The sequence below is a fragment of the Dermacentor andersoni genome, chromosome 6 (genome assembly GCF_023375885.2).
Source record: "Dermacentor andersoni chromosome 6, qqDerAnde1_hic_scaffold, whole genome shotgun sequence".
NCBI classification, from domain to species: Eukaryota; Metazoa; Arthropoda; class Arachnida; order Ixodida; family Ixodidae; genus Dermacentor; species Dermacentor andersoni.
In genome coordinates, this window is record NC_092819.1 from 163,667,653 (window position 1) to 163,739,741 (window position 72,089).

The window sequence follows — 72,089 nt, forward strand, 5'->3', positions numbered from 1 at the left end:
TTGAATTGAAAATGTCAAAGGTTCGTCCACAGTTCCAAGAACTGCCGTGACCGACTAACCTGTGCCAAGTAGTGACAATGAACATCCATCCGGGTCATGCAAGAACACTCCACACTGCGTGAATTGTGAAGGGGAGTACCCTGCGTACTCGCGGCCCTGCCTATCTTGGAAAAAAGAAAAGGACATAGTGGCAATCAAAATCAAAGAAAATATTTCGTTTAAGGAGGCATGCAGGCGCGTATCCTTCTTACCAAAGAATAGCTTTGCCGAAGTGGCGCGTCAGGGGGCAGCCCCACAACGGCCTCCGGCCGCTGTCCGGCCCACACCTAGTGAGCCGGTAGTGACGTCACCTGCCCCCTCGGCGGTTGCGGCTAGCGCTGCTCCGTCATCCGAGAAGGGGCCATCGACCTCCGGGCTGCTGGCCTCAAGGGCCTCATCCTTTGAGAAGAGGCTTTCTCAACAAACAAATCGCTCACAAGAGCGGGTGTCCAGCGCTTCGCCGAAGGCGATGGACACGACACCAAGTCAAACGGCGCCACTAGCGCCTAAGGAGCGGCGAGAATCTCTCGACCGCTCCAAAAAAGTGAAACATCGCATTACGGAACCGGCAAAGGGCCCTGTAACCTAAATTTTCTTTCTAGGCAAACAGCACTAACCTCGTTCCCGTTATGGATACCCAAATATTACAATGGAACGTGAGAGGGCTTCTTCACAATCTTGAGGATGTTAAAGAACTCCTTCGCAAATTCACTCCAAATGTGCTGTGTGTCCAAGAAACACGCCTAAAATTAACACAGACCAACTTTCTAAGGCAATATGCCACTTTCCGCAAAGACCGCAATGATGCACTCACCTCCTCGGGGGGTGTAGCCGTAACAGTCGATAGGGGCGTTGCATGTCAGCAAATCAAACTCCGAACTCCCCTCGAGGCAGTTGCAGTCCGAGCTGTGCTATTTGGGAAGTTAATCCCAGTTTGTTCGATATACGTCTCCCGCTCCTGTCAACGTTGTAAAGCAGAGTTTCAAAGCTTTATCGATGAACTTCCTCCGCCATACATAGTCGTTGGCGATCTAAACGCACACAGCTCCATGTGGGGCGACTCGCGTTCCGATACGCATGGGCGCCTGATAGAAACTTTTCTGTTTTCTGCAGGTGCATGTTTATTGAACAAAAAAGAACCAATATACTACATTGTTACACATAAAACATATTCGTCCATAGACTTGAGCATAGTTTCGAGCTCACTATTTCAGTACCTGGAGTGGTCTGTTCTCAAGAACCCTTATGGGAGCGACCACTTCCCAATTACATTAAAGCTAGCAAAACCAGATGCATGCTCGGCACATTTCCCTCGATGGAACCTCGAATCAGCAAACTGGGAACTGTTTCGAGAACTCGCATATTTAGGTGGGGACGACATTTCTGATGTTAGTGTGGACGATGTTGTGGCATACCTAACTTGTTTTATTATTGACACTGCAACAAAATGTCTTAAACAAACTAACGGACTGGAAAAGAACCGTCGCATCCCATGGTAGAATGACGAATGTCGAAAATCACACAGCTTGGGGAGTGCTTCGCAATTCTCCAACAGCTGAAAACCTTATTAATTTCAAACAGGTCAAATTACAAGGCAGGAGAACATGTCGACGTGCAAAGAGAGAGAGAGAGAGAGAGCTGGGAGCGGTACATATCTGGGATAGATACTCACAAAGACGAGGCAAAAGCGTGGAATAGGGTGAATAAACTAAAAGGCTGGGAGACGAACCCCCTGCTCTTAGTAAGTACCCAAGAAGATGGCCTGGAAGACCAGGCAGACTGTCTGGGTGAACAATTTGAGTATATCTCCAGTGCATCTCATTACACACAATTATTCCTGAGGTTCAAAGAACGCGCAGAGCAACAGCCCCTTGATCGGAAATATGCCCAAAATGAAGATTACAACCGCCCGTTCAGTTTAGCTGAGTTTAAAACTTCTCTTGCTTGTTGCAACAGCTCAGCACCAGGTGGTGACCGTATCATATATGAAATGATCCAGTACCTCCACCCTGAAACACAGCAAACACTCCTCTCTCTTTTTATGTCATGTGGGCTGTTGGGTATATTCCATCTTCTTGGAAAGAAGCTATAATAATACCCATACTCAAACAAGGCAAGGACCCGTACTTACCTAGTAGTTACAGAGCTATCGCTTTGACAAGCTGTTTCTGCAAGCTCTTTGAAAAGATGATAAAACGGCGCCTAATCTATCTCCTTGAGACTAACGGACCACTAGGTCCTTACCCGTGTGGTTTCAGAGAAGGCAGGTCGACCGCTGACCACCTTGTCCGCAATGAGGAAAATATAAGGGATGCCTCCATACACAAACAATTTTCTCTCCGTATTTCTTGATTTGAAGAAAGCATATGACACCACATGGCGCTTCGGTATTATCCGAGACCTCGCTATGGGTACCAGCGGCAGTATGTTGAGTATCATCGAAAGTTACCTTTCTAACCGCACAAATTTCCTGTAAGGGCGGGATATGCCTTGTCAAGGTCTATCACCCAGAAAACTGGTGTTCCACAAGGTGGTGTGCTAAGCTGCACAATCTTCTTGTGAAAATGAATTCTTTGCACATGGCTATCCCACGAAGAATGTTATACTCTGTATACGTAGATCTGCAGCTTGGATTTAAATCATGCAACTTTGCTATCTGCGAACGACATGTCCAGCATGGCTTAAATAAAGTGGCAAAATGGGCTGAAGAAAACGGTTTCAGATTGAGTCCACAGAAAAGTACATGCGTTCTTTTCACGAATAAGAGACGAATAGTACCATGCCTTGCTATTGAGCTCTCTAGTAGCAGATTACCTGTAGGTGCCGAGCGCAAGTTTCTCGGCATATTGGACTCGAAACTCACATTCATTCTGCATAATAAATAATTGAAGGCTAAGTGCCTCAAGACAATGAACTTATTGAAACTTCCATCAAGTACAACATGGGGCAGTGACAGGAAATGTCTTTTGAACTCGTATAGGTGTCTTGTCGGCTCACGTCTTGACTACGGTACCATGGTATATCAGTCTGCTACACCAAGTGCTTTAAATATATTGGATCCTGTCCATCATTTAGGAATCCCCCTCGCGGCTGGAGCCTTCAGGAAAAGCCCAGTACAAAGCCTTTATGCAGAAGCAAATGTATGGTCACTCCATCTCCAGAGATCATATAGCAGTTTTACATATTTCCTTAAAGTAAATTCCAACCGCGAACATCCCTTTTATTCATCCATAAACGATATGACCACTGCCACACTTTTCAAAAACGACGTGCAGCGAGAAGGCCGTTCTCTTTGCGTGCGAAGAACGTTAGTGAGGAAATGGGTGTTCCAGTCCTTGAACTTTGTACTCTGATTCAAGCGAAACTGTTACCGCCATGGCAGTGGCAGCTCATAGACTGTGATATGTCGTTTGTAGATGTCACTAAACATGCACCAGAGGCACATATTAGAATGCATTTTCTAGAACTCCAGTATAAGTTCTCTTGCACTGAGTTTTACAAAGACGCTTCCAAATCACATGCAGGGGTTTTTACGCAGCGATCGACCCATCTTTCTCGGAATACGGCGCACTGAACCCGGAAACTAGTACATTTACGGCCGAAGCCCATGCACTATTGTTAGCAGTGAAGCATATAATGAAATCAAAACTTTGAAAAAGTCATATTTACAGACTCCCTAAGCGTCGTAAAAGCCCTGAACTCACTCCGTAAACACAAAAACCTTGTACTTATTGAGCGCTACTCCGTCCTGTGTAGAACTTACGTATCTAACCAGCGTATCATTATATGCTGGGTACCTGGCCATAGAGGCATCGAGGGTAATGTATTGGCTGACCAAATGGCCACATCATTCACATCGCAAGCTATTGTTCCTATGGCTGCTGTCCCTGTCACAGATCTGAAGCGTTTCTTACGAAAGAAGCTGCGAAGTCACTGGCAACGCTTGTGGGACGTGGAAACAAAGAATAAGCTCCACTTGATTAAGCCACAGTTAGGTCACGCGCCCCCAAAAACGAAAATACGACGAACTGATGTCCTAATCTGTCGACTCAGGATAGGACACACCTATGCCACACACAATTTTTTACTGGCTGAAAATGAGCCTGCAACCTGTGGTAGACGTGATGAGAGGCTGACCGTCCTCCACGTCTCCATGGAGTGTCGGGAAGCCGAAGCTTTGATAAAGAAACATTTTTCTCTTGTATATCGCCTGTGCTCCCCTCTCCATCCTGCAATGTTTCTTGGTGAATAACCGTTCCTTAACACCAAAGCAATTCTAGGTTTTTTGAACAATGTCGACTTGCAAGTTTTTAGCCCTATAAATTCATAGCACATCCTTTTCCAGAGGATGCCGCTCTGATTGTAGTTTTGTATAGCACATGCCTCCAGGCCCTTGCATCTCAAGGGCTCTGTTAGGGCAGTAGTGCTTCATGCAAATGTTTATCTATGACATATTTCACTACATCATGATTATTTCACAATGTGTCTTTCGTGTCCACTGTACAGCTCATTAACCATTGGCATAACTTTATCTCATATAGGTTCTATGCACTTTACAGCGACTCTTCTTTTAGGCCCCTTTACAGCCACGTAACATCTTCCCTTCGTCATTCATAGCTCCACGGCGAACACATTACTACTGGCCTAGCGCTCTTTGGCCACATTTGGCCCTTGCGCCACAAAACACCACATTCATCATCATCAACAGTGACACAAAAAGGTTGTCATATTGGCATATTCTGGTTATCGGCGTTTTACCAACCCTAGTCACCGTCTCCGTGTGTGTGTGAGCATTAGTTGCGCGCAACACGCCGCAGGCCTTAAATCGCGGTATTAGGCTACTAGTCGCGCCCTCCGTTTTATTCTATCGTAAAGGATGTCGCACATTTTGTAAGAAAGATACATTTGGCACTCAGCATAATTTTTAACTTGTCGACAGTCGTCAAACGATACGAAGTTTCTGCAGCAACTCGCTTTTGCGATGGCGAAGTGCGCATGCAGCAATAGTTTTTTTTTTTCTTCTGGATGAACCATGGAAACAACTTGACAAGTATCTTGTTAAATATTGCGGGTTAAGAAATGTCTCCATGCTGTGAAACTCGAATGAAAACTGATCAGCGATAACCACGAAATCTTCCTTTAAATTCAAATAAAAACAAGTTTCGCATGTTGCGCCTGACTAGTAAGTATACAACTGCATGCTTACAACAGCATAACCAAACAGAAGATATGAACTTTGTCGTCGGAAATTGCTATAGCAAGGGTTGTATCGTAACTTTTCAACCTCTTACATTACTAGAGAGTAAAAGTAAGGACGACTTTCTTTTTTTACAGCCATCTGTACTTGAAGCAAATTCGTCAGTATAAGTTCTGGAGCACTGCAGGAGCTTGAAATATTGAGTGTTGAACTTTTTGTACTCTGTCACTGTAGTCTATAGCATATTAATATTTGGGGGTTTCTCTCCTCGGATTCCCAAGGGACCGTTATTTAAAGAAGAAATGGCTAGCAGCCATTAAAAGAGATGAAGGAAAACTATTCTGTCTATAAGCACACGTAGGTGTGCTCTAGGCATTTCATCGATCAAGACTTTTTTCTAACTATGCGTCTGGCATGAGGCAGCTGAAAGTCAATTTTTCTCCGTCGACGCATGCCAGACCACAAAGAAAGCCACCAGAGGAGCGCCGCGCTCAGATCTCTTCGCCGTGGATATAGACACGTGGACCAACACACCCGTGGTGCAGCATGACAACACAGTGGGGTCCGCTGATGCAGGTGTCCTCCTCGAACTCAGATGCCTTTGTAGTTTCAAGTTTATTCATCAATGATGTCAGTTTTACAAAGAATTGTACACAAAATTAGCACTACACAGAGCGCCCCAATGTTAGAAACTGTCAGGGGGACTCCCACACATGAACAAAATGAAAAAAAAAACGAGATACAGATCAAGCATTGGTTACGGTGACTTTACAGACAATTTGATGAAAATAAGGAACAGAGCAAAAAACAAGAAAATATAAAGCTGTTTAGTAAGACAAAAATTGCAGAGAACGCTTCTGTAGTGAACAAGCAATGCAAGTTTACAATACAATAAAAATAGGAGTAATATAACATGTATCATTATAGCTCAGTCAATCATTATTAGTCGCAAACGTCAGTTGTTAGGGTGGAGAGTTGCTGCATAAAATATTTCTTAACTTGGTTCTGGAATATATGCTCTGTGGGGGATGATTTAATAGTATATGGAATAGAATCTCAGAGTTTTGACTCCCGCAAATGTGGTAGTAAATTTACCATAGTTTGGTGCGCACTTTAGGTAAAATATGATTATAGAGTCCAGATAAATAGTAGGGTTAGTATTTGCAAAAGTTTCAATAAAGCCATCTAAATGTGCAATATTACGATATAACTTACAGATCACGAGTTTTAACTTGAACTGAAAGAATTGATGAAGAGGATGAATGTTTAAGCTGCAATAAAGTGGCGTCGCATCGGATAGGAAATGGCTGAAAGTCATAAAACAAAGCACGCGATTCTGCAGGCGTTGATGTTGGCTGACGTGAGCGAGGTATGTGTTACTACAGGCTGATACGCAGTAAGATAAATGGCTGTGAATGTGTGCATGATAAAGGGAATGGATAATGTGCGGCTGAATATATGAGCGGGTTTTGATTATGGCGCGTATTAAAAAAAATGTTACGCGCAAGGGACTGCGCATGAAGACTGAATTTCAGGTGCCTGTCTAAAACTATGCCAAGAAACTTTGTACTATCAGATATTATATGGTATTAAGTTGTGATATTGATTTCGAAATTAGTGTCGGGAAGGAATGAAAAGCCATAAAAACCGTTTTTAGCGGACTGATGCAGAACATGTTCTTTCGACACCAGGAACTTATGTTACGCGGATCAGCGTTAACATTTCGCTGTAGCTCGTCGACATTATTAGCGCAAGTAAATATGGGCGTGTCGTCTGCATATAGCATACAGTCGCAAGTGGTCAGAACATTAGGTGGGTCGTTAAGAAATAGTAGAAACAGCAGCGGGCCAAGGATTGAGCGCTGAAGAACGCCTTGATATATGTTCTTAGCAAATGAGAGTTTGCCGTCAATATGAAGAACTTGAGTACGATTGGTTAGGTAACTAGAAATAAGCTGAAGTGGCGGGTCAGTTATGCCGTAATATTCAAGTTTACGTATTACAATTTTGTGATTAATGGCGTCAAAAGCTTTTGTTAAATTTATAAATAGACTTCCAACCAGCAAGCCTTGGTCGAGTGCCTTCTTGACTTTTTCGGTGAAGGTTAGAAGCGCAAGTTCGGTGCAGCAACCCTGCCGAAAGTCATACTCTTTAGGTGATAGTAGATTAAATTCTTCTAGGTAGGATGATAAACGTGTATGAACTAGTCGTTCAGTTATTTTACTGAGAAATGAAAGAATACAAATCGGCCTATAGTTATTCAGAAGTTCACGAATGCCTTTTTTGTAAACAGGTGTTATTTTAACAACCTTCAAGAACTGGGAAATATTCCTGCTTCAAACATTTTGTTAACAATATCTGCTATGATAGGAGGCAGTTCATTAGGAACTAACTTGATACGGGATGGGTGAACAGAGTCTAGGCCAGGTCCAGTAGCCCTAAGCGCAGATATAACATGATGTAATGTCCCGCCAGGGACCCTTGAGGTTCAAATAAATAATAAATAAAATAACTTCCTTTGCATACGTAGGTCAGAAAGAAGATGACGAGGCAATGTCGGTAATGGGGGATCTGTTTGAGAATCGCAAGTACTACTAAAATACTCACTGAAGGCATTCGCGATATCAGCTGGGTGGCAGTATGCTTGTGCCTCAGTTTTTATTTTTGTTAAATGCTCACATTTATTATTTAAGAATTCGTTGATGATCTGCCAGTTGCACCTCGTATTATTGCCATTATTCAAAATCTTGTTCAGAAAGCAATCTCGTTTGGCACATTTAAGTGCGGCTGCAAGTGTGTTAGAATATTTCTTGAAACGAGATATAAATTCGCAGTTAAATGGCTCACGAATTACCCTTTTGTGGAGCCAATCTTTCTTCAACATACATCGAAGTAGCGCTCTCGTGACCCAAGGTTTTCGAGAGGAACTATAAAAACGAGTTATGATAGATGTAGTAGTGCATTCATGAATGCTGGCAGCGTGTAACTTCAGCCAAGAACAACTGATAAGCCGCTTCAGCGCAAGATTCAGAGTACGGCGGTCCAGTCATTTCACTGTATCATAGAGATAAATTTTTGGGGGTCAAAATATACTTTCTCTTTCTTTTGCGTCGATTTAGAATTTTCGGTACCTAAAGTAAAAAATATAGGGTAGTGGTCGGTTATGCTGTGTTCGATGACTCCTGCTGTATAATCTGTAGTAAAGTTGGTTAATATGTGATCAATTACTGTATTAGATACTGCCATGCTACATCTAGTTGGAGAAGTATTTAAAGAAGCAAAGCCGTAGCTAACAAAAGATCCGAGATAATCGGAACATGATGGAATATTAGGGTCGATAATGTTTATGTTGATGTCTGTGCAGATAATGACATTTTTGTTTTCGATCGTAAAAGCGTAGAACAACTTTTCAAACTGTAGACTTAACTCGGAGTAAGACGATGATGGTGAACGATAAATGCACGCCGACACTGTGTTCCGGCCATCAATTGAAGAAACACTGATCAAATTCTAACCATACAGACTCGCAGAGCAAATGAGAAAAGGCAAGATCATTACGGCGTTTGTGTAGCAATGACGATTTAATAAATATTGCAGATCCGTGCCACGTGACATAGCACGACAGAAGCACTCTGCATTGTACTCTGGCAGCGCATATAAATTTCTGTCGTCTAGAGGCAACCATGTCTCAGATAGACAAATAAAAGAGAAGTTGTGATTAATTACAGAAAGAAATGCTATGAAGCTGTCATAGGTTTTTCGTAGACAACGAATACTAAAATGTATCGGCGATAACTAGGGAGTTTCATCACTGAAATATTTTTTAAGATCCTGACAAGAAAACATTCGTGTGTCACGAATTTCAGCGCTCCAGAAATCGACAGAGACACAATTCAAATATGTTAAAAAGCATTTATCTCAAAGAAAAAATTGGCTGAAGGCTTAGTTTGGTTAAGCCTGGAAGATTGCGAAAGCAATACCCTTGGCTGCACCTTGGTTCGGCTGATGGTGTGGACATGGTTGCCCTTTGTTAAACTTATGGCTATACATCATCCGACATAGCGCAAGACAGCGCGCCGACCACGGCGAGGAGCCGACCTGTAGACCCATTTATCCTCCTAGCGTGACGTCACACCAGCGAGCGCCCTCTCTCGGTAGCGCCGCAGCAGCGGCACGCAAGGCTTCGCCTCCACCATCGATGCCACGAGCTGGGGCCCCATCTCTCGGTCTGGCGTGACGTCACACGGTCACGTGACGCGCAGCTGTGTATGGAGGCGCCACGACCACCGATGGGCCGAAAGTGCGAGCAGTATTGCTTTCGCAATAAAATAACGAAAGAAAAAAACAGCAAACTGCCGTGACACACTATAAACACTATACACACACGATGCACTCCAAAAACTAGCTATACACATAAATAAGAAAAAGAGCCCTCAACTACATATTGTTCCTCCGCTCGACTAACCAACGCGATGTCACGAGCAAGCGAACGTTCTGACCCTCGCCAGTCGTGTCGGACCCCGGCCCAGCGTGGCAAAGGACGTTGGCCTGCGTGGTTTCGACACAGCGTGGGCGTCGACCTCTGACGAGAGCGATGAGGTTGTAGTCTTCCGCAGAGACCCGCGTGGCACCGGACGTGGTCTGGGCTAGTGGGCTGTTGTGCCGCTGACGTGGCCAGGCGATTGCCTTCGTGGCACGGGAGGGCAACCGGTTACGGCAGCGTGGGGTTGGACCGGGGCCGCGGAACAAAGCTACGACGACGCAGTCGAGGCTCAGGAGCTGGGGTTGTCACTGGCCAGCTCACGAACGTCCCCTCTGGTCCGTGGTCCCCGAAGCTGCTGCCTCCCGTCTGAAGAACACAGCTGGCGAAGCCACTGTCTTCCTTCGCGACCACGTCGGCATTGCCGACGGGGTCAGCTCATAGAGTAACATACGGACACTCCCATAGGCGCCTGCGGCTGACTTTAAAGCCCCTCAATTTTTCAAAAGTAGCGTCATTCTTAGATCTTTCCGCCGCCCCGCTCACCCTGGCGCGTCCTCCTCCACCGCCTCCTGTCGCCCCAGCCTCCTCCGCTTCCCCATTGGTCAACCTGTGTCACGTGGAAGCAGGCGCCGCGCTTTTGTATATTTTTTCTTTCCAGCGTGGAGCAGGCGCCACGCTTTTGTTTATTTTTTTCTTTCTAGCGCGCGCGACCTCCATTGTTGGGCCTGCGCGACGAAAGTACGGCAGGCGGACTGACGGAGTGCGTTAGCGTAATAGAATGTGTAGGGCCGAGAACTTAATTGCGACGCCATGCTGCTGCACCTTCGGTTGCCGCAACAGACACAGCGAGGGCCGTCCGGCGGGCGCAACGCAAAAAGAAGTGTGGATTCGCAGGATCGGGCGGGCTGACTTCGAGGAAGTGGCAAAGAACACACGGCTTAGTGAAGTAAGGGCCACGGCTACTCACAACCTCTTATTTCGAGCCTAGTTCGCGTCTTCCGTTTTGAAAAAGTGTTTGTTCATGCTATGCGTGGTTTTTAGCGCGTTATGTGACTTTTTTTTTTCGAATGTGCTCTCGTTATTTCATGTAGTTTCGTCTTGCGGTGAAATGCACGCATCTGCAGCTGGCCTGTGACATAAAAGCGACTTTATTCAGGGTGTGTTTTGAGCTCCAGCAGAAGTTAGCACATTCTCGACGCTTTTGCAAGGCTCAATATGACTTACGATGCAGTCTTTTAGCTTCGAATGTACGCCCGCATGTATTGATTTGGTTTGTGGTGATTAACGTTTTTAACATTCCGAAGCGACTAAAGCTAGGATGCAGGTCGTAGTGGATGGCTCCGGATAACTTTATCTAGCTCGCCTGGGGATGTTTAACATGAACTTTGATCGTAGAGTCGTACGTGGGCCGGTAAATTCCTCGTTGGCGTTTCATAATACTCGCGCGGTCGCGCTAGCGCTGCTTTAGAAGTTGGCGCCTCGGCGCGATTGTATTTCTTCAATAAATTTTGTTTACTAGTTGTAACACCTTCTCATTATTTCGTATTACTGACGGCGCCTCCAGGGCGCCAAAGCCGCAACGGGAACACCAAAGCTAGAACCAGGGCTGGATGGGGCTCGCCGAAGCCTGTGCATGCCAAGGGGGTATAAGATCGTGGACAGCCAATTTTGTATGCGAACACTCTCTGCGACGCCTGCATTATTGTAATGTCACGTGCTCTTCAGAGGCCTCCGTTAGCCATTACATGTGCCCTCCTGGAGCAGTACTTGTGAAAGAAAAAAACAATATATCGTCACGATTACCAAAGCACTGCGCAATGAAAAAAACGGCCCTGTTGCCCGGCATTGCTGACCGCACACAGCCATTCCAGTTGTGTGCGGTCAGCAATCTCTCACGCGCCGGCCGAACAAAAGTATCCTGCAGGTACGTAAATGAACCTACGAAACAACGTACACATACTTTCACGCTGTGAACACCTGAAACTTCGGTAATTACGCGCGTGTTTGAGTACGCCGCGTGCTTGCGTCCTGTTTCAGCAACACGAACTCTCAACGTCGCGCGCTTTACGCCTTAAATACGCCTTGAATAATGGTCCTTTTCTCTATTTTTTCCGCAATTCCAACACGAAATTCTAAAGGCCAGTTACCGACTGACAAAGAAAGATCTCGATTGAAAAAGCTGCTCCGCAGGGCTCGAACGAACTTTTCTGCGGATTTCCTCCCGTAGCGTGTTAGCCGTCGTCTGCTACGGCAGGCCCACCACCGGCGGCGCCACCGTCCGCGCCGAGCGGAGGAGGAGGGAAGTGAATGGCGCTACTTTGGGAGATTGAGGGGTTTTAGCCGACTTTGGCTCTCAGCGCACCAAGCGGAATCGGCGAAACGCACCAGCCTCCAAGATGGCCGCCGCACTCTCAAATTTCGGAGGCCTTGATTTCAGTTTCGCTTTCTGACGTTGCATTCATCGGGTAGTTTCATGCAGTCGTTTGCGTGGCTGTTCATATTTTGCGACGACCAGCGCACGAAACTGTGCGTGTCTTTACGCACACAATTTCAACTATAACAACACAACAATTGAAGCAAGTGGTAATGAGGGAGTACAGCTTTATTGTGCGAAATATGCTTCAAAGGTATGCTGAAATTTAGTTCAGTGCAATGAAGGTTCATACGCACATGAAAATACAGCACACTATTTTACTCGTGAAGAACAATAAGCAAGACAGCATACACAAGACTATACACGAATATATATATCTTGCAGAAAGCAAGCAATAAGAAAACGAATTATTGGCATGGTGGCAATGAACTGTTGCACAAGCAGAATAACACAACCGAGTAATGTTATACATGTCTGGATAACGAAAAAGTATGCATATACAATAAATCTGCCAGAAAGTGGAGAATGCATTTGAAGTGAAAATGGGCTATCAAAATAAAATTGTCCTTGTCCTGTACTTATAGAAAAAAGTTACAAAATAAGATGAGTTGCTCGACAAGACAAAGTGACACACATCGAACCATTTTCATGCAAATAATGAGCAGCTAAATGCAACTACAGTTTATCCGAAATGATTGTAACTGTACAGTTCACCAAAGCTTTCAGCCACAGCAGTCAGCAAGCATGCACATGAGACACAGTACGATCGCGTACAGACACAAAGTACTACAAGTAGAAAAACCCGCGATGTGTAAGCCTACACAGTTCTCACCTGCTTAACCATAACAAAGTAAAAAAAGTGGCACAGAGATTAGCTTTATCACATTACGTGGAAATAACGTAAAATCTCTAGCAATTTCTAGTTCGTCCAAACAGTAAGATATTGCAATTACTTTATACAAAAACACTCGTTTACAATTCTGTCACTGACTGACTGACTGAAAAACTTTATTGTTTGAAGTATTTACAGGGAGCTTGCGGAGCAGTCCTTAAGGGCCCGTTCCTTATACAGACTAGGTGGGCACCTCATTACAGGAACCCATTGGCTGTAGCCGCGGCTCGGGCACGGCCGACCAGGGTCTTCTGGCTCGCCAGGTCGGAGCAGCCGAGCAGGGCCGCCTCCCAGTCCTCCCGGGTAGGGTTGGGTATAGGGGGAAGGTGAGGGGTTGATTGGCATGCCCACACCATGTGGAAAATGTCCGAAGATTTTTCCTCACAGTGCGGGCACTTCCCTGAGCACGCAGGGTCGAAATGTTTTTGGATTGCCGGGCACAACAGTGTTTTAGTATAGAGGCGAAGGAGTAAACGCTCCTCTGCCTTCGTGAGGCCCTTACAGGGCTTAGGAAAGATTGCATGACCGTATTGGTAGTGTTGGGTGATTTCCTTGAAGGTAAATACCGGATTGGGGTCGGAGTCCGCAGCGACGGGAGGCGAAGGCAATGCCCGAAGAGTGAGCGCGCGGGCAGCGGCGTCGGCCGCTTCGTTGCCCTCGAGACCCTCGTGCGCGGGAGTCCATACTATCGTGCGGGGCACGGGGACCCCGAGATAATTGCTGCCTTGAAGTAAGCGGTACGCCAAATAGGGAATAAGTCCCCTTTCAATGTTCCTGCAGGCCCCTCGTGAGTCGCTATAAATGACCCGCGAGTCCTGATCTGCGGCGGCGAGCGCGATGGCCACCTCTTCCGCATGTGTTATGTCTTGTGCTTTGAACGTAAGCCCGTTCACCGCGGTGTTTTGGTGGACGACTGCGGCCGTAAACCAACCCCCATGGTGTGGGCCGGAGGCGTCCACGTAGAATACTCCGTGCTTGTTCCCATAGTGACGTGCCAACGCCTCCGCGCGCGCGAGGCGCCGGCCACTACGGTCGTCTCGTGTCATGTTGGCCGGAAGAGGACGCACGTGCAGGGCGTATCTCCAGATTTCCGGGATGCGCACGCGCCCTTCCGTCAGTGTTGGATGGTGGATGTGTAGTCGGGCAAGAAGGCGGCGACCCGACGGCGTCTTTGAGAGTCTTGTGTAGTGGTTTGTCAAGTGTGCTTCTCGGAGTTCCGCGAAGGTGTTGACCATTCCCAGGCCGAGGAGGCGCTGGTTGGATGTGTTGATCGGGAGATCGAGAGCACGCTTGTAAATTTTACGGAGAATCACCTCGAGGGCGTTCTCGTCAAACCTGCGAAGGTCGAGGTAAGGAGTCGAGTACAACACTCGACTGGTTACGAATGCATGCGCCAGCCGCAAAGCGTCTTTGCACCGTAACCCCCCGCGTTTATTGGAAACCCGGCGAACCATGCGGCCCACCTGGTCCCCCACCTTGCGCAGTTTGGCCAGTGTTGTGTCGACTCGGCGGTGTTTATGAATAAAGAGACCCAGTACTCTGATCTCTGGGTACTCTGGGTCCATTTGGTAGGGACAGTTCGATTTTGGTAGTGCACTTCGGCGAGGGGCGAATGTGCACAAATTGCGATTTGGCCGGGGAGCATTGAAGGCCGCAGCGGCGGGCGTAGGCATCCACGATCTCCACCGCATGCTGCAGGTTGGCTTCAATGTCTCCTACCGATCCATGTTTAGCCCAGATGGTGATGTCGTCGGCATACAGCGCGTGCTGTATGCCTTCTACATTCTCCAACTGAGCCGGGAGTTTCAGCATTACCAAATTGAATAGTAGGGGTGAGAGGACCGCGCCCAGCGGGGTACCTCTGGTGCCTAATTGGTAGGGGCCGTGTTCTTCATCTTGTATACGGATGTACGATTGCCGGTCGGAGACAAATTGTTTAACGTACTGAAACGTGTTGTGTCCACAGTTGGTTTGGGAGAGGTGTGTCAGAATTATGTCGTGTGTGACATTGTCGAAAGCCCCCTTCAAATGGAGGGCGAGTACTGCCTTGTCATTGAGGGGGTATTCGACGGGATTTAGAATTTCGCGGTCTAGTTGAAGCAGAACATCTTGCGCGGACCGGTGCGGGCGGAATCCGAACATGGTGTCTGCGAAAACGTTTTGGTTTTCCAGAAACTCGGACAGCCTATCTCGCACCATAGTCTCCATCAGCTTTCCCGCACAAGACGTGAGGGAGATTGGGCGGAGGTTGTCCGTGGTTATGGCTTTGCCGGCTTTCGGAATGAAAGTGACCAGGGCGGTCTTCCATTCGATTGGGAGGATTGCCTCACCGAGCCAGATTGAGTTTATGTATGCGAGGAGCGCCTCGTAGGCCGGGTCGGGAAGGTTGGCAAGTAGTTTCACTGTTATTTTGTCTCTTCCCGGCGCCGTTCCTCGCTTCATTTTAGTGAGGGCCGCCTTCAGGTCGTGGAGCTGGAACGGTTGGTCCAGCTCCGCGTTCTCGGAACCTGCATACGAGTACGCTGGCCCTCGGGGGTCCTGTTGTATACAAAGGTATTGATCGCGTAGTTTGCATGCTAATTTTGAGATGTCTCCGTCGAAGCTATGGATAGCCCGTTGGAGATGTTTTTGTGTCTCGGCTCTGGTTTGAGTCGGATCGATCAAGGCGCGAAAGAGACGCCAGGTGCTCCGGCTAGACATTTGTCTAGCGGCCGTGTTGCATCGGTCCACCCAATTCGAGTCGGCGAGCTGGGCCGCGTACTCTGCTGCTCGTTGGGTGAGCTCGGCGATGCGAATTTTGAGCCTCCGATTGTGTTTTTGGCGGCGCCACCTACGGACGAGGCTGTGCCGCTCCTCCCATAGATGCAGGAGGTGGTTGTCGACCTCCGGCGTGGCCTCCGATAGTTGAACTTGAGTTTCCGCCGAACGAAGGTGTGCAACCAATTCTTGTGACCACGCGTGGTAACCTTGTTCGTGGATAGGGGCCGAATTAGTGTAGTTTTGCCGGAACTTGGTCCAGTCGGGTAGGCGGGCTTGGGCGTGGGATCTTGCCAATGGTTTGCTTCTGACGGTTGTGTTGAGTATGCAGTGGTCACTGCCGAGGGTTTCCTCGGTGTTGGCCCATTCTGCGTGTCTAATGTTTTTGGTGAAGGTAAGGTCCGGACACGTGTCCCGAGTCACGGAGTTACCCACCCGCGTTGGATGTGCAGGGTCGGTGTGAAGAGTCAGGCCCAGCGTGGACGCAAGTTCCGCTAGCTTGCGCCCGCGCTTTTCTTCACGCATGTACCCCCAGAGTGTGCTGTGAGCGTTGAAATCGCCCACGATCACCAGGGGGTCCCTGCCCGCAGCCCTCAGGGCGCGACTGAAGAGAGCTGCGAAAGTTACATTTTTGAGCTTGGGAGTACAATAGATGTTGAGTATATGTAATGGTCCGTTTTGTTTCTTAAGCGGAAGAAGGGTGACCATCACATAGGAATAATCAGTATTGAGTTCCAAATCAACCTGGTTGGCTGTATAATTTTTGTGCACGAAGATACAGGAAGAGGGGTCCTGCTGGAACGTGGCATAATTTGTAAGGGTGGCGCCGCTCCCTGGCTCCTGGAGGGCAACCACCGCGGGGAGTGAAGCGAATGTTGACAGGAAAAGCCGGAGGTCCGCCCACTTGGCGCGGGAGCGGAATCCCCGGCAGTTCCATTGGGTAATTTGGATGGGGGTGGCCGAATTGGTACGGAGAGAACGCTTAATTTGAGGGCTGTCCGCCATGGCCATTGAAGGGAAAGACCGATTGCAGGGACGCTGCTCCGGAGCCAGCACTCGCGGGGAGGGGAGCATCCTCCAGTCCGTAGAGCGAGCAGCTGTCATTGTCTTCTACTTCAATTTCAATGGTGCGTCGCGACGTTTTCGGACAGCGGCCAGACACGTCTTTTATAAGACCGCCGGTTCGTCGGACGCCACGCGAGGATTGAGCGATGTGCTGTGCGACGATTGTCGGTATGCTTTCAGTTATTTTGGCGATGGCGGAGGTGATTGCCGCGGAAATTTGACTTTCTAGGGTGTTGAAACGGGCATCTATGCGGGCCTCTAGACGGGCCTCAAGTGCAGCTTCCACGCTCAGTGCTGCATTCGGTGCCGCGGGCTCACTCTCCATAGCCTCAGTTGCGGGGGTAGAGGGGGGAGTGGTAGGCTGTTTTGACTGCGATTCCAGGAGCGTAATTTTTTTGAGCAGCATCTCAATTTGGCCCTCGAGAGCTGCAATCTTGGCTTGCTCGGCACTGCGTGCCACAGGGGGGGAGGAGGTAGGGGAAGAGGAGGCAGCCCTGCCCGTACCACTCACCTGCGTTCCGTGTTTCACGGCGTTGGCCCAGGCCCTGGCCTCGCCTCGTGGTGGCGACGTCGACAGTTTTCCGGTGTCGCCGTGTGGTGGCGGCTGCGTCGGCGGTCGCTTGCCGGCTCCTCCGGTAGAGCTTCTCGGTGCCGGCTTCTCGGTGTTGCTGTCGTCCCGGCTCGGTGACTCACCGGGGAGGCCAAGATGGCGGCTCTTGTTCTTGGCCGCCATTTTCCTCTTTGTCCCGCCCTTCGGGGCGGCCATCTTGTGTGTGCGGAATTTTGCCGCACACTCACGTGAGTTTGTGGCGTGTCCACCGCCACAAACAGAGCACCGTGGTACACACTCGTGAGGGGCCCGCACCCCCTCCACAAGCGGGGCTTGTTGCCTGCAGAGTCCGCACGTGTTCTGCTGCGTGTTGGGACAAGCATCCGCTCGGTGGCCGACAGCCCCACACAGGTTGCAGGCCGGGATTGTCCGGTAGCAGGTTTGCACTGGGATGAGCATGTTCTCATAGTGCACAAAACGCGGTTTCTCCCTCCCGGCGAAGGTTACCCGAGCTTTGTTAGAGGAGCCGAATTTCCTCACCTCGACAATGGTGCCTGCTCTCCATTGCACCTGCTCTCGAAGCGATTCAGTGGTGTCAGAGTTGCTGACGACGATGACGCCGCGGCAGATATCGCCTCCGTCTTGCCTAAGGTATCCGTGGAGCGGAATCGGCCCACGGTCGGTGTTGATTGAGAAGTCCCCGAGGAGCCGATCTGCCACTGCCGGGTTCGGGGTGTGGATCAATATCAGGTTTTGTTCACGGGACGGCAGAACCCTAACAGACCTTGCCACCTCAGGCCCGAGGTAGGCCGTAATGGCGGCACCGTAGCGGTTCTCCGAAAAGGCTTGGTGCAGCGACACATGTTCGCGTGGCTTGAGCACGACCACGAAGTCATCAGGGCCCGGTTTTGGAAATGGCCGAGGCTTCCATTTGGTAAGGGCCTTGCATTTGCTTCCCGCAGCGCGCGAAGCGGGAAGCTGCGTCTTGCCGGCCGGTGTGCCGGAGGCTGGGGCGGCGATGGACGCCGCCGTCTTGGCTTGAACGAGCGAGCGACGCGCGACCGCTTCATTGAGAGATTGGTGCCGAAATATCGGAATAGGAGCGGAGTTTTGTTCTTCTGATGTTGAAACCGTCGTCCAGGCCACGGCGTCGGGATCGTAACCCCTCAGGAAAGACGCGGGAGCCGCCATTTTACCTCGGGAGGCCGGTTCCACGCCGCCGGGAGTCGGCGTCGCCGTATGGCCTAACGGCGTCGCCCACGTAGGCGGGTGTAATTCGGTCGTAAAATCTTCAAAAGTGGTCCCACCTGGTGAACATTAGTATCCACGTGGTCCAGACGGTTTGCTGCGTCGATTGACGTCGGTCTTGCTGGGGTGCAGAGGATTGAGCCGTGACTCCAGCCGAAAATCGACGGAGCCGACACACCACACGTCTTACGCCGTCGCGCGCTAGCAGCGTCTCTCTCTGTCACAAGGAACTCAAATTTAGCTTCTGCAGTGTTACATGTGCCTCGTGGCGCAGCACATCTCTGATCACTGTTGGCACCCGTTGCTTTTGCCGTTTGGCCAGTGAAGCTTTAAGTTGTCGTCCATTTGCACGTTAACACTCCCAAAGACTCAATGAAAGAAATCTGCCTCACGACTAATGCACCGAGTGCAAGTAGACACTTTGTTATGTACGAACCTGCCCCAAATCAAGGATCCCACCTCTAACTTGTCAAGCTGCAACCCAGTAAGTGACTGAAATCGAACTTTATAGGCTTCAATTAATGAAAGGAACATGCCAACATAAGCGTATGTGGCATAACATCCTTAGGTATTTTTCTCGACAGCCTGCTGAACAGAATTGGAACGTTATGCAGGATAGCTTGTCATACGAAACGGAACAGGCACTATACCAGTGTGCTACACTTTCAACAGTGGAAAGGAAGATGGCACCTCCTCGAACATTCAAAATGCTTGCCAACGAAGCTTGTCAAGTTGTCGCCCATTTGCATGTTAACATTCCCCAAAGACTAAAAAAAATCTCCCTCACGACTAACGCGCTGAGGGCAAGCACAGACACACTTTCTGTTATGTACGAACCTGCCCCAAATCAAGGATTACGCCTTGAACTTGTCAAGCTGCAAACCAGAAAGTGAGGACTGAAATCGAACTTTATCCAGGTTACGATTAACGAAACGAACATGCCAACATAAGCATATGCGGCAGAACATCCTTAAGAATTTTTCTCGACCGCCAGCCGAACAGAATTGAAACGTTGTGCATGATAGCTTGTCATACAAAACGGAGCAGACACTATGCCAGCGTGCTACACTTTCAATAGTGGAAAGGAATGGGGATTCCAGCTCCTGGAACATTTCAAAGGCTCTGTCAGATGGAACAGTTAAATTCCCATACAATTTACCAGAGACATGATAAGACTTCAATAACATAAAGTACTTGTTTGGTTGTGTTGTGTCATCTTGCTCATTCTTGGAAATTCCTGAACAGTTGCAGCCCTTTTCCCACTTTTCAAGAAACTTTTTCTTGTGAGGAATCCAGCGACATAGTACAAAGCTGAATCATCAACTATGTGAGATACCTTCAGGGAAGCAAGTGTGTGCATATCCTGAAGTGGAGGAAAGTCCTCCGTCAGAGAAGGCTGTACATGATCGGCAAGCGAAGGGCTCCGCAACGAAAATGGGGAGAGCTCTTGAAGAAGGACAGACTTGTCCTCTTCGACATTTCCTTTGTCTGAAAGTTTCATGATTTTCTGGACCATAATTTGTTTTAGACCACACATAAAGTGGGGGACAGTGGGATTCGTGCTGCACCTGTGTCTCTGCCTAATACAACCAAACACATTTTTCAAAGGGTCCTGTTGCAGCTGCCTCGTAAGGAGGAAGCTGAAGCCGTACTTCTTTGAAAGCTCATCCCATAGCAAAAGAATTGCTTTTATAGTCATTTGCCAACTAGTAATTGTCTGTGGTTGCCGTCTGCCTTTAAACTTCCAAGTAGCAACCCAATGAATGGCGGCCTCAAGAAAGTCTACTACCTCAGATTGTCCTTTCCTGATAGCGTAATGCATTTTTTGAGGATTTCTTTTTAAGCTGGAGCTGTTCAAGGCATCGAAAAGTTTATCCATTCTGTCGCAAAAATTCGCTATGCAAAGCGCACTGTCCGGAAGTTCTTTGATATATACAAGTGCCGTAATGGCGATGGAAACTGATGCACTCAATACCTGTGTTGCCCGTTTGACTTTCATATTGTTGAATGGTTTCTGATAGATATGTCTCTCTGTTAACTTTGGCACCAATCTAAGCCGCAGCTCATGTGTCGAATGGTACGATTCAGTTATGTGCGCCCAGTTAACAACCTCATTTGGAATGCGCAGCTTGTGCATTTGCAGGTTGTTTCGTGTTGTTTTCACAAGATGTGGTACATCAAAGATGAAGAATATACGATCTCCATCAACAGTCAAAAACGGTTGCACCACAGACACGCCAAGCTGTCGAGCTAAGCTCACATTAGACTCCCTGGTCACATATGAGGGCTTTGACAGTTATTCCAATCTCCTTTAGTTGCTTAATAAGGGACATTATCAGGCAACAAAGTTCTGACGATGGTGTTGATGCATGGCCAAATGTGTAGGCAACTGGCTGAACCCATCTTTTAGCTATTCCAGAGAGCCGAACAACCATGGCTCGGTCTGCAATGATTAAAGTGCGCTCAACACCATTGTCAGTGAATCCTTGCACAAGATCTTGGGTTGAATCATAGGCCAAATTCTTTTTTTCAGCACCATCTCGTCAAATATCAGGGAACAGACACGATCCCGCTCACACCACGACCTAGTTGCCAATGAAATGGATGGCATTATTCCCAGAATTATTCCAGTTGCCATTTTCACGTTACAGAGTCACCTCCAGATAGAGCGTTCTGTGGGCAAAGTTAGAAATGCAGACAAATACCGGTATGCTCGTGACACAGAAAAATGCAAGTGAAGTGAAAATTTCTTTATCCACTGGGCAAACCTTCTTCCTTTACCTTTTCCGTTAAGCTTACCATGGCTTTTTAGAAGCTCAAACATTTCATCTGTGACATGAGCGCGCATGACACCGAGTGCTTCATCAACTGTGAGGGGGGTCTTCACCTGTCGTTTCTGCAGCCTGGCAATTGTCTTCTTATAATTGGAAACCTGCCCCTGAAGCCGCCTGATGATGTCCTTTGGTCGACGGGTGTGCTTTGTAGCGAGCGTAGCAGAGATGCTTGCAGAAGCTAGATTGAGAGAAACAAAAAGGAAATAAATGTTGAGCAATAAATGAAAGTACAGTGCACTACTGAACATGAGTTATTAGGTTTGTTCGATTCGCCTGCACTGCAGTGAACCAGTTGAGAACAGCGCATGAGAAGTTCCGAAATTTCTACAGTGCAGACGTCATGTTCTGTCACACCAATGTTCATCAAGTGCATAAGCTTGAGAGGTCCTGAATCGCAAGCATGATCGGCTGCAGAGGTGCAAATATACCCTGCGCCTGTGCAGACACAGCAAACATGCATAAGTGGGGCTTCAACAGCGCGTGCGTGCGTGCACCCTGTCGTTTGCTGCTTCACACCTGTACGTCTGCACCAAGTTGGCACCGACAGCAGAGAAGGCGCAGCAAAATCGTGAATCGTCTCTGCACCTTTTCAAACGAACGACCTGATTGAGGGGGCGCCATTGCTGCTCCGCTGAAACAAACGGCAGGGTGCATCCTCTCGTGAACTGATTCAGGCGAATCAGACAAATTTCTTTTACCCTTTATAGCACAAGTTTGCCCTCTTGTATAACATGTGCTCAGATATTGTGTGCTCCACACAACCGGCTTCATACATTCTTGCATATATTAGATCACAGTAAGATTGGCTGAATGTACAATAGAGCGGTTGAAAATCACGAAAACAAAAAGTACACATGCAAAACCTCGAAAGAACCTGTAGCGGGGGCAGTGTCATGGATTAACGCTAAAAAAGCCCACCTTTTATGCGAAAGATGACCTGTCCTATTTTTAACATCATTATGATTATATCAGCTGAAATATCGACCCAGCAGATATCAAAATTTCATGCAAGCTTAAGAAATGTTTTGCCCCTCTATTATTTTTTCTTTAAGATGTTGTCTTTTGTTCTTGGAGCATGGTCGCACTTTTGCGACGTCGAGCATAGAATTTATTTTTTTCCTACTGTGATCACAATAATGAGCCTAATAAGAAGTTGCCTAACAATGCAAATTTCACCACCAAATTTGTTTTGCGACAGCTAAGCTCTGTTCCTGTCTAACAAAACACATAACCAACTCCATACTGTATCACATATGACGCAGCAATTTATGCTTGTCACATACAGCGACCAGAATCTCTCATTCCAAACATCACAGTGGACTGACAAAGCCAGCTCCCTGCTACTTTTCCCCGAATACTTCATTAATTAGGCATGTGTCCAGTTCACCAACCTTCTGCACATTGTACACTAAGCTGCTGGCATGCATTAATTGAGAAAAAGAAACATTTCAAATATTTTCTGTCACCTCCTACAAAGGACATTAAAACACACTATGATAAGAGATTAAAGTCTAGCATCACGAGGCACTTCCAAAAGAGAAAGCCCTTCATTATTACACCACACCTGCAAACTTCCTCGATGCAGCTGCTGCTTTGTCTATAGTGTATTGTGTTCTCGCACACTGACTGTCAAGTTACTTCGCACAAAACATTGACTGAAGGCCAAGAAAGGCAAAACTTCGCAGCAGGAATTCTGTGATGCAGTTAACATGCAAAACTGGTATTCGTCAGGTCAGTAAACAATGTGCATGAAGTAATGATGTCCATGACTATTCCTTATTTATGTTGCAAAGTAAATGTAGTCAGCTTCAAGATGGTTCCCAGGGACCTGTACTTCGCCTTTTGTAGCGGGCACATGGAGCTGTTTCTGCAATACCACCACAAGAAAAAGAAGGAAAAGGACAATTAGACATGGAAACAACTGGCAGCAAGAAATAATCTCTCACCGTCAAGTGCAGTGCATCGAGTCTGCCACAGCTTCTAAAGGGCTCCGGCTCTCGTGTTTGTCCCTCAGATGTGGTTCTGCAAAGGAAAAAAAAAAGATTAGGCAAATAAGCAGCTGGGAGTAAAAAAAAACACCTCTCACCATCAGATGGAGAATAATGCAGAAATTCCAGGCACTCCATAGGACTATGGTTGTCGTTGCCGTCGCCTACAGTCGAAGAATGCTGCAGAGATTCCACACACTCCACAGGACTTTCATTGTCGTTGTCATTGCATACAGATAGAGAATGCTGCAGAGATTCCACGCACGGCACATGACTTTGGCTTTCATTGTTGTCGCATACAGTTAGAAATTGCTGCAGATGTTGCAGGCACTCCACAGGATCTTGGTTTTCATTGTCGTCTCCTACAGCTGTTCCTGCAATTGCCACAGAAGTACCCGAGTTAAACATGCTGCAGTGGGTATGAAATGAATACTTGTTACCATGTGGCAGGATTTCTGCAGGCTCTGCAACACAATCCAGGGGCTCTGCAGTCTGTAGAGGCTGTGAAGCACTTGTGCATGAGCTTGATGCTTCGACATCTGTAAATCACATAAATCCCGAAGTTGCCATTGTCAAGAACTTTTCTGTCTACATGGTCGCCATGCATGCAATTGCTGCATCAAGCACCAAGACTGATGGGGCTCCTTACCCTCAAGTCCGACACAAGGCCACATTCTGCGAGTGCCTGAAGGGGTGGACCTGCTTCTTGAAGTGACAGTGGTTCTGCCTGCAAAAACTTTTGCGTGAGGTATGGTTGCCCTACCATTACACATCATTACTGGGTGTCACAAAACAGCCGGTATCGCCACACCAAGAGAATAAGGGTGAAAGTTTTGTGAAGTGTCAGGAGAAAATAACGGAATAGAAAGGGTGAGGAAAACACAAGGCTCAATGAACATCACAAGCCTGGCAGGCAACTTTTTTAAGTTAATAGAAAGTCTACAAGCACCTTGGGTTCTTTTATTGGGTACTTTGACGACGCTGAAGTATACCAAATAGGTTATCGCATGCACTGTGACGAAACCACATGACCAAACTCCAGTGGTCATATAGGCAGTGCCTCAAAAGAAGCATGCAGGAACAGACTGGGTTATTATGACGGCCTCATCCCACCAAAGTCTACTCATGCCCATGGAGTCTGCACAAGGACAGGGTAGTCAATGCAAGCAAATTGTTTTTGGTAGTTCAAAAACAGATCGGTCGGAAAGCTAAAGCTGACACACAAAACTGGTATACAGTACACACATGCATTTGCAAACTGCTGAATTAACACTACAAAACATTGCATGCAATGTTGCAGACTGGTCTGCATAGGAAAAAAAATGTTATCTTGACTTGCCATGATCCATCACTCTCTTCATGGGCAGGAAAGCTGCACTGCAGTCACCAAACCGGATTGTCCAGGACCAATCGTCGATCATGCTATTAAACATTTCACTGGCGACACATCCCAGATAGGCCCGATGACAGGACTGGACAAGACAAAATACAAATGCAGTGTAGAACAAAGCACAGAGCATTCAGTGGCAATGTGCATATGTTCACAGGGATTCAATGTGTTAAACATGAAAAGACAGCACATCGACAAGGAGGTTGGTGGCTTGGAACATCGCACCACTTGGGCCAACATTACCTTGTCAAACAGCAAAACGCACACTAAAACGGAGACACATCATTTAGCAGGTGTACTGAAAGTTTAGTAACTGCATCAACACTTAGTAGAATGTGGCTTGTGCAATAGTCAAAAACAAGCTCAGGACCAATCACTAAGGTTTGTGAACCTATTAGAGAGGCACAGATGACTCTACTTCCTGTAAAAATATGTGAACACATATAGAATACATAACCTTAAAAACTTAAGTTACTCTGGGCCAACATGTTAGCGGGGGGAGGGGGAGAGTTAAAATATGCTCACAGGGTTTAAATATGTTAAACATGAAAAGAGCACATCCAAAAGGAAGTTGGCGGCTCTAACATTGCGCCAACAGGACAACCTTTGGTTAAACAATAAAACACACGAGAGGGACACACACACCATTTAGTGAGTATACTGGGAGTTTAGCAATTGCATTAACACAAAGAATGTAGCTCATGCCACAGTCAAAAACAAGCTTAGGTCTAATGAGTAAGGTATGTGAACCTATTAGAGAGGCACATATGTACCCCTCCGGAGTGAGTGGTCAGCGTCTCTTTTAGACATATATCCGGACCTTCTGTTCAACGAATGACTTGTGCTCCAAATCGACGGGTTGGGACTAGCCGCGCTTAGGCTTAGCTCGAGTACGGTCGCAGGTACGCCTAGTACATCATAGACTCGATCATAGGCGGAAAGGTTTCATTTTTCCAGAGGGGCTTGGGCCTGAGCGGCTTGCCCAACCTAACACACACACACACACACACACACACACACACACACACACACACACACACACACACACACACACACACACACACACACATATATATATATATATATATATATATATATATATATATATATATCTGAGTAATACTTGGTGGGGGGCTAGTTGGTGCATGTTACCAGAAGAGGGTTGTAGCGCCGAAAAGAAGTCAACGCATAGAAAGCGAGACGGCACAGCCGCATCCCGGCGCTTGTCATGTCTCGCTTGCTATGTGTTGTCTTTTTTCGGCGCTACAACCCTCTTCTGGTAATATATGTATATATATATATGGGGATACTTGAAGAAAATTCGTGTGACCTCGCAGAGTTGTTCACTGAAGGGACGGCCTTATATGAGAATTTACAAGACGTCACAGTAGGCGACAGTTCACTTTGACAGCCCGAGTCCTCTCCCACCGCCAAGAATCTGGCGTCGCTCAGTGGTGTAATCTTCCTTGGTGCAAATGTTGTCTACTTCGCTATCACTAATGCTGCTTCACCTTTCCGGCTGAACTGCAGCTTCTGTCTGTCTTGTTTTTTTCTCGTTCTGTGGGAACGAGTACAAGATTTCCTGCTTATGACTGCTGTTGACTTCATTCATTCTGATTTCGAATGAATCCGGCTTGGCCTCATTTCGGTTATTGAGTTATTTATACAGGGTGCTCCAACTAATACCCCTGTCACACTGGGAGCTTTAATGTCATTCGAACCGAATGGCATTAGCATCGAATGACATTATTCGGTTGCTACACAGCGATATTTAATGCCATTAGCACCGAATGACTTCTGCAATCGAATGAGTTCGAGAAACTCATTCGGCTTCGCACTCAGAGCGAATGTGTACTCTCAACCCCAGAAACAAAGCAGAGCAGGACACAGCGTTTGCAAATTGAAAACCGTACTCGTATAGAAATAGTAACGTTTGCGTGTTTTAATGAACTTGTTACTTTAAAGCGACAAAATCTGTGCGGCAGGCTGTCGCAAAATGTTGTTACTCTCCAGCTCAGCAGCGTCTGGCCACCGCCCATGCCGCCGCCACTCTGCTCGTCGGCCATAGAACGTCTAATCGCTTCCTCTGATTATTGCGCCGTGCTCGTAATGCAAAGTACGCAGCAACTAATCGCGTCACCTCCTGCAACTTAGCGTCGTCGTCCAGCGTCGCCATGTCAGCCATTTTGTTTGTTTTCAATTTATCGGCTACTCAGGTGGCTAAGCCTTGTTTTGGCTTATAGTGGCCACATAGTCTGAAATAGAACAACTTTTTTATACGCATTACTAAAATATTCTTTTTATCAGTGAAGTGACGTCCCAAAAATATATTTAAATATATCGATTGCGTATGCAAGCACTTTATATCTTCCTAGTTCTACTTTAGTTGACACGTTTTTTTTTTTTTTCAGTATGATCGCTATTGATATCGCCACCGAAAGACATTAATTGTTCGAATGTAGCACCTACACGGGCGCATGACATTCGTCGCACCGAATGCCATTCGATTCGAATGATATTAAATCTCCCAGTGTGACAGGGGTAGAACATACACCAAGACTTAAAGAAAGAGCAGTTGCGATACTGGCCTAGTGCATATTGTTTTCAGTACAGTGGAGTAGCCGCCAGTAATTGTTTTGTTCCTGAAATTTAATTCGACAATTGTAATTAGTTATCCAATTCTGGAAGTACTGCCCTAATTATCAAAGCGTCAATGAGGCACTTGTAGGCACCCCCAGGCACACCCAAATTGCATCTCACTGCTGTGTTTTCAGCGACGTACTAATTGCGTGCAATTTTTTCCGACTGTCAAACAAACCTCACGAAATATGAAAAATACCAAAAATGAACTACGCTTCTACCCGCATCGTAAAGAGCCCCCTCAAATAAGCTGAGTGAAAGCAATCTTATTGCCTGTCGCAAAACGGAAGAGGCAGCGTATCACCTTGACACTGGTACGGAAGGAGCAACAACAGGAGGTTTCGCGTCTTTGCAGCTATTCCTTCCTCTCTACGTCACACTAATTATCCGTCACTATCCGTCACTTATCACATTGATAACAAAACCCCCTTGATAACGCAGCCGAAGCGCTGCTATCACCACGTACCAAACGCCAAAAGCAATGTAATAGGCTTAGCGTGTTTGAAAATCCCGGCTTTGCTCGCACCGCATCGACAGAGTGCGCACGGAGTTATATTTCGCGCAAGAAACTTGCTTCGGACAAAAGCCAAATTAAAGTGATGGTTTTATTTTTCATGGGAGTGTATACGTGCTGCAAAAAGAGGGTCGTGGGAAAAATTAAAAGCGACATAAACAGAATGGGAAGCGACCTAAGTGTAGAGAAAAGACAAAACCGATGCGTTCAAGATAGTAAACATAGCACTTCTGAATAAGCCGAATTGGCAATCGGGATGGCTGCACAAAAAAAAAATACAAAAATACATGAGATTTCAGTGTGTCCTTACTATCTGTAAATTCGTAAGCGCCGTTGAACACCAGCTGCTGCGTAGGAGGCGTGTTCAAATAGGTCTCCTTCTGCAGCCGCGCAGTACTCAGTCCGCTTTATCACATCTTCAGTGGCTTTCTTGATGACCGACGCTCGAATTCTACGGCAGGTATCCGTTATCCTTGTCTAGCACTAATCTGACGTCCGTCTCGATCATGTAAGCTTGATCTTTCACATAACGCCAAAGAAAGAAACCGAGTGGAGAGAGGTCAGGTGACCTAGCCGGCCAATTTACAGGCCCGTGCCTTCCAATCTGTTGCGCATGAAAAGTCGCATCCAGCCAGTTTCGTGCTCGGCTGCTGCTGTGCGCTGGTGCTCCATCATTTAAATATTTAAAATTTAAATACCACAGAAGTGGAAGACGTAACAGCGGGACTTCGCCGAGAAACTCATCCACCACTCCTTCAAAGATTTTGTCCGCGTATGGCTTTCCAGTCAGTGAGTGATCGAAGAAGATGGGACTGATTATGGCCGCGTAAATTCCGCACCCCACATTGAACGACCACTGGTAATTGTGCCGATTGCGCTTTACGCAGTGTGCATTGCAGTCACTCCAATAGTGTGCATATGCAAATTTACGTGGGCGTTTCTGCGAAAATTGGCTTCATCTGTGCACACGACGTTGCTCAAAATGACCGGTGACTCACTGGCTTTTGTGAGGACCCAGTTCGAGAAATCTAGACGATTCTACAGGTCCCTATCTTCCAAGCATTGGTGCTGGTTGAGGTGGTACGGGTGAAAGGCGGTCGTTTAGAATCCTCCAAACTGCTGACTTGGAAATTGGTGCCTGGGCGGGCACATCCCGCACGCTAGTGCGAGGGTTTAAGGCCATAAATGCTAAAGCATCCGTGCGTAGGCTATAGGGACTCAAATATAGAGTCCTACGCCGCTCATTCTTGATGCTGCCGGTCTGTCTTAGGTTTTCATCATCTCTGATGAAAGTCGACGCGTTTGGCCTATCACCACAATTCCATGACTGATATACACTTGCGGCCTTCCTCTTGTTGTCATTTACAACTCCCAAGGCAACGATTAATTTTTACCCTCTGCTTATTAGAAAAAGACATGGAGACTGGGACGGAACAATACGCACCATACTTAGACCTAGGCGCGGCAGATAAGGCACTAGCTCGATCACGATATTTTACAGCGAAGCTGTATATGGCTAGCTGATTCGTCCGTCCGTCCGCCTCTCGCCTGTACGCAGAAAACTCCTTATGCGAATGCACGAAAAAAAAGCGAAAGAGAGGCGCGCGATTGGCTGCGCCAGTAGTGATGTCGTTGCTCTCCATCACAGCCAAGGGCGCACAGCAATTTCTCTCCGGATCCGTAATTGGTAGGCCACGCATCATACGTACTCCTGAGGAGCAGGCAGCTTTCGATCAGCAGCGCCTCCAGCAGAACCAGGAACGAGCTCGTCTACGCTGCCCCGATGGTGAAGGCCGGGCACAAGAACAGGCTCGTGCAGTCGAGCGCAAGCAGCGACTGCGTACCGAGGATCCGGGCGCATTACAAAGCCGCCGTTTAATGAACCGTCGGGATTAACCCAGTGATAGGCACCGAGGCTGCACGTTTAAGCTTCGTTAATTAACCATCTGTACGGAGATCTTGGGCGGTGATTTTTTTCTTTATTTCCTTCATTTCGTTCTGGCTAACTCAGAAGAAGCCTGTTCGAGGGCGCTGCTTTATGATGTGGGTGGGAGCACAGTCACATGGTATTCACCATATTTCGCAAGGTTTACCTATCAGTCGGAAAAAAATTTGTGTGCAATTAGTACGTCGCTGAAAATGTCGCAGTTAGATGTCCCGTGTCTGTGCCTACAAATGCCTCATTGACACTTTGATAATTATGATAGTATGTCTCGAGTTAGATAATTAATTACAATGATTTAAATATCCATAACGAAAAAATTACTGGCAGCTACTCCACTGTACTCGAAACAAAATGAACTAGGTTTTCTTCGAGTAACGCATTGCTTTTTTTTTATCTTGGTGCATGATAGTTAATTGGGACATCCTGTAGATATTTATGACCTCTGCATGCAAGTGACGATGTTTCCATCACTAATAAATGTTGCAAATTATTAGACGTGTCTTTCTTAATTAATTTTTAGCGTTGCTTACTTTAAAGAGAAGCGATGCTGAGACACATATAATTCACATGCATTTCACACGCCATTGTTAAAAGACTCTGCCGAAGGGGCACTAAAGTGTGCATGGTGTTTACAGTGGAAATTTAAAACAATGCTGAAATGAGAAAATACGGACGAGGCAGCCGCTGCTGGTACTTGTAATGATCAGCTGTCACTCCACCGAGCAGCTTCACCACGTCGTCGCTGGTAGTCCCTATCACCTGTGCGTTACACTTCCCCAAGCCGCTAGACTTTCATCACTGACGTGGGCAGGGGTGGTCGCTCCCCTAGTCCGCGCCGGAGAAACTAACGGCAGCAACCAGCGAGGGGAAGGTTGCCTTGTGCCGAGACGCCAAAATTACCCCCACGCTCCCAACGAAGACGACATGACGGCGACGAATACTCAGGCCGACGACTTTGCCCGTGCCGATCTTAGCATTCTGCTGGATGGACATCACATCACCGTACTTGCCGACACTGGCGCAGACTTCTCGATTATGCGGCATGAGGTGGCCGACCGCATTACGAAAGTGAAAACGCCGTGGACAGGGCCCCACATAAGAAGTACCGGGGGTCAGCTATTGCCACCAACGGGAACATGCACCGGCCGAACTCGCATCGGTGATTCCAGCTTCGTTGCCACTTTCATCATTCTCCTCGACTGCTGCGATGAATTTTCTGCGAGATCACGGCGCAGTCATAAACATTCCGGAACGTATGGTGACGTTTTCTGTCAGGCCATATGGCGACACGATGAATGACGGGAAACGTGCATGAGCGCTTGCGAATCGCCGACGATGTGATATTCAGCCGCGATCCTGCTGCCTCGTTTCTGCATCATGCAAGAAGCCCTACTATACGGGGATATGATAGCGGAGCATATTGTTGCACTCTTGCTCACGCAAGGCGTTTCCATTGCTGGAGGCGTATTCGAAATGACTCGTGGGCATGCGGAAGTCCTTCTCGCGAACTTCATCAACGAACGCCGTCACATCCAGGAGGGTACCGCAATTGCGGACTGCAACGACATCCCCCACGTAAAAGATTGTTTCGCTCTACAAGAAACGACCGTGCCGCCGTCGCCACCTTTGTCTGTCGACGTCAGCTCCACCCTGTCGCCTTCCGATCGGCAGCGCCTATTGGAGCTGATACACCAGTTGGACGATTGCTTTTCGACTACGTCAAAGGTCAAACACCATTGACCAAGCACCGTATCATCACGGATGACACTACGCGCCGATTCGACAAAATCGCTACCGTGTTGCTCCAAAGGAACGCGAAGATATTCAAAAACAAGTGATGAAGATGCTCGATGATGGTGTGATACATCCTTCGAAAAGTCCTTGGGCGTCACCCGTGGTATTAGCCCAAAAGAACGACGGCACTTTGCGATTATAAATCGATTACCGCTAATTAAACCAGGTCACGAAGAAAGACGACTACCCGCTGCCACGCATCGACCATTCGCTGGACAGGCTGCGGTATGCACGTTATTTTTCATCAATGGCCCTACGAAGCGGGTATTGTGACATCGTGGTCGGCGAGAGAGATCATGGGAAAACTGCCTTCGTGACCCCCGACGGCCTTTACGAATTTGAGGTCTTTCCGTTCGGTTTGTGCTCAGCGCCTGCCACTTTTCAGCGTCTAATGGACACGGCACTGTCGGGTCTGAAGTCGCAAACATGCTTGGTCTATCTAGACGACGTCATAGCGTTCTCAGCTACATTGGAGGAGCACCAAGCTATATATGCTCGGATGGCGTGACGTTAAAACCCAAGAAATGTCATTTTGGTTCCAATGAATTGTGCTTCCTCGGCCACGTCGTCAGTCACGAGCGTGTACGACCTGATCCAGACAAAATAGACGCTGCAGCAAAGTTCCCCACACCGTCGGACAAGAAGACAGTAAGGCGCTTCTTGGGGCTGTGCGCCTATTACAGACGCTTTTTTGCGAACTTTTCATGCATTGCTGTGCCGTTAACACGTCTGACACGAGACGATGTTCCCTTTCTGCGAGGTGAAAATGAGCAAGCAGCATTTAGCGAACTATACCAACGCCTGCTAACGCCTCCTGTTCTTGCGCACTTCGACCAGCATGCTGCTACAGCACTTCACACTGATGAGAGCAATGTTGGTCTGTGTGCCGTACTGGTGCAGTGGCAAGATGGCTCTGAAAAAGTGATCGCCTACGCTAGCCGAACTCTCTCGTACGGAGGAAAACTACTCGACTACCGAGAAGGAATGCTTGGCCGTGGTGTGGACGGTTATCAAATTTCGCCGTATTTGTGCGGCCGTTCATTCAAGGTTGCCAGCGACCATCATTCTCTATGTTGGCTAACTTAAATGCCCCATCTGGTCGTCTGGCGCGCTGGAGTCTTAGGCTTCAAGAGTTTGACATGACCGTAATGTACAAATCAGGGAAGAGGCACACCGACGCGCACTGCCTTTCGCGGTCACCCGTCAGTCCGCAGGTACCGATGATGTGGACGTGGACGCTTCATTTTCGGGGGTCGTCGGCGCCGTCACCATTTCACAAGAGCAGCGCCACGACGCAGAGTTGCTTCCACTAATTTCTTGGAACGCCAAAGTAAAGACATTCCTTGACTTTATGCCAGGGGACTGCCGTCGTTTTGTCTCCGGAACGATGTTGTCTATAAGAACTTTTCTGCGAGTGCCAGCAAGTACGTGCTTGTCGTACCGGCATCACTTCGAACAGAAATACTAAAAGCATGCCACGATGAAACCACCGCAGGTCATCTACGCAACACGAGAACATTGTCCCAACTCCGATGCTAGTACTACTCTCTTAAGAAAATATGAGACGAGTTTCATATGAAAGTCTTATGAGTTTTCACATCACAGCCATTAGACTTTCTGATGAGTTTCTTTGGAATTTTCTGATGTATTCCTAATATCATTCTAAAACATATTGGCCACCGTTTTTCTGTTCAATTCTTGATGAGTGTTTTTCTTGTGAGCATGAAATGTGTTCCTAATGTGCGCTTCAAAGCAGTTTTCTGGTGACTTTCTCATGTCTTTCTAATGAATCTCTAATGAGCTTATACATTAGACTACTGGTGCTCACAGCACTGCTATAACGAAATTGGCCACCACGTGTTGTAACATTTTCTGATGTGTCCGAATGGCAGTCAGACCTTATTTAGAGATGTTTAGACATGTGCGTGACTGTCTTTGGTGCTTGATACATGCAGCCTGTATGCATGTATATATGTCTAGCGAAGATGCAGCACTTTTGAAAACATGTACATGTGCCCGTACATATGGTGCATGTTAGACATTACTCAACGAAAGAAATTGAGCAAAAACATTTATTGAGCATATCAATGCTTCCTTACATGCAGAAGGAGGTTAAATGAAAGGAAAACACAGTATCAGTCTGGTTACGGATGTGATGTTTTCCTTTCATTTAATCTCGCTATCATCATTGAGGAGAGGCTGTTCTTGAGGTGGAGTGTCGTCGTCTTGAAGTGAGTGCACGTGTACCCTGCATGGTGGAAAGAACAGAAAATTAACAAAACTTGGTGGAAAGAACAGAAAATTAACAAAACTTGGCATTCAACCACAGAAATACACGCTGTATCACTTGCTGCAGAACGATCTGGAGATGTTATAGCTAGTTCTGCGAAAAATTGTCATGTCGGTTCATACAAAGTTGTTGAGGAACCAATATGTGGCCTATGGGTGCAGCAGTAACTACAGTAACCAGAAATCGCTCTTGGCTGCGCCAACGTGAAACGTGGATCAGCTGTGGCGTGTGTACATGTTGTGAACTACTTCGGCTGTATCGGTTTCAACATGACAAAGGACACCAGTCTGTGGACTGCTAGCGTGAATTGGAAAATCTTCTCAGTATCCGATTACTTGGGATGGAAATGAGCATAGGAGTGCTCGTGTACGGGCAATCCAATGCATCCCCGAGACATCCAAGTGCCAGTTCTTATGAAATATTTGCATCAGCTACTGGCATAGTTCTCGTACATTTCAAGCCTACCGTCATACCTGTGTTGGCCGCCGGTATGATGGCATATATCCCAATTAATACACCACACCATGTCTGGTTTTTTTTATCGTTTGCACCCAAGCGCTGTTTCAGAGGGAGGGCACAAGTTGAACAGCAAATGCATAAAAGCATAATAAACAAACTTGCATAAAAAGAATTTAATAATTAAGTATGCTGATTGTTATTCCATGTCATTAGAGAGTATTCCTCTTTGTCATGCAATCATAACGAGCATTGACTGACACATGTCCCATTTTTAGATGTGCATGGTATTCCTCGCTGATGTGTTGTATCAATCGGTTGCCATAGGCGAACAAAACAGATGAACAATTTAAATCCAGTGTACAGCTTGTCGTGTCAATGCATGGTCAGGACAGGTTCAGGACAGGTTGGACAGGTTCTTGTGGACAAACCGCCGGGTACCATTAAAGAACTAGCTAAAGTCTTGCTAGACATTACTTCAATGCTGGAAAGTATCACAACAAGCATCAGAGTTGACATAAAAAGCTTAGTAGCAGACAACAAACAGTCCCAGAGGGACATGCAGGGCATCAAGACATTCATGGATGTCATGAATAGGACATTTGAGCAACTGAGGACTGACGTGCACAACGTGCACCGCGAACTATCAGAAGTGAAACACCAGCAGGCTAGCATTATTGGCGATGTGCGCCAGTTGCAGGGGGAAGTGAGAGAAATGCGACAGGAAATAATCGAGCTCAAGCAACACAGTCGTCGGAACAACTTAGAAATAAGAAATGTTCCATTGTCGGCAGACGAATCGCTGCCAGACATGATGCAAAACATAGCGACTTGCTTGAAGATGGAACTTCGTACCGAAGATATTGATGTAGTGCATCGAGTTCCGACCAAAAACAAGGCTCAACAGAATATTTTGGTAAGGTTTACCTCCATTGCAGTCCGAGACAAAATGATAAAGAATGCCAAGAAAGAGAGATTGTCTACATCGGCCCTTGGCTTCCAAAAGAATGAGCCCATATTCATTAATGAACACCTCTGCCAAGAGAATAAGATTCTTCTCGCAAAAGCTCGCCAAGCGAGAAGAGAGAAAAATTGGAAGTATGTATGGGTATCGCAGGCCAAAATTCTAATGCGGAAAACCGAGAATTCTCGTGTATTGCACATCATTTCTGAAGACGACCTGAAAAAGGTAGTTTAGAGCCTCTAGAGCTAAGTCTTGTTTGCCACAACAATCATGGCGTTCTCAATCCGTGATGTTGAACGGGAATTCCACAAAACCCAGGGTATATCGATACTTCACTGTAACATTCGAAGTTTTCGAACAAGCAAAGATACATTGTGTTCCTTTTTGGCACAGCATAATTTTACCTTTGATGTAATTGGCTTAACGGAAACTTGGTTAAAAGAAGGTGAGCACATCTCCATTCCGGGATACAGTCTTGTAAGCAATCCCAGGAATGCTGTATCGCGCGGTGGTGGAGTGGCTCTACTAATCAAGCAGACGGTACCCTTTAGGATAATCACCGATACTGAGATTAGTAACAGTACGGTTGAATCTCTCTTTGTTCTTTTAGATTCACGCTTAGTTGTTGGTACAATATACCGGCCACCAAACTCGAGTCTGCCCGTTTTTTATCAATCGTTGGAATCTATCCTTTCCACCCTAAGCAGTAAGAGCTATGGTACCATCACTATTGTTGGCGACTTTAACATTGATATCAGCAAAGACACGAATTGTGAATACACGCACCTACTGGAGTCATACAACTTTAAGAATACAATCCACGAACCTACTAGATTGTCACCAAGTGCATCTACAACTATAGACCATGTATTGTGTAACAGTGATAACATACATTCTGGCGTATACGATACGAGTCTCACTGACCACTGCCCTATTTTTGTGTTATTACACAGCGCAAATATTACCATTGCAAAAAAGACCATCTTGGCAAATCGCAGGATTAATTACAAAATACTGCGGCAAAAAATTAAGGAAAAGGAAGTTCAAGATGAATTTAGCAGTGAGGCTCATATCGAATGCGCAAACTTTACAAATGCATTAGCCCACATGATATCTCAGTGTACCACATATAAACAAAACAAATACGAGGAACCTTTGTGCTCGTGGATGAATAACGCCATACTTACAGCAATAAAACAAAAGGACTGGTGGTACCAAAAATGGAAAAAACAGAGATAACACCTATTATTTGCAAAATTATCGAATATCTCGTAACCACGTAGTAGCTGTTATCCGGAGGCGGAAAAAAGAATACAACGCATTCTTAATAAAACAAGCACAAGGCAATACCAAAACAATGTGGGAAATTATAAAAGCAGTAATTGATAAACCAAATAAAGAACCGATCACTCCTGAACATGTTGATGCCAAGTGCGCCGACACTTTTAATGCGCATTTGACTAGCATTGGCCCAAAGCTAGCGGAGCGTATTCCAGTTACTGAAAGCAATGTCGATTGCCCCATCATCCATGCATGTTTTTCCTTGGATCAAGTGGACGAGCATGCCATAACCTCAATAATATCAGGCATGCCTTGCTACAAAGCTACTGGCCACGATGGCATTACCGTAAAAGCATTGAAAGACAATATGGATATTCTTGTGCCAGTACTCACTAAAATAATTAATAACTGTATAAGCCGAGGCACATACCCTGACATATTAAAGATAGCAAGAGTTTCTCCTATATATAAAAATGGCGACGTCAATGACCCTGGAAGCTATCGGCCTATCTCTGTGCTTAGCAAAAAATACTGTATTTGAAAAGGTCATCGCGGCTCAACTGAAGCACTACCTAAACGAAAACAAGCTTCTAACAGATTCCCAACATGGATTTAGAGCCAATCGAACAACGTTATCAGCAGTGTTAGAACTAACCCAGAGTATATACACAGCTCTACACAAAAACGAGATTGCCGTAGGATTATTTTTAGATTTAAAGAAAGCATTTGACACGGTCTGTCATTCCATACTTCTGGAAAAATTACGAACTTATGGTTTTAGCGAAATTACAATGGACCTCTTTTCAAGCTACCTAAATGGTCGAAAACAATATGTAAAATTTGGCTCCTTTGTTTCCCAGTATACTACTATAGTCACAGGAGTTCCGCAAGGATCAGTTTTGGGGCCCATACTGTTCTCGCTATATGTAAATGACCTCCCAACAATACTAAAGTCATCAAAATGTATCATGTACGCTGACGATACCACGCTATTATTTTCGGGTAAATCTCCTGGCATATTGCAGAACACTATAAACAGCGAGTTATCCAACATATCAACTTGGTTTGAATGTAATAAATTAACACTAAACAGAGATAAGACAAAATACATAGTATTCAACTCCCGTTATTCCAGGGGTGACACAATTGGCATGCAAATTCACTTTCTAGGTGGAACAATAGTACAGCTCGATCACATAAAATATTTAGGGGTATTATTGGGCTGCAACTTGAACTGGAGACCATATATCTAGTATATGCGCGAAATTAGCTTCGGCTTGCTATTTATTAATAAAATGCAGGGAATATCTTGACCTTAGCGTACTTAAAGTTGTTTACTTTTCCATATTTCACTGTCACATCACATACTGTTCTGAATCATGGTCTAGCACATATAAAACATACATAGATCCCGTCTTTCGGTTACAGAAAAGGGCCTTGCGCATTATGACATACACAAGCCCACATGATAATACTTACATGCTGTTCTGTCGTCTCGGTATATTACCATTATCTCTGGCATGCGAAATGAAAGTTGCCATACTGATTAACAATATTTTACGTGGGAATCACTCATTATCACCAAGCCTGTTTATTACACCTAATCGCAATACAAGGGGTGCAACAAATATAAATTTTAACCTACCAATCAGTCGTAACATGTCTGGCGAACGACTACTTGAGTTTCATGGTGCTAAAATTTGGAATGCAGTACCTCTTGAGGTAAAAATGGCCAACAATTTCGTGTCTGCTGTTAAAAAGCTATACCTATCAAAAAGTACGTGATTTTTCGTCAGTCTGGTTCTCCACTTGTTTCATACTGTGCAAGATTATTCCTCATGGATCTATTCAGAAAGCCTAAACACTTCAACACAGACCCTTGCAAATATGTCACTTCTACGTATAATATGCTATCTCGGTTTTTTTATTGTGTATGTGCATGTATTCTCCTGACAGTTCTGTTTTATTACCATTGATTGATATGCACTGTTTTTCATTTTCTATGGTTTTAATTGTATGTATCCACCTAACTGTATTAGGTTGTATCATTAAAAACTAGATATGCGCATGACATTGTAGCTGCTACTACATATATGACTATGGGCCTACACTAGCCTTTGGCTACAGGCCCAACAGTTCCTTTGTACAAATTATTATCAATGAAAAATAAACTGAATTGAATTGAAATGGGACGAGCACACTGGTCCTTTGAGTGAATTATGGTGCTCTCCTAGGCGCAAGCTGAAGTACCGGCTAGTCTGCATGCCCAATATACAATGGACCAAACATTCACGTGATCGAAAGAATAGACTACACTACCCCTGACAGATACGAGACAAATTTTGGGTATCTTTAACTAAGCAAGCCTCCAATGCCTGGGTGCCTTTGTCAATTCACTTGTGGACTGCTATGCACATATATTTCCAGCAAAAATAAAGTAGGCAGCATATGTACAACAGTTCACAACTGAATTGAGAAAGGCAAGGAGGCAAGCGAGGCTTGCTTGGTTAATGATAGCACCAAATTTGTCCAGTACGTGCCAGAGGCAGTGTACTGTATTCCTTTCACATGTGGTCAAATGTACATAGGGCAGACTGGCTGGTGCCTAAATATGCACCTATGAGATCACCATATTTCACTCAAAAGACCAGTATGCTCATCAGACTTGGCCACACATATCCGCAATGGGGCTTCAGGCCGGATTAGGATTGTTTATCTGTTTTCACCCATGGTTGAAAATTGGCAAGAGAAATCAATTGGCAAGAAAATCACCACCTAAATAACAATAAGTGTGAGCCAGCCGCCATTACCAACAAATGAAGAAAGGCATCCTTTCTAGATTACAAGGGACATAAATTAGACTGTGCCTATTTACTTACTTTTTTTTTATCCAAACACCGTTTATCGCGATTTTATGCCTTTGTATTACAACGTATGCCTTCACTCTAAAATTAACTTGTGCACAACACAAGTGCACATCCAGTGCTATTTTTGTTAATCCTTCCATCAACTTAAACAGTGAGTTGTTAGCCGAGGTCAAGTTGTATGGTCTCCTTACCCTCGCTGCGTAAATTTTGTCGTGAAGAGTTGCATGAACTGACCGCCAAATTCAAATTGACACTACAAGTTTCGCCGAGTGGACATGGCTGGTTCTCAGAAATGCATAAGAGTGAAGGGTATCTGTTGGCACCCTGTAGTGTGTCCAAACTAGCTGCGACATTGTTGCAGTAGACACACTCACAACTGCTACAATGCCTGCTAGCACGAATGGGGGCAGTTTGCAAAGAATATGAAGAAAGTGAGAGAAAATACAGCAAGCTTGCCAAAAACACCTCACTACTTAAGTAACTGCAGCACAATGAATACTGGCCTTCCTATTTCATTTCAAGAAATTCGAGCTCATCAAATGTGTATTTGCCAGTGGCAGTTATTCTGAGAACAAGACAGAAATAACTATAAATATCAATGTTAAACAATGGTATGCGCACTGCGTGCTTAGACCTGTGACATATGGCACACTACACTTCAAATTTTTACATGGACAAAAAGTGCACATGTGTAGCATAAGCAGAACGGAAAATATGGAAATATATGCTACAGCATAGGAAACAGTTCCAAACAAATAAAACCAAAATAAAAATAAAATATACTGTGTCATAAGCGAAAATAAAATATAACTTGTAGCCAAGCGATTGATGCGAGAAAAATACTAAACGTCAGGACATGTCAGGTGTAGTTTTAACTGAACAAGATAACGTGTACATAATGTCTACAAACACAAATAAGCAGCAAGTGGAATAAAGTTGCACAAATATTTAGCCTATTTAGCAAGATGCATTAAGTAATATGTCGATACACTTATCCACTAATGATACCGAGATCCTACTTTTGTGAACACGTACACTCAATGCATACCTGACATGTCCATCCAGATTACACGCCGTGCTGCTGCAGCCATGGCCACGGGTTATGTGGACACTGTAGGGGGTCACGGCTTCACCACTAAAAAGAGAAATATGTGTTAACTTATATCTGTGGCACAATAAGACTGTCACATCGTGAACACATGCAAGGAGCATATAAAACCAGTCACGAAAACAATGCCTGCACTGGTGCAGGGTGGCAACAGAGCACGAAGTCGAAGTCACTGATGAATGTCACGATAACAGGGACCCCTTCAACAAAGCAAACTTTCGTACACGCACGCAGCAGCAGTAGCGCATTACATGAATGTTCGTTTACATAACAATTCTAGATTTTCTTTCATGACTTTAAGCAACTTTCCCCTGCAACGTTTAGTTACGCCAAAGTTATGGCAACACCTCTTGAAAACAAACCTGTACCAGCAGCACGCTGTGATTGCTTAGATTTTCTTCCCTAATACTGTTCGTAAATTGAAAACCTTGTAAGCAGAGATTATTTACAACGTCGAATTATTTATAAGCGAGAAAACGTCATTGCAGTAAGACTCAGTCAAGAGGCAGATGAGTCGTTATCACGCGACTTCAGCAGAAAAGCGCGAGTTCACGCACAAGCGCGCCCGATCAACACAATTATTTCCGAACGTAATCTTTCTGATCGGAAGAAAACGCTTATAAAGATTTTCAATTTCGCATTATGGCAATAAATTTGCGCAACTAAACTTTAACACCCAGCAAGCATCGGCATAGGCTTCACTGTTGTTGTGGGAGTTCTCTTTCCTAGGTTCGCAAGGCACTCTATGCCCACACGAGAAGCACGCACAACACGTGTGTAGTTAGCAAGCACGGTTACGCATCTTTTTAATGGTACAACGCGGTCGAAAAGCGCCCTCCAAGTTGCCGGTGCTGCGATGTTACTCCCAGCATACATGCCGGTGCATAGTGGACGAGCAGTGGCACGCTAACAATACGCATTATTTCTTTGCAACGTCCACCAAACTTTGCAGGACAACCAGAGACAAAGGCAATGCACCCCGCGGCATGAACATCGTTGGTCCACATTTGGCTGGCGTGCCACTTATACGGCGAGTATGCAGCGAGACACAAGCTGCCTGTGGCACTTATGCGCACGCGAATTAAGTCACATTTCACTACAGCAAACACAAAACACACGATCAAACAAGCACATCGTTGCAGCTCGCACGCCCGACCGACTCGTAAACAGAGCGACAGGATGATTGGATGGATGCTATGAGCGTCGCTTTTGAAACGGGGCAGTGGGTGGCGCCACCAACAGGTCGCTTGTAAAGGGACCTTAGTCGCTTGGGACCAGCTAATACCTCGGCCAGCGTCATCTGAGGATTTGTGCGGCTGCCTAACTGCGCATAGCTGTTGCAAGACAAACAGAACCACAGATAATTCCATATTGTAGGCTATAGCTTGGCATAGAAATAAATTCTATAACGCATTTTCAATTTGAATCGCTTCTGTTATCTGCAGGCAGCAAAAGCATGGCCTTCGAGATGTGAAAATTTTCTCTCTATAGAAAGCCGTTGCTGTGACGTAATTCGAACGACTTGTACTTCGGTTACCTCTTTTAAAACCCGTGAATTACGCATTTCGCTCCTGCCCGTGCTACATGCGCGGTCACTTCATTTTAAATAACTTCCTGCTGTCGTTAACATCAACTGTACAGCTTCAGACATCGTTGACGCGATCTCCGAGGGACACATGTGCAGTGTGCGATGTTTCAGTGCCCGTTGCAACAGTGTCAGACGGAAAGCATCAAATCTGCTCATGTGCCGCAGCTTACACCGCTGTCGTCAGTATCTTGCTTTCGTTTTAGTGTGTTTAATGTGCGCGGGTTGCACTCCTGTCGTCCGTGCCTTCTGTGTTGGTCGTGCGACCCACGAAGATTCCTCGAAAAACCAACATGTCTCGGCAGCGTGCATTTGTCCTATGTGGTATGTGCCAGGAATGTGCGCTGGCGTACGATGTGCTTGCAACCAACTACTACAGTGCGTTCCAGCAAATAGACGCTGCCGCTTACACGCAGTTTTCCTTGTCATGATCATGTCAATCTGCACAATTGCCGGTTGCCACTTAAAGACAAGCCAGCGGCCAGCGGCCATAGCCAGCGGATTACGATCGTTAAATATGTTCGGCTCAAGTGTCGCCGGGCCATCCAAAATGTCCACATTGCGGATGACCAGTTTACACGTAGTGTGAGGGGCCGTCTCGTACGCACTGATTTCAAAATCTTTGTCCGCCGCTCTGATTGACCTGACTCTCACGTATCGTTCAGCGTTGCTCCTTTCTGGCGTACTAGCCATCAAGATATTGTTGCAACGTCAAAACAGGGGTTGTAGAGCAGGAGACACAACAGCAGGTCGCCGCTTTAATTATGAGCGCAACCGCGACTACTTCTTCACAGCGCTTTTACAAGTACGCTCAATCATACTCGCGTTCTCCTCTTCTTCAACGGAGTACAGGTGCGGCATTTGCGTCCCTCAGAAGAAAGCATCGTCCCAATTCGTAATTTAAGCGTACGAGGGCGGTGTATAACGGCACAGAGTTAAATAAGCAAGAAAAGAAAAATACAGAAATCGAAAGTTAGTTTGACGGGTACGGCTTCATCCGTACGACATGCACCACTTCAGGCAAGTGCTTGCGGCGACTTGAACTATTGTCACTGTCAGGAAGGACCTCGTAATTCACGTCACTCAGGCGACGGATCACTCTGTACGGCTCAAAATACCGTCGTAGGAGCTTTTCGGAAAGTCCACGACGGCCTATGTGTATGCAGACCCATACATTGTCGCCGGGAGTGTAGAAAACGGACCTGTGCCGAAGATCGTATCGTTTCGCATCTAGGTCTTGATGAATGCAGATACGTACGCGGGCAAGCTGCCTGGCTTCTTCGGCGCGCTGGGTAAATTCGTCAACGTCGGTAGGTATGCCGTCAAACTCGTGCGGCAGCATGACATCCAGCGTTGTCGTGGCTTCGCGACCGTGCACCAAGCTGAAGTGTCATTCCAGTTGTTTCTTGTCGAGCGGTATTGTAGGCGAAGGCAACGTAACGCAAAATCTGATCCAAGTTCTTATGCTCTACGTCGACAACATGCAAAGCATTGCCATTTGTTGGGCGTGTTGGTAAACTGACTTGGAAAGCACATTTAGCGCCAGCAAATAAGGACAGAAGGGAGTCGACACCACAATGCGCTATTGTGGTGTCGTCTCCCTTCTGTCCTTGTTTGCTGGCGCTCAATATGTTCTCCAATGAAACGCATGTCTGCGAGCGTCTTATTAAGATGCTCGGTTAGTACGTTCGTCTAGGGATGATATGCGGTTGTTTTCCGGTGGCTTGTACCACTGACTTTGAGAACCGAGTCAAGGAGTTTGGCAGTGAAGGCAGTTCCACTGTCTGTGATGACGACTTTTGGGGCGCCGTGCCTAAGGACGATGTGTTCGATGAAAAAAATGAGCTGCTTCGGCTGCTGTGCCCCGCTGGGTAGCTTTCGTCTCCGCGTAACGCGTCAGGTAATCGGTCGCAACAGTGATCCATCTGTTGTCAGCTGTAGAAGTTGGAAATGTGCCAAGGAAATACATTCCAACTTTGGCGAATGCTTAGCCTGGTACCTCGACCGGATGTGAGAGACCTGCAGGCATACCGGGAGGTGCTTCGCGTCTTTGGGAGTCGGCACATGTTTGTACGTGATGTCTTACAGCAGAGGATAGCTTTGGCCAGCTAGAAGTACTAGCATCGGAGTCGGGACAATGTTCTCGTGCAGCCTAGATGACCTGCGGTGGTTTCATCGTGGCATGCTTTTAGTATTTCTATTCGAAGTGATGCCGGTACGACAAGCAGGTACTTGCTGCCACTTGCAGAATGGTTCTTATAGAGAACATCGTTCCGGAGACAAAACGACGGCAGTCCCCTGGCATAAAGTCAAGGAATGTCTTTACTTTGGCGTTCCAAGAAATTAGTGGAAGCAACTCTGGGTCGTGGCGCTGCTCTTGTGATATGGTGACGGCGCCGACGACCCCGAAAATGAAGCGTCCACGTCCACATCGTCGGTACCTGCGGACTGACGGGTGACCGCGAGAGGCAGTGCGCGTCGGTGTGCCTCTTCCCTGATTTGTACATTACGGTCATGTCAAACTCCTGAAGCCTAAGACTCCAGCGCGCCAGACGATCAGATGGGGCTTTTAAGTTAGCCAACATAGAGAATGATGGTCGCTGACAACCTTGAATGAACGGCCGTACAAATACGGGCGAAATTTGATAACCGTCCACACCACGGCCAAGCATTCCTTCTCGGTAGTCGAGTAGTTTTCCTCCGTACGAGAGAGTTCGGCTAGCGTAGGCGATCACTTTTTCGCAGCCATCTTGCCACTGGACCAGTACGGCACCCAGACCAACATTGCCCTCATCAGTGTGAAGTGCTGTAGCAGCATGCTGGTCGAAGTGCGCAAGAACAGGAGGCGTTAGCAGGCGTTGGCATAGTTCGCTAAATGCTGCTTGCTCATTTTCACCTCGCAGAAAGGGAACATTGTCTCGTGTCAGACGTGTTAACGGCACAGCAATGCATGAAAAGTTCGCAAAAAAGCGTCTGTAATAGGCGCACAGCCCCAAGAAGCGCCTTACTGTCTTCTTGTCCGACGGTGTGGGGAACTTTGCTGCAGCGTCTATTTTGTCTGGATCAGGTCGTACACGCTCGTGACTGACGACGTGGCCGAGGAAGCGCAATTTACTGAAACCAAAATGACATTTCTTGGGTTTTAACGTCACGCCATCCGAGCATATTGTTACGTGTGGAAAGACACAGAATAAAGAAGCTATATATAGGTTATTTACAGTGGAGCCAGATCGCCAGACCGACACTCGCTCGCGGCCCAAAAGGCACAGACACACCTCGTCGTCGTTCTCGCGGCGGCTCGTATATACCTTCAGCATCACTCGGTGATATCGTAATACTACCCCCCGGCGGCAAAAGCGCCGTCACGGTGCTGTTCAATATCCAAGGCGCGTGGAGAGTTGTACGGTTTGAGTCGGGCGACGTGGACAATGTCACTGGCTGTGACAGTGGAGGACGTAGTGGGCGTGGCTAGAGCGATTTCGTAGGTGACATCGGTTACTTGGCGAAGCACGCGATATGGGCCTGTGTAGCAGGAAAGCAGCTTTTCACATAGCCCAACTTTACGTGATGGCGACCAAAGCAACACGAGGGTGCCGGGCACAAAATGGACATCACGGTGACGGAGGTCGTAGCGTTGCTTCTGTTTGTCTTGAGAGACTTGTAGACGAGTGCGCGCAAGTTGGCGAGCATGGTCAGCATGGGCGATAGCGTCACGGGCATAAGCGCTAGTTGAAGCTGTGGTGGACGGAAGCACAGTGTCCAGTGGTAGCGTCGGTTCACGGCCATACAAGAGGTAAAAAGGCGAAAAGCCAGCAGTTTCGAGACGGGCAGAGTTATACGCAAATGTAATGTAAGTTAGAGCCTGGTCCCAGTCACGGTGGTCGTCTGAAACGTATTTGGATAGCATGTCTGTAAGGGTGCGGTTCAAACGCTCAGTGAGACCGTTCGTTTGAGGGTGGTAGGAGGTGGTAAATTTATGCTGGATTGAGCAGACACGCATGATGTCGTCAATGACTTTGGCTAAGAACGTACGGCCACGGTCTGTTAGCAATTGACGCGGGGCACCATGAATCAAAATGATATCATGCAGGAGGAAGTCCGCAACATCAGTTGCGCAACTGGTCGGAAGAGCGCGGGTTACGGCATAGCGGGTCGCGTAGTCCACCGCGACTGCAACCCCCTTGTTTCCAGATGTAGATTCCGGAAATGGGCCGAGAAGGTCTAAGCCGACACGATGGAAGGGCTCGGCGGGGATGTCGAGCGGCTGTAGGTAACCAGCGGGGAGCTGGGAAGGCTTCTTGCGTCGTTGGCAAAGTTCACAAGCGGCAACGTAACGTCGTACGGAACGGGCAAGGCCCGGCCAGAAAAAACGGCGACGTACACGGTCATAGGTTCGAGATACGCCGAGGTGTCCTGCTGTTGGTGCGTCGTGAAGTTCTTGTAGAACGGTTGAGCGGAGGTGCTTAGGTATGACAAGTAGGAACTCAGAGCCGTCCGGATGAAGGTTACGACGGTACAGAGTACCGTCGCGGAGGACGAAGAGGCGTAGAGTGGCATCGGCCGGAGAGTGTTCAAAACGGTCGATGAGTGCTCTGATGTAGGCGTCAGGACGTTGCTCGTCGGCGAAATGAAGCAGCTGGGACACAGAGAATACACAAGCAGCACTGGTAATATTGGAGGAGTCAGGGTCGTCAACAGGGTAACGCGACAAGCTGTCAGCGTCTTGGTGCAAGCGGCCAGACTTGTAGACCACGGAATATGAAAATTCTTGTAGCCTCAAAGCCCATCGACCAAGCCGGCCTGTAGGATCTTTTAGCGATGAGAGCCAGCAGAGAGCATGATGGTCAGTGGCTACGGAAAAAGGGCGACCGTAAAGGTAAGGACGGAACTTCGCAACCGCCCAGACTACAGCAAGGCATTCTCGTTCCGTAATGGAATAGTTGCGCTCCGATGGTGTGAGGAGGCGGCTTGCATAAGCAATAACACGATCCTGGCCACACTGACGCTGTGCTAAGACGGCACCTACGCCATGACCGCTGGCATCTGTACGCAATTCTGTAGGGGCATCAGGGACGAAGTGGGCGAGAATGGGTGGTGAGGAGAGAAGAGTGACGAGACGAGAGAAGGCGGCGGCTTCTTCAGTGCCCCACGAGAATTGTACGCCTTTCTTCAATAGATTAGTCAGGGGTCTAGCAATTGCCGCAAAATCTTGAATAAAACGACGAAAGTACGAGCATAGCCCGACAAAACTTCGAACGTCTGCGGCTGTCTTCGGAACCGGAAAGTCTCGCACAGCGCGAGTTTTGTCGGGATCAGGCTGTACTCCGGAAGCGTCAACGAGGTGGCCCAGAACAGTAATTTGGCGGCGGCCGAAACGACATTTGGACGAGCTAAGTTGCAGTTTCGCCTTTCGAAATACGTCAAGTATAGCTGTTAGACGCTCAAGGTGAGTGTCGAACGTGGGCGAGAAGACGATGACGTCGTCGAGGTAGCATAGACAAGTGGACCATTTGAAACCAAGGAGCAAGGAGTCCATCATACGCTCAAAGGTGGCAGGGGCGTTGCATAATCCAAACGGCATTACTTTGTGATGAACGCGGTTTTTTCTCTGTCCATATCGTCAACAGCAATCTGCCAGTATCCAGAACGAAGATCAATGGAAGAGAAATAGCTGGAACCGTGGAGGCAGTCAAGGGCGTCGTCTATACGTGGGAGCGGGTAGACGTCCTTCTTAGTAATGTTGTTCAGATGGCGGTAGTCTACACAGAAGCGCCACGTGCCATCCTTCTTCTTAACCAACACTACAGGTGACGCCCAGGGACTGGAAGACGGCTCAATGATGTTTTTGTCTTGGTGCTCCTCCAATGTAGCTGAGAACGCTATGACGTCGTCTAGATAGACCAAGCATGTTTGCGACTTCAGACCCGACAGTGCCGCGTCCATTAGACGCTGAAAAGTGGCAGGCGCTGAGCACAAACCAAACGGAAGGACCTCAAATTCGTAAAGGCCGTCGGGGGTCACGAAGGCAGTTTTCTCACGATCTCTCTCGCCGACCACGATGTTACAATACCCGCTTCGTAGGGCCATTGATGAAAAATAACGTGCATACCGCAGCCTGTCCAGCGAATGGTCGATGCGTGGCAGCGGGTAGTCGTCTTTCTTCGTGACCTGGTTTAATTAGCGGTAATCGATTTAGAATCGCAAAGTGCCGTCGTTCTTTTGGGTTAATACCACGGGTGACGCCCAAGGACTTTTCGAAGGATGTATCACACCATCATCGAGCATCTTCATCACTTGTTTTTGAATATCTTCGCGTTCCTTTGGAGCAACACGGTAGCGATTTTGTCGAATCGGCGCGTAGTGTCATCCGTGATGATACGGTGCTTGGTCAATGGTGTTTGACCTTTGACGTAGTCGAAAAGCAATCGTCCAACTGGTGTATCAGCTCCAATAGGCGCTGCCGATCGGAAGGCGACAGGGTGGAGCTGACGTCGACAGACAAAGGTGGCGACGGCGGCACGGTCGTTTCTTGTAGAGCGAAACAATCTTTTACGTGGGGGATGTCGTTGCAGTCCGCAATTGCGGTACCCTCCTGGATGTGACGGCGTTCGTTGATGAAGTTCGCGAGAAGGACTTCCGCATGCCCACGAGTCATTTCGAATACGCCTCCAGCAATGGAAACGCCTTGCGTGAGCAAGAGTGCAACAATATGCTCCGCTATCATATCCCCGTATAGTAGGGCTTCTTGCATGATGCAGAAACGAGGCAGCAGGATCGCGGCTGAATATCACATCGTCGGCGATTCGCAAGCGCTCATGCACGTTTCCCGTCATTCATCGTGTCGCCATATGGCCTGACAGAAAACGTCACCATACGTTCCGGAATGTTTATGACTGCGCCGTGATCTCGCAGAAAATCCATCGCAGCAGTCGAGGAGAATGATGAAAGTGGCAACGAAGCTGGAATCACCGATGCGAGTTCGGCCGGTGCATGTTCCCGTTGGTGGCAATAGCCGACCCCCGGTACTTCTCATGTGGGGCCCTGTCCACGGCGTTTTCACTTTCGTAATGCGGTCGGCCAGCTCATGCCGCATAATCGAGAAGTCTGCGCCACTGTCGGCAAGTACGGTGATGTGATGTCCATCCACCAGAATGCTAAGATCGGCACGGGCAAAGTCGTCGGCGTGAGTATTCGTCGCCGTCATGTCGTCTTCGTTGGGAGCGTGGGGGTAATTTCGGCGTCTCGACACAAGGCAACCTTCTCCTCGCTGGTTGCTGCCGTTAGTTTCTCCGGCGCGGACTAGCGGAGCGACCACCCCTGCCGACGTCAGTGGTGAAAGTCTAGCGGCTTGGGGAAGTGTAACGCACAGGTGATAGGGACTACCAGCGACGACGTGGTGAAGCTGCTCGGTGGGGTGACAGCTGATCATTACAAGTACCAGCAGCGGCTGCTTCGTCCGTATTTTCTCATTTCAGCATTGTTTTAAATTTCCACTGTAAACACCATGCACATACACAATATATTTAATCATATACACACGTCAAAGTTTATTATATTCTTAAAGAGAAGGATGTAGCCAATTAACAATTATTACTAAAGGCATAAATAGCTCATGCCTAGAGAATGAATATGTTGCTGTTTGTTCACCTCGCTTCAAAATGCTTTGCGTGCTTTTTTGACCCTGAAAAATAAAACCTGCACATTTTAATGACCCCTTCGGCAGAGTATTTTAACAATGGTGCGTGAAATGCATGTGAATTATATGTGTCGCAGCATCGCTTCTCTTTCCAGTAAGCAACGCTAAAAATTAATTAAGAAAGACACGTCTAATAATTTGCAAAATTTATTAGTGAAGGAAACATCGTCACTTGCATGCAGAGGTCATAAACATCTACAGGATGTCCCAATTAACTATCATGCACCAAGATAAAAAAAAGCAATGCGTTACTCGAAAAAAACCTAGTTCATATTGCTTCCAGTACAGTGGAGTAGCTGCCAGTAATTTTTTCGTTATGGATATTTAAATCATTGTAAATAATTATCTAACTCGATACATACTATCATAATTATCAAAGTGTCAATGAGGCATTTGTAGGCACAGCCACGGGACGTCTAACTGCGACATCTTCAACGACGTACTAATTGCACACACATTTTTTTCCGACTGATAAGTAAACCTTGCGAAATATGGTGAATACCATGTGACTGTGCTCCCACCCACATCATAAAGCAGCGCCCTCGAACAGGCTTCTTCTGAATTAGCCAGAATGAAATGAAGGAAATAAAGAAAAAAATCACCGCCCAAGATCTCCGTACAGATGGTTAATTAACGAAGCTTAAACGTGCAGCCTCGGTGCCTATCACTGGGTTAATCCCGACGGTTCATTAAACGGCGGCTTTGTAATGCGCCCGGATCCTCGGTACGCAGTCGCTGCTTGCGCTCGACTGCACGAGCCTGTTCTTGTGCCCGGCCTTCACCATCGGGGCAGCGTAGACGAGCTCGTTCCTGGTTCTGCTGGAGGCGCTGCTGATCGAAAGCTGCCTGCTCCTCAGGAGTACGTATGATGCGTGGCCTACCAATTACGGATCCGGAGAGAAATTGCTGTGCGCCCTTGGCTGTGATGGAGAGCAACGACATCACTACTGGCGCAGCCAATCGCGCGCCTCTCTTTCGCTTTTTTTTCGTGAATTCGCATAAGGAGGTTTCTGCGTACAGGCGAGAGGCGGACGGACGGACGAATCAGCTAGCCATATACAGCTTCGCTGTAAAATATCGTGATCGAGCTAGTGCCTTATCTGCCGCGCCTAGGTCTAAGTATGGTGCGTATTCTTCCGTCCCAGTCTCCGTGTCTTTTTCTAATGAGCAGAGGGTAAAAATAAATCCTTGCCTTGGGGTCTGCAAATGACAACAAGAGGAAGGCCGCAAGTATATATCAGTCGTGTTAGTGTGGTGATAGGCCAAACGCGTCGTCTTTCATCAGAGATGATGAAAACCTAAGACAGACCGGCAGCATCAAGAATGAGCGGCGTAGGACTCTATCTTTGAGTCCCTATAGCCTACGCACGGATGTTTTAGCATTTATGGCCTTAAACCCTCGCACTAGCGTGCGGGATGTGCCCGCCCAGGCACCAATTTCCAAGTCAGCAGTTTGGAGGATTCTAAACGACCGCCTTTCACCCGTACCACCTCAACCAGCACCAATGCTTGAAAGATAGGGACCTGTAGAATCGTCTAGATTGCTCGAACTGGGTCCTCACAAAAGCCAGTGAGTCACCGGTCATTTTGAGCAACGTCATGAGCACAGATGAAGCCAATTTTCACAGAAACGCCCACGTAAATTTGCATATGCACAGTATTGGAGTGACTGCAATGCACACTGCGTAAAGCGCAATCGGCACAATTACCAGTGGTCGTTCAATGTGGGGTGCGGAATTTACGCGGCCATAATCAGTCCCATCTTCTTCGATCACTCACTGACTGGAAAGCCATACGCGGACAAAATCTTTGAAGGAGTGGTGGATGAGTTTCTCGGCGAAATCCCGCTGTTACGTCTTCCACTTCTGTGGTATTTAAATTTTAAATATTTAAATGATGGAGCACCAGCACACAGCAGCAGCCGACCACGAAACTGGCTCGATGCGACTTTTCATGCGCAACAGATTGGAAGGCACGGGCCTGTAAATTGGCTGGCTAGGTCACCTGACCTCTTTCCACTCGATTTCTTTCTTTGGGGTTATGTGAAAGATCAAGCTTACATGATCGAGATGGACGTCAGATTAGTGCTAGACAAGGATAACGGATACCTGCCGTAGAATTCGAGCGTCGGTCATCAAGAAAGCCACTGAAGATGTGATAAAGCGGACTGAGTACTGCGCGGCTGCAGAAGGAGACCTATTTGAACACGCCTCCTACGCAGCAGCTGGTGTTCAACGGCGCTTACGAATTTACAGATAGTAAGGACACCCTGAAATCTCATGTATATTTGTTTGTTTTTTGTGCAGCCGTCCCGATTGCCAATTCGGCTTATTCAGAAGTGCTATGTTTACTATCTTGAACGCATCGGTTTTGCCTTTTCTCTACACCTAGGTCGCTTCCCATTCTGTTTATTTCGCTTTTAATTTTTCCCACGACCCTCTTTTTGCAGCACGTATGCACTCCCATGAAAAATAAAATCATCACTTTAATTTGGCTTTGGTCCGAAGCAAGTTTCTGGCACGAAATATAACTGCGTGCGCACTCTGTCGATGCGGTGCGAGCAAAGCCGGGATTTTCAAACATGCTAAGAGTAAAGGTTCGTTCGTTCTCTGTCCTCGCTTCACCGCTGGAACTTGAAGCTTCTCGGACGATGATCGGCAGTTGTTGATCAAACGCAGGCAGGAAGCGATGAGATCAGATGTACAAGAAATATTTATAGGTAAACTTTTCTATATACATGGCAGGTAAAACAAATACGTTACAAACTTGAACAATTGAGAAACAAAGTCTCACTCTTCGACTGTCTCAATGACTGTTAGAGCCCAGACTCGTTTTAACGTACATAGTACGGAGGCTCACTGATCTATCAGCAATCCTGATTTCAGCCAAGTCTAAGGGACAGCATGTCGTCCCGATTTTTATAGCCCAAATATACAAAGAAAAAAAGGCGGTAGGGCCGTTGGCCCGTCCCACAGGTTCAGTTGCCAATCAGAGTCAACCGTTTGTTAAGCCACAACCCACAGGGATAGGCTTATTCTTAAAAATAAACATATTGGAAAACAAAGCTCTTTTCCTTCTTCCCCAAAACTCCGTTCCCCTCTCGTTTCTACGTAGTTAGTGACGGACTCAGCAAAACACGCCAGGCCCGTACAAGTTATCGCTAGACCGCCTCAAATCCCAACGGCGTCTAGGCCGCAAATGTCTCGGAAGCAGGGGCATCGACACCACGTAGTGCCGCTGTACTCAAAGTTTGGCCGTGTGGGAGACGGATGGCCCTCCTTGTCCTTCAAACTTATTGTCTACAAGACAAAGTTCTCCGAGTGCGTGTTTACAAGACGCCGCCGTCTGAATGCGCTCTTCACGTGTGCACCGCATCGCTACAGCGTGCACTGTAAGCTGGCCTTCGACACCACACAGGCAGTCGCACCCAACAACAAGGCTGGCGATTGCGTTCCGGACGCGCGGCACGGGCTCAAGGTTGCTAAGCCCTTCTTAACCTCGGCGGCGCCTCCAATTAGTCAGGTACTCGGGCGCCAGACCCACAATACCGTATACAGCGGTCCCTTTCAAGGCTGGTCTGTGTGGACTCGTGTGACCGTCGGCGGACTGCCAACACCCTGCGCACAATACAGACTTCCCGGAATCGGCACTCGCCCTCCTGGCGCCTGCCGCGGCGCGTCACCCAACACCGCGCGGTCCGTGACCCTACATAACACAGAAACGGTTGCCCCGCTGACATGGGGGGGGTGGAAGTGCACCCCCTCTCTATACACACAGCACGTGGCCGATTCGTGACACTTAAGAACACGAACAATCAGAGCGACCTTACACGTCCCTCCTAAAGAGTATACTGGGCTCACAATGTGCCCAGCTATACTACAAGAGCCAAAGGGCACTGTATCCTAGAATTTAGGCTCTGAAAGTTCCGTCAAAGAAAATTGACATACTCTGCCCAACACGGGTGCTGCGGAGTCCGTAAGGAACAAGACAATGAACTGAAAGGACAACGAAAGAAAAAAAAACAATTTTCTCACAGCGATAAAAGAAAAGGGCGAAAGCTCAACACATCCATGGCAGTGAGCATGCAAAAGAAATACTCATGTATGTACAGGAACACTCCAACGCACTGCACGGCACAACAGCAGCAAAGTATCATATGCAGGTTATATACATAGTATGTCCACAGTCTTATAACCCCCACACACATGGACAACAACAGCCACAGAAAGTTCCACCAAGGCTGAACTGTCCCACGGACACATCCTTCGGTTGAACGGGAACATTCACGCCTGTCCCAGCTGGCATGGCTGTTTCTGTCTATCCTTTCTTTTCTGCTCTTTACTCGATTGGCTCCCATGAACGATTCGAGAGCCTTGACAATGCATCAGCATTGGCGTTACATGTTCCTTTCCGGTGACGCACCGTTACATTGTAGCGCTGTAATGAAAGCGCCCATCTTGCTAACTTGGCCCCCTGCGGGGTGCTGGTTGTCAAATATGACAATGGGTTATGATCAGAGACAAGATTCAGCACTGCTCCGAAAAGCCAGTAGTCAAATTTCTTGAGCGCCCAAATAATAGCAAAGGCTTCTCTCTCTATAGTCGACCAGCGCGCCTGTGTCGGGTTAAAGCGATGGCTAGGAAAAGCGATCGGCTTTTCTTTTCCGTCCGCTGACATTTGAGCTAAACAGGCACCGGCCGCCGTCGCCGACGCATCAGTGAATAGCCAGTACGGCTGATGAGGCTCAGGAGTGTTCATGGCGACAGCCTGACAGAGAGCTAATTTTTGACTTTCGAACGCACACTGCGCATCTTCCGACCCTGGAATTGAATTAGAAACCCTTCGCCTTGTCAAAGCTGTAAGCGGGCTCGCCACGTCAGCGTAGTTTGAGACATCGTCCCGATAATACCCGGAAAGCCTCAACAGACTTCGCAACTCTTCCTTTAATAGTTGAGGAACTCTGTAAGGAAACGTCCTCTTTGGTTTACATCCTTCCTCCAGCTCGATGCGGTGCCGCCCTACTTGCACCCTCCCAGGCTTTCCGTCAAAGACGCAGCGATGTTTCTCAAATACCGCCTCGATTTCCGTGCGCGCATCAGACCCCAAATGAGCTAGCTTGTCTTCAGTTATTGCGTGCTCGCTCGCTGAAGTGCATACAGCTTGCGGCGCGTATTCCACCTTACCAAATTCTCCGTCTTCCTCGAACACTACCCCCGCATGATTCACTCTAGCGTAGTACGGCCTGAATCGGTTAGCGTCCACTACCGAAGTCTTTCTGTCATTTATTTGCAAGCGATACGCCCACAGAACAAATGGGATGAGCTTGTCCCAGTTTCTTTGGTCCCGCTCCATTACATGATGCAACGTATTTTTGAGGACTCTGTTCCATCTCTCAACCACTCCGTTACTCTCAGGGTGTTCGGCAGTGGAGAACCTGGGTGAACAGCCCAGTTTTTCTAACATTAACCGTGTCAGTTGAGATTTAAAGTTAGTACCTTGGTCTGAGCAGATCGTTTCCAGCACTCCAGTATGACTGAAAATTTCCAGTAAAGCCTCGCATGTGTCCCTCGCTGTCAGGGATCGGAGCGGGACTACCTCACTGCGTCTTTCTTCTGGTAGGACCAGTTGTCTGACTTTGACTCCCGCTGGAGAATCCCAATGGTACAAAAGTCCGTCTGACACGAACATGCCAGCTTTGTAGTTTCTCGCATCATTCCAGGCCCTTTTTAGGCTTTCATCGGCAAGCTGAGCAGCTCGAAATTCCTCCCGCTGACTGGGCACCCCAGTGACATCTGGTATGAAACTATTCTCTTGCAATTTAGGGATTTCATCTGTCGTTTCTTCGCAACTTAGACCGCAGTCTGGCTCAGTGTTATCGACCATTTCGACTGATCGGACCCCAACGGAATTGGCTACCCGCGGAATATTTTCTCGTCCAAACTCCTCTTTTTCCTGCGCCTGTAGTAGTTCCCAATCTTCCTTTGACAGCAGGCAGTCAACCCCCTTTGCAAGTTCGTCTGTAACCGCGCACACCAGATCGATCCTCTGCGGTTGTATCGAAGCCCCCGGGCAATGCAAGCCTACGGGCAGCGTAGCTAGGTTAGCTCGAACGCTGTTTCCGAATGCCGACTCGAGTCTTACTGTTCCTGATGACTCCTGTAAAACGACGGGCAACATACTTTTACGGACGACCGTTATCTCACTACCTGTGTCCAACACAGCTTCCGTTGCTATATCCCCGCACATGATAGGGATAATGTCCAGCTTTGATCTCCCTGAACTAGCATTTTGAGCTAAGACTTGTACTCTAGCATTTAGCACCCTTTCTTGCTCTGGTGGAGGTTCTTCACTTACAACAGCAACCTTCTGTACCCTTTGTTTTTGCACAGTCGGCGCCTTCCCCTGCTGTTCTTTATTTGAAGCTTTTGGGCAGTCTCTGGCTAGGTGACTCTGTACCTGACACACGTGGCATTTTAAATTTGTCCTCTGCGGGCTAGCTAGTTTTGTGTGCTGCAGCAATGAGGCTGTTGCGGCTGGCTTTTTTTTAGTTGCTCGTCCTTTTCCTTTAGCTTGCTCGAAAGTCTCGAGCACTTTCGCCACCTCCACTGGCCTAAACCAATCTTCGCCCTCCCGCAAAAGAACATATTCAAGGGCTTCTGAGCCTATACTGGCTTTCATACGGTCAGCGACCATAAGCTCCGTCATAGCTTCTTTTGTGTTTGCATTTCGAGATTGAAGGTAATAGGCCAAGTAGGTTCTAGTGCGGGACGCGAACTGAGCCCAAGTTTCATCCTTTCGTTTAGATGCCTTTTCAAACCTCTCCAAGCATTTAGCTGGCGTGAGCTTAAGTTCATCTAATATCGCCTTCTTTACAGTCTCATAATCTGTACATTCCTCGTCATTGAGGCCACGCAACAGATAACGGACCCGCTCGGCCAGCGCAGGCATTATCAAATGTACACGGCTGTGTTCTGGTACTTGAAAAGATGAAAACAACTTTTCAACCTCATCAAACCATATCGGAACGTCAGCGTCACACGGCAACCGGTATGCCTTAAGCACTTTAGCACATTGTGATATTCCATCCGTGCTGGCACGGCGGAGATCGCTTCCTTCCGACACCGAAGGCGGCCTGCCCGACTGCTCAAGCTCCACTCTCCGTAGAGCAATGCGCTCGCACTCAAGCTGTAGGCGCACCTTTTCTAGCTCCATCTCCAGGCGTCTCACCGCCATGGCCTCTGGATCTGTCGTGCTCGGAGCCTGCGAAGTGCCTTGTGTCTCACTATCCATTTCAGTATCCGACGTCTCAGACTCGGTCTCTCCGACGCGTTGTAGTTCCTGCCGTCTCTGACCCTCTCTTTGTTCAGATGCCGTATCAATGTTACGTCAGCCTCAATCGCATTTGCTGTTCTGCGCGTGAACACCATTAACCTCACTAAACAACAGCCATGCCAACCTAGACAAAACGCAAGGAATCCCGCTCACCCGTTGCTGCTGGGGGCGCCGCCTGACGTCCTCGTCCAGATGAAGTGCAACCCTTGCGGAATTGGCTGGTGGCCCTCTGATGCCTTGCGCCTGGCTCGCTGCTCGTTGCTCGTTGTGGGGTTTGCCGATCCTGTCGTGCTGCGCCAGTAAAGTTTCGTTCGTTCTCTGTCCTCGCTTCACCGCTGGAACTTGAAGCTTCTCGGACGATGATCGGCAGTTGTTGATCAAACGCAGGCAGGAAGCGATGAGATCAGATGTACAAGAAATATTTATAGGTAAACTTTTCTATATACATGGCAGGTAAAACAAATACCTTACAAATTTGAACAATTGAGAAACAAAGTCTCACTCTTCGACTGTCTCAATGACTGTTAGACACCAGACTCGTTTTAACGTACATAGTACGGAGGCTCACTGATCTATCAGCAATCCTGATTTCAGCCAAGTCTAAGGGACAGCATGTCGTCCCGATTTTTATAGCCCAAATATACAAAGAAAAAAAGGCGGTAGGGCCGTTGGCCCGTCCCACAGGTTCAGTTGCCAATCAGAGTCAACCGTTTGTTAAGCCACAACCCACAGGAATAGGCTTACTCTTAAAAATAAACATATTGGAAAACAAAGCTCTTTTCCTTCTTCCCCAAAACTCCGTTGCCCTCTCGTTTCTACGTAGTTAGTGACGGACTCAGCAAAACACGCCAGGCCCGTACAAGTTATCGCTAGACCGCCTCAAATCCCAACGGCGTCTAGGCCGCAAATGTCTCGGAAGCAGGGGCATCGACACCACGTAGTGCCGCTGTACTCAATGTTTGGCCGTGTGGGAGACAGATGGCCCTCCTTGTCCTTCAAACTTATTGTCTACAAGACAAAGTTCTCTGAGTGCGTGTTTACAAGACGCCGCCGTCCGAATGCACTCTTCACGTGTGCACCGCATCCCTACAGCGTGCACTGTAAACTGGCCTTCGACACCACACAGGCAGTCGCACCCAACAACAAGGCTGGCGATTGCGTTCCGGACGCGCGGCACGGGCTCAAGGTTGCTAAGCCCTTCTTAACCTCGGCGGCGCCTCCAATTAGTCAGGTACTCGGGCGCCAGACCCACAATACCGTATACAGCGGTCCCTTTCAAGGCTGGTCTGTGTGGACTCGTGTGACCGTCGGCGGACTGCCAACACCCTGCGCACAATACAGACTTCCCGGAATCGGCACTCGCCCTCCTGGCGCCTGCCGCGGCGCGTCACCCAACACCGCACGGTCCGTGACCCCACATAACACAGAAACGGTTGCCCCGCTGACATGGGGGGGGGAAGTGCACCCCCTCTCTATACACACAGCACGTGGCCGATTCGTGACACTTAAGAACACGAACAATCAGAGCGACCTTACACTAAGCCTATTACATTGCTTTTCGCGTTTGGTGCGTGGTCATAGCAGCGCTTCGGCTGCGTTATCAAGGGCGTTTTGTTATCAATGTGATAAGTGACGGATAGTGACGGATAATAAGTGTGACGTAGAGAGGAAGGAATAGCTGCAAAGACGCGAAACCTCCCGTTGTTTCTCCTTCCGTACCAGTGTCAAGGTGATACGCTGCCTCTTCCGTTTTGCGACAGGCAATAAGATTGCTTTCACTCAGCTTATTTGAGGGGGCTATTTACGATGCGGGTAGAAGCGTAGTCCATTTTTTTGGTATTTTTCATATTTCGTGAGGTTTGTTTGCCAGTCGGAAAAAATTGCACGCAATTAGTACGTCGCTGAAAACACAGCAGTGAGATGCAATTTGGGTGTGCCTGGGGGTGCCTACAAGTGCCTCATTGACGCATTGATGCACCCTGTATAAATACCTCAGTAACCGAAATGAGGCCAAGCCGGATTCATTCGAAATCAGAATGAATGAAGTCAACAGCAGTCATAAGCAGGAAAGCTTGTACTCGTTCTCACAGAAAGAGAAAAAAAAAAGACAGAGAGAAGCTGCAGTTTCGCCGGGAAGGTAAAACAGCATTAGCGATAACGAAGTAGACGACATTTGCACCAAGGAAGATTACACCACTGAGCGACGCCAGACTCTTGGCGGTGGGAGAGGACTCGGGCTGTGAAAGTGAACTGTCGCCTACTGTGACGTCTTGTAAATTCTCATATAAGGCCGTCCCTTCAGTGAACAACTCTGCGAGGTCACACGAATTTTCTTCAAGCATCCCCATATATATATATATCGAAAGAAGAATGATAGGTGTAACGTTAAGGGATAAGAAGAGAGCGGATTGGGTGAGGGAACAAACGCGAGGTAATGAATGACATCTTAGTTGAAATCAAGAAAAAGAAATGGGCATGGGCAGGACATGTAATGAGGAGGGAAGATAACCGATGGTCATTAAGGGTTACGGACTGGATTCCAAGGGAAGGGGATCGTAGCAGGGGGCGGCAGAAAGTTAGGTGGGCGCATGAGATTAAGAAGTTGGCAGGGACAACATGGCCACAATTGGTACATGACCGGGGTAGTTGGAGAAGTATGGGAGAGGCCTTTGCCCTGCAGTGGGTTTAACCAGGCTGATGATTATATATATATATATATATATATATATATATATATATATATATATATATATATATATATATATATATATATATTTCTAGAAGAGGGTTGTAGCGCCGAAAAAAGACAACACATAGCAAGCGAGACGGGCTTTCTCGCTTTCTATGCGTTGCCTTTTCGGCGCTACAACCCTCTTCTGGAAACACGTACCAACTAGCCCCCCAACAAGTATTACTCAGATATATATATATATATATATATATATATATATATGTATATCTGTGTGTGTGTGTTTGTGTGTGTGTGTGTGTTAGGTTGGACAAGCCGGTCAGGCCCAAGCCCCTCTGGAAAAATGAAATCGTTCCGCCTATGATTGAGTCCATGATGTACTAGGCGTACCTGCGACCGCTAGCTGGCATGACCGTACTCGAGCTAAGCCTAAGCGCGGCTAAGCCCAACACGTCGATTTGGAGCACAAGTCATTCGTTGAACAGAAGGTCCGGATATATGTCTAAAAGAGACGCTGACCACTCACACCGGAGGGGTCACGGTCCTGCGCATTAAAATTCGTAAGTACACTGTGAGAGTGTTCGCTGAAACGCAGAAAGCAACAGAGAGCCCATACTAAGCAAGTCTGGAGCGACTGCGCGTTCTTTTCACTTCCATCGGCCCTATAAACTTGTAAACATGATATTAGGGGCATGATATTAGGGAAGAGCTCCAACACTGAATTAGCTGGCGCTGCCGTCGGCTTGACGAGGTATGAGGTATCACGTGGACACAACGGCCGCGTTGGCTTCTTTGGAAGCGCCGGAGCAAGCTGAAAACGAAAGTTTAACGTCTCACCAGCGCTGCGGTTGTGATTAAGTGGGGAGGTTCTCCCGCTTCGGGTGTGTGCTTGACACCACTTGAAATCACTATAATAGGTAGTGGCTGCCTTTGAAGGCGTCCAACATGGTAGGCTCGGTGCCGCAGTGCCGAACGTAGGCAACGGAGTCCGATGTCGGCCTTCAAACGTACCCACAGGACAAGAACTTGCGTGAAGCTTGCATCGCGAAACTTAGGACCGGCAAGCAGCCATCGGTTACAACTCGGTTGTGCAGCAAGCACTTCGGTGAGGGAGATTTCTGCTACGGTTTCGGAGCTGTGAACTTCGGTGAGTAGCAGAAAGCGTGCACTGAGACGCTCACCTGCGCGCGCTGCCCGGCTAATGCCATGAAGCTCTGGTCCATGAACTTATCCATACTTGTTTCGTATACAGGCAAGTTCACTGGAATTAAAAGGGAGTGGTAAGAAGCACATTAAAAAAAGGCATGACATATACTGAAATTTCTGTTACCACCAATTAATGACTATTTGATTAATAAGAAAATAAACAGCGGGAGATTGCTAGCTGAGAAGACCAATAAATATACAGTGCACTGCAGCTTGAGAAGTAATGATATTGAAACATCCAAGAATTTCGGTGAAAGGAAAATTAAAAAGATTGAATTGTCACGACGGAAAAGTCGCGGTAGGCGTCAAAGTCATTAGTTATAACGAATTCATTTTTGAACGGCTCTGATAGTGTCCACGCATTAATGGTTGCTTGTGTACGGTAAAATGCTCACATGCTGCGGCCTAAAGCTCACGGCACGGTGCGGAAACGCTCTCACGGCGAAAGCGAAACATTGTGCGCGGACGTGCATGCGGACGCGCAGACGGTCGCTGCGAACTCGTGCGATCGCTGCAGTGAGGCTTCATTCTCTTATGCTCCCTTTGGTTATACAGAAAGCCCACCATAAGAACACATTTCACCAAGCTTGATCTCAGCGACTGCATGCCTTTCACGCAAGAAACCGTTCGGGGGACTCGATCGCGGCGACCGCGCGCAGTGAGCGCTCACTGGACAGGCGCTTACGACAGATGGCGACTCCGTAAGTCCTCGCCGCCAATATTGGCGGACCACTTTCTGTGGCTATGAAGGGGAAGCTACGGGCGCGTGGCTGCTGCACATGTGTTACCGCACCAAGCAGTCCGGCACCGTTTGACAGTGATTTTGGTTTGACAGTGATTTGGTTGCTGCCTTCCCCCCGAGGCCTTGCGCGCGACAGAAGGCGGCGCGCTTCCTCCCCGCTTTCGGCCTTTGCGTGCGCGAGATGGAGCCGCGATCGCTAGCTCACCCTCGCATGCTTTCACTCCCACATACAGCAAACGGGGCGCGGCGACGATATTATCGCCCGTGGAGTTCATACGGAACCTCACTGCGACGGCGACGCCGACAGCGGAAATGCGGCTGGAGTGTCCATATAGTTGCTATGGCAACAAAAGGCACAGATTGCATCAGCAACATGTCCATCTGCTTATTTGGTAGCGAGATTCCCTTCTTTGAGTTTTATTTTTCTTTGCCATGAATAACTTGCACGCATGTGCTTCCTTGCACATATCTCTTTTTTTTTCTGTTTTACTAGGGCAGCTCAGTAAACTACTTGTGAGTTAGCGCCCATGGTTTCTTTTCCTCTTCTTTGCGCTACTATGGCTTCAATACGTATCAACCAACTCGGCCAAGAAGAAGTTCTACTGCTATGTAAAGGTTTAGTTATTAGATATCTGGGTCCTTTACGCATCCTCCTTCATTTCTTCACTTCACTTTATTTCCTTAAAGACCATCATGTGAGAGTATTACACAAGGGGTGGGCCATATTTAGTAACAACAGAATACAGAAAAAAAATTGAACGAGTTATAAAAACAAAACTGATTATCGTGATGCAAGCGCACGCGTAATTTGGTTAAGGAACATAGATGGGCATGTGGTGGCAGCAAGTTCTTGGGGAAGGCCGTTCCAGTTGCTAGCAGTCCGGGGGAAAGAATGATGAAGAAAAAGCTTTCGTGTGTGCGCGTGGTCGAGATACCTGCTGCTGATGTCTGGTGCGAAGAGAGAAGCGTGGCGGGCGAGGGCAGATGTAGGGTTCCTGTGACAACTCGAAATAAAAGAATTTATGAAATGAGCATAAACTAGCAATGTGGGGACGAAGTGCAAGAGTAGGTAGGTTGGACTGCGATTTCAGAGATGATATGCTGATATCGAAAGAGCACGAGAAATGAATGAATCTAGTTGCCCTGTTTTGAACTGATTCAAGTGAATTAGCAAGGTATACTTGTTTCGGAGACCAGATGGGCGATGCGTATTCTAATTTTGATCGAACTAGTGATTTGTATGCGAGTAGGTTGACATGCGGGGGGGGGGGGCAGAGTGGAGATGACGCTTTAAGAAGCCAAGCATTTTGTTAGCAGACGAAACAATGTTCACGATACGGCTATTCCACGTAAGACCATGACATAGATGAACACTGAGATATTTATATGATTGGACAGGGTCGGATAGGAACGTTAGAGATAGTGTAGGGAAACAGGAGAGGATTACTGTGACGATGGAAAGATATATATTTGTATTTGTTTATATTAAGTGTCATTAGCCAGTCGTTGCACCAGTTTTGTACCAGATTTAGGTTATCTTGTAGCGATTGCTCGTTAAAGGTGTCAGTAACTGTTTTGTTGAAAACCCTTGATCTAGTTTTAATGCGTTAGCATTGTTAGGGTACTTTATGCACTTGCCGGGAGCGGCCCCTTTCGCAGGTCTCTCAATAAAATTTTTCCATCCATCCATCCATCCATCCATCCATCCATCCATCCATCCATCCATCCTTCAGGCGGCTATGTTTGTATGTATTTATCTATATACCTGTGTATGCTTGCATCTAACCGTTTCCCCATCTACCTGAGTCAATGGGTAGCCAGTAGGCGAATGGGTAGCACATTGGGCGCTGAAGTAACAGGGTTGGAAAGCAACCATCGGACCAACTTTGGTCACTGAGTATGTGGCAATGTGTACATACTTGCAGCTCTTCAACAAACCTTTTTCGCGTCGACATAGGTTATTCTACTGCGGCAGTAGGTAGGTACCACTGTTCAATGAAACTCGTTGATGCTGCGGTTTCGCTTTATTTCGATAAATGTTTTATCTCTGGCTCTCGCTCTCTCTCCTGCCGCCGACTCAGAGCATTAGGTATGCGACACTCGGTCTGTAGTGGTCTTGAGTTAACCACCTTGATGCGAACTTAGGTCACAGTGTTATGTGGCAGTAGGTGTGAGCCGCTCTTCAATGAGCGCCTTTGACGCCAATTTGAATAAATAGGTATGCGGCACTGCAGTGACGAATAAGATCTCTTAAATTCCTCCCATGCTCAGCGGAATCGAACCAAGATCCGATGGGTTCCTCATGGACAGCAACCCGACGCCTTAGCTGGTTGCGCCACAAATCAACTAGGTGTGTGCCGTGTTTCAATGAACGCCTATCATGCCAACGCTTTAGCGAACTGCGCCATGAAAGTACTGGACGTATGTGCCGCTCTTCAATGAACCTCTCGCCAACTTGAGTCACTCCGCATGTGCCACTGAGTGTGCGGCCAAGCGAGGAAACAATTCTCAGGGTTCGCAGGCACCGGCACGCCACCACTTCTCGTCTCGGAGGTCACGCGCGCATTTTCCGGCGGTGCCACCAAATGGCGCGGCGTGTCCAGAAAGAAGCGCGAGAGAAGCCCCGTTGCGGCATGATCAATTTAACAGCGCTCGCATGCATTAGTTTCGGCGGCCAAGCGCGGGCATCGCAGCGGCTCCCGTATACACTTTTAAGCAAAATTACACCCTTTTGCCACTCAACAATAATCGCAATCTGTCTTGTCCGCATTTCCTTTCTTTAAGGCATCGAACCCGGTACTTTCCAGTAACGAACGGCATGCGCGTTATCAGCATGACATAGCATTCCCGACAGGAAAGTAGCGGGCGCGGCGTTTTCAAGAAAGGAAACGCAAGCAAGGCAGATGACGATTATTTTTGTGTGGCAAAGATGCACCCCAAAGGGTGTAACTTTGCCTAAGAGTGTGTGGCGCCGATTGTTCTTAGAGATGCACGAAATGAGAGTCCCGCTGCATTAAACGCCTAATACATACCTCGTTCCAACGGTAGCAATACGTTGTGTCACTACACTCATTCAATGTTAGCGCATTACCGTCAACAGTCATGACATGGGTTCTGCCGCAACTTTTTTCATCTGCTTCAGCTAATGACCATGGACGCATCTGTCTCTCTTGGAATTTACATGTGGAACTCATATCTTGCAATAGTAATCAAGTGCAGCGATATTACGGCGCACTTTCTGATATCCCGCTACCTAAACGTGCTTCTACAAAGCACTAATACTCCCTGAACTGGAATATGCATGTTCGGTATGACAGTCCAGGCATTGTTCCTGCACGAGCGTTTCTGAGCGTAAAAATCTCCATGTAAGCCCTTTGGCAACATTTATTACAGACTAGCCCGGCTGTCAATGAGCAACTTGTGCTTCGTACATCTTAAATATTTTGTCACGCGTTCATCATCAATTTATGTTTCACTAGAGCTGAAATTCCGGCTAGTTGGTTATTCATGATTGTCAAATACCAGCGCGTAAAAGAAAACAAGGGACGGACGTAAAGACAAAAACAGAGCGGTTTGTATGTCACAGCGTAGCTCGAGTACTTAGTCGCCGACCAAGTGTGCTGGCCCAGCCGAGAACGAGAGGAGACCGCATGGTCAGCTAGAGAGATATCACCGACTACTATCGGCTGGGTAAGGCCTCGTACCCAACAGCTCATTCCGAGCTAACCAATAAACAGGCGGTGGCCTGTCGCCTCCTGGAAACAAACATGTATCCTAACCCGTTGGCTGCAGCGGGTTCTTTCCAGGGCAATACAATGATCAATGAACATATTGTAAGGGCAGGGCGGATCTGCCACGTATTTTATGGGTTTGCTCGAAGGCGGCTCCTTTTTAGGGTCGCAAAATTCAAAACCGGCAGCAGTGGGTAGATGTATACGCCACGCCCTCCTATATGACATGCGGCATATGCGGCTTATATTGCCACAACATTCTATCACTAACTTTGCTGATACTTGCCTTACATTCTTGAGAAAGTGATTGCTCGAAATTTTGAGAATGACCCTGCCGCTCTGCTGAGACCAGCGAGACCAGGTCCGGGCCGTCCAGCTAGCCGAGGCAGCCGCTGAGACCGAGGCGATCTCGTCCGTCTGCTAGGCGGAGAGAGGCTGTGTCCGATCGCGTGACTGCTGGCATCAATAAAAGTGGGCTCTCCTTCTTTACGCTCGTTCCTTGGTGTTTTAAGCGCTGGTATTTGATGACCATCAATTCAAGACTGGAGCGCCGACTTGCTGCTCGGGTGCTTACATCAACTCATTCATCCCGCGCGCCAGAACAGAGTCTAGCCAGCTCCCGGTATCCATCGCTGCTACCACTGACAGTACCAACGTTAAGATAGCGTGCCACGACCATATCTTGTCATCCCACTCCTCTCTGCAATGACCTTTGAGCATTGAGATTTTAGACAATAATGAATTATAAGCTACCTACTGAATAAGTTAACTAATTATACGCATGTCATATACACCACAAATCAAATCAAGCTTTATTTAATTTTGAGAGAGGGGGAGGCGGGACTAAAAGCCGTGAGTACGGCTTGGCAGTGGTCCCTGCCACCTTATTTCGGCATGACAGCGTACATAGATGATATACAACTGATTACATCGCACATAGCATGGAACATATATTTGTCTTTGGAACAAAAAATAAAAATTAAAGCATACCCGCCGTGGTTGCTCAGTGGCTATGGTGTTGGGCTGCCGAGCACGAGGTCGCGGGATCGAATCCCGGCCACGGTGGCCGCATTTCGATGGGGGCGAAATGCGAAAGCACCCGCGTACTTAGATTTAGGTGCACGTTAAAGAACCCCAAGTGGTCGAAATTTCCGGAATCCTCCACTACGGCGTGCCTCATAACCAGAAAGTGGTTTTGGCACGTAAAAGCCCATAATCAAAAAAAGATAAAGCATAAATACATGTCAGAATACAGAAAGAAATTAAACAATCTTTCCTAACACAACTGGAATAATAATATAATTTCAACTACAATATACTTCACGACATCACATAAATAATAGATGTTATGACTGATACTTATCATTTAGACATTGTTGATAAGAAAAGTCTGATCTCATTGAGTAACAGAACGGGTCCAATAATTCTCGATGCAACTTATTTAATAAATGTGGGAAGGTATGGGATAAAGATTCTTTATAATAGTTAGCTCGTGAGGTTGGTACAAACCATAATTCTTTGTTTCTCGTGTGAAGTATTTATTTTTATTTGCACGTAGGTTTGCAAAGTCAGTGGTGTGTGCATTGCTGTGCTTGATAGACGTGTTATAACACAGCAATAATCTATTATCATATAGTTGAGGCACAGGAGAAATATTGTATTGTACAAACAACTATTTAGTGTGCTCATTATAAGGTAAATTTGCAATACATCTGATAGCTTTCTTTTGTAATTGATGTATTTTAACCTTGTAAGTCATACCTGTTGTACCCCATACAAGATTACAATACTGAAGCAAGGAGAGCACCAATGAATTGCAGACTAAAATTTTAATCTTTACAGGGAGTATGTTTCTTAGTCTATTAAATATAGAAACTGCTAAAGAAACTTTAGAACAGAGGTACTCTAGATGTTTGTTCCAAGTTAAATCTCTTGAGAAGAAAACGCCCAGGATTTTATTATTATCAACAACTTCTATTTTCTCATTACCCATGCTGATATTATGTAATCTGGCGATATTTTGCCCTTAGGTGGATATAGGACAAGTTTTGTTTCACTAGAGTTTAGTTTAAGGATATAGGCTTAAGCCCAATTTTTTATTTTTGCAAGCGCACAGTTGGTTTCGCGTTCAATATCAGCCGTCGACATACCCGTAATAAAAAGAGACGTGTCATCGGCATAAGAAATAAATTGGGCGTGCTTGTAGCAGAATACATTGTCATTTACATAAACTGTGAGAAGGAACGGTCCTAAAATGCTGCCTTGAGGTACTCCAGCAAGTATTGACTGTAAGGATGATCTGTTATCGCTTACATCGATATATTTGAGTTCTTTGGGCAAGGTACGATTTCAGTGGATCGTTTGCTATTCCACGTATTCGATATTGTTTAAGCTTATAAAGGAGAATAGAATAACTTATCGTATCCAAAGCTATCGAGAAGTATATATATATATATATATATATATATATATATATATATATACTTCTCGATAGCTTTGGATACGATAAGTTATTCTATTATATATATATATATATAGTTATATTATATATATATATATAAGTTATTCTATATATATATATATATATATATATATATATATATATATATATATATATATGTATATATTTAAAACATACAGTCCAGTACTGAAGGCTCGTACTTTCTCGTGATTTCTTTCTGAGCCAAAAGTGCTGTTTCAGTACACTAGTGTTTCCTAAAACCGCGTTGGAAGTCATGCAGCAATGTGTGGCCAGTAGATACGAGGAGATTCTAATATACATAATTTTTTTCAATACCTTCAGATAATACAGGCAAAATCGAGATTGGACAATAGTTGTTAACAACTTTCCTATTGCCACGTTTAAACACTGGTATAACTCGAGCTTCTTGCATGGCCTTAGGAAACACACCACTGCATAAAATGAGATTGTAAATATACGTTATTACTGGGCAAATTAAATCGAGTACGTGTTTTACGGGCATAATTTGAATTCCAGTAGTATCTGTTGATTTTCTATATTTTAGAGAGTTGATACAGGAAAAAACCTCTACGCAGTCTGTAGGTTGTAAGAACCGCGAATTTACGGGGATGCAATTTAATAGACTTGTATCAGAAGTAGTAGGAATAGAACTAGTACTAACATTGCTCGCACGTCCTTGTTCAATGTAGAAATGATTAAACGCGTTTGCCATTTTTATACCTGAGAGATCTTGGCCTGCAAGCTCAATACTTTGCAAAGATCTATAAGCAGTGTTAGGATTCAGGAGCTGCCCGAGTTTTTTCCAGATCAGGTCTTACATTTTTAATCTGTCACTCAAAAATATGTTAATATAGTATTTCTCTTTTGCCGTCTTCAGCTTAGATGTAAGTTTATTGCGGTATGCTAGAAATTCTTTTAATACCTCAAGATCCTTTGTTTTCACAAAATGTGCATACAATTCATTCTTGTGCCTTATCATTTGTAATACATCATGATTCACCCAGGGTTTTCGTGCCTTGCGCGGTTTCCGTACTTTTTTCAATGGAAAGCATTGATGATATATATTCTTAAAGGAATCTATAAAATTCTTGTACGCCATAACACTATCATTAGATTCATAAGTAGTTTCTCCTGTCTGCTGACTGACGGAGCTGCGGAATCGCTCAAGTTGTATTTGCGTGATTACTTGAGTTAAATGTTGTTTCTTTGGTGTTCTCGATATGCTGCAGTTCTTACGTACTAACATCTCCAAAAATTAGGTCACTATTTATGCTTGTTATAAATATATCCAACAAAGATTCACATGTAGGTGTGACTCTCGTTTGCCTTTTTATAGCATTTATGAAGCCATTTGCTGATATGATTGTCTGAAGCTCATTTACTCGTAGAAACCAACAAATTCACATTTACATCTCCCAAAATGATGTCCAAGGTATGAGAATTGTCATATCCAAGAAAACTATCAATAAATGAAAGGTAGCGCTGCGCACTTCTTGAAAGTGGTCTATAACAAACAGAGAACACTCTACTCCCGCTGCGCAAGCTAAGGACCTCATAATCAGCAGTTAAGGCATTGAATTCACCAATGATTTTGCATTCAATGTGTTTCTTTACAAGAATACCAACGCCACCTCCCTTCTTTTCAGTACGATGGCGAAAAAAAGGACTGGTATCTAGGAAGCTGAAAGGTGCATGAGTGTTCTGTATGCCAAGTTTCTGTAAACATTAATGCATCAAACTGTACCCCAAATGCTTCGAGTATTGTTTCAGTCTCATCTTTGTTTGAGAGGGAGCGGGCGTTAAGATGAATAAATGAAAAACGTGGTTTGTTGCCAAGACTAATTCTTTAATGTCGGTCGGCAGAAAGACCATGTTGATCTGTTCCGTCAATTAGAATCGGCGAAAGAAGAATTTAAGTATTCTAGACAAGTCTTCAATGCGGACAATGGACACGACTTCCGACGTGTCCAACTTTCGGACAAAAATCTTGCAATTGGACGACCAGGTGTGCTTCCAGTTACATTCTCTCCGTTTGGCGTTCGCCATTCCGAACAGACGTTTAAGTGCTGGGCACAAGTGCTTGTTCACACATACTGGAAAATGAGAAGCAAACGCGAGATTGGCTGAAGTAGCCCTTTGTTTCCTTGCTCTCTGTAGGATACTGTCCTATTTTTCATGGCGCGTAAACTGTAGGATTATATTTGATGCTTGATTTCCACCCTGAGATCGAACATGATGACATGCCGCAATGCCACTGTCCACAAGAGGTGCTCCAATGGCTATTGCAAGTTTCTTAGTTATTTCTAGCACACTTTCGATCGGTGAGTGCGGAACGCCCTTTACCTCCACAATGAGTCGCCTGGAGTACTGCTCGGTTTGAACGAGTCCGCGCTCTCGTGGTCCTTAAAACCAGCGCGAAGAACATCACGTCCATCCTGTAGCACTTTCACCGTTGCTTTGAGTTCTACATTTTCCTTTCGTACATCATTTAAGGAGGCCTTCATTCTTCATAACATGTATTTATGAGGGAAAGGCTAGGCTTGATTTCTCTGATATCCTCCTTGAGGTGTCACTCGAAACTTTCATGCGATTCTCGGATCTCCTGCTTTATGCCGCGTTTTAATTCCTCGATGAGTTTACTCGAATCCTTACACATGGCTAGCCTAACTGTGATACAAAAAGGTACGATTAACTGGTACAATTTCAGTGGTCGACAGTTCCAAGACGGCAACACACTCACAGCACAACTTTCATGGCCCAACGCACTCTTGGCAGCAACAACAGCGGTAATAAAAATAATAGCACTTCCTGTGTTTACGGTAATGTCAAAAGATCAACCCACCTGCAAAGATTCCACATACGCTTGATTAGATGTGCTTACACCGCCGCTGCCGCTGCCAGAGTGCGGCCGTGCCAACTGCTGTCCGAGAAAAACGCCGCCCCATGATAAAACTCATAAATCCGAGGTTGCAGTGCAGTTGGATACATGGCGGTCCCGGCGTTCTTGGTCCTGGTCAGGTCAAAACAGGAAAAGGAGGCCAATGGTAAGTCGCACCCAGAAAAGCGAGTCCTGGCACAGCCTACTGTGGCAACGATGAAGGCTCCTTACAGAGGCAAATTCTGGAAGACCATCCACTGCAAGGATTCCACATACGCTTGATTAGAAGATGTGCTTACGCCGCCGCTGCCAGAGTGCGGCCGTGCAACCAGAATTGCATGGCTGAAATACAGTTAATGGAAAAATAAGTGTTTCGCAGCATGTGCGATTTAAATGCATCTAATAGCTGACAAGACTGCTAAATAGTGAAGGCAATCTAGCAGTTGTTCCTTTTCATTGTCTCCATAATTTTTTTTCGAAAGAGTTTTGCGAAATTCATTTTACATTTAGATGTCATTGTCGAGGGATACGCTTTCCTTCTTCAGCTTTCTGAGGTGTGTCTTCCTTAGTGAATTTTTTAACGTATGTTTCTTCTTTTTTCAAAAATGTGACTACCGGTCAATACTATTGTTGCACCGAGTTCTTTTCTTTTTCAGCCATATATCACCAGAATTTCGGAATTGTTTCTTGTCTCTATTATTTTATTGTGTTCTATTCACCCAGCGGAAATATTATGTCTGTGTTGTTGTTTTTACAGATGTTTTCTAAGTCAGATTTGTTTCTCATGGGGGGTGCATAGATGTTTTTCAAACTAACCCTACACCTTTTATTCTGGACTCAGATCATCATATATGGCGTAGTAGAAATGAACATTGCGATGAAACATGACGCACCACATGCCGACGACGTCGTGTGGCAATCAAAGACGTCAGTTACGCACTGCTCAAGTTTACGACATAAAATTCGTTGATATAATATGCCCCCACAGATATTCATAAATCAAACATAGCTTTCATTTCGTTTTCTTAAATTTCCCATATATTTGTGCTACTCCAATCTGGAATCATTGGGTA

The 72,089-nt window shown here is 46.8% G+C and overlaps 3 protein-coding genes and 1 long non-coding RNA gene across 4 annotated transcripts; 1 reads left to right on the forward strand and 3 right to left on the reverse strand.

Moving 5' to 3' along the window:
* Positions 1 to 12,385: 12,385 nt before the first annotated feature.
* Positions 12,386 to 14,071, reverse strand: LOC126523685 (uncharacterized). Its single transcript, XM_050172289.3, has one exon. The coding sequence runs from the start codon at positions 14,028 to 14,030 to the stop codon at positions 13,182 to 13,184; it is 849 nt and encodes a 282-aa protein (XP_050028246.2). The 5' UTR covers positions 14,031 to 14,071; the 3' UTR covers positions 12,386 to 13,181.
* A 2,652-nt stretch (positions 14,072 to 16,723) lies between these two features.
* LOC140219132 (uncharacterized) lies at positions 16,724 to 18,547 on the reverse strand. Its single transcript, XM_072289021.1, has one exon. It carries the CDS (start codon positions 18,545 to 18,547, stop codon positions 16,724 to 16,726), a length of 1,824 nt encoding a protein of 607 aa, XP_072145122.1.
* A 15,216-nt stretch (positions 18,548 to 33,763) lies between these two features.
* Positions 33,764 to 40,837, reverse strand: LOC140218852 (uncharacterized). Its single transcript, XR_011895043.1, has 2 exons — positions 40,616 to 40,837; positions 33,764 to 33,957 (listed from the first exon to the last, which is right to left on the reverse strand). It is a non-coding gene; the product is annotated as an uncharacterized lncRNA (long non-coding RNA).
* On the forward strand, positions 35,015 to 35,653 carry LOC140218894 (uncharacterized). The gene has a single exon (XM_072288599.1). The coding sequence runs from the start codon at positions 35,015 to 35,017 to the stop codon at positions 35,651 to 35,653; it is 639 nt and encodes a 212-aa protein (XP_072144700.1).
* Positions 40,838 to 72,089: the final 31,252 nt, after the last annotated feature.

Bases quoted from the DNA above. Each gene is read 5' to 3' on its own strand.
- LOC126523685 (XM_050172289.3), bottom strand. From the start codon at position 14,030: ATGACACGAGACGACCGTAGTGGCCGGCGCCTCGCGCGCGCGGAGGCG.
- LOC140219132 (XM_072289021.1), bottom strand. From the start codon at position 18,547: ATGGCGGCTCCCGCGTCTTTCCTGAGGGGTTACGATCCCGACGCCGTG.
- LOC140218894 (XM_072288599.1), top strand. From the start codon at position 35,015: ATGCAGGGCATCAAGACATTCATGGATGTCATGAATAGGACATTTGAG.